A 59,743-nucleotide genomic window follows, 5' to 3' on the forward strand; every position below is an offset into this window, starting at 1 on the left:
ACATTTTTCATGCAAGGATTCTTGGTTGCGATTAATGGTCTTAGCCACTCCCTGGCTGCTCCGGTGAGATGTTCCACAATAAACGCTACTCTGTGCTCATCATCGGGGAACTCATTCTGGTGCAGCTCAAGAGCATACACGATCTCAGTCTCAAAGCCCTGAAACTCCTTCGGGTCTCCATTGAACTTGCTTACAAGGGTCCCTGCTCTCCTTCCTGGCAGCACTTGGACTTGGGGAGCCCCTCCCGCCTTGTTTTTCTCTGCATCCAGCTTGTTTTGGAGGTCTACCGCCACCGCCCTTAAATGCTGCTCTTTTTCCTGGAGCTCTCTCACCTGTTCCGCAAGTTGTAGCCGGTCGTCCTGGACCTTCTTAGTCTCCTCTTTAGCTGCCTTCAATTCTCCCTGCGCCTGCAGCGACAGCTGTTGCAGTTCTAGCTGGGCTTGCTCAGCGATCTGCCGCCACTTCTCCGCCTCGGACACGCTCATCCCGGCAACTCCGAAGTAGCCCAAAAATGATTAGGAGGTTGCTGTCACAGTGGCCGGAGTGGACTACTTCAGAGTAACGACGCTACGCAGCTCTGCATTTTATTCTTTTATTGGTGCTGCGTATTTACAGTGCTCAAGTCATTGCTATTTACACGGAGCGATGTTGTCAGTCGGTTTCAGAACCTCCTAATGGCTTTTGGCGCGTCTTTCTCCAACACAAAAGCTTTGGCAGACCCATCCTCTTGCCCCTCCTCTTCCTGCGTAATTCTGGAGTTGGAGGGATGGGTCTTCCCCCCTTGCTTGCCCCTTCCTGTCCCACCTGGGACCCTGGCTCCTCTACCTTGCCTGAGCCTCGGACACGACTTCCTGCTTCCCCACTGGAATCGGAACTCTCCCTGCTTTCCCCTTTGCTCGGGGACGGGCTTGAACTCAGGAGGGGAGGGACTTCGCGATATCCCCTGTCCCTCACAGTAGTCATAGGCTTTTTCAAAATAGCTTGGACATATGAAATGACTGATTTCATTGCAAATAATATTGTTCTATTTATATTATACAACACCTTTCTGTTGAAAATAATGGCATACAAATTTACACTTGGCTTCATAGTGGACAAGTCACAATTTAAAATACATATTTTGTGTTGGATCCAACCAAGGACATCACCTTTAAACATACTCTCCAACATTTCTTCGATGAAAATAGGGATCTCCTATAATTAGCATATGTATAAGTGGTAATTCAGAAGCGTTCTCCTACTGGCTTCTCTGTCTTGTAATTCCCGATGTCAGATTTATGTCCATTTATCTTTTGGGACGCAGATGGCGCTGTGGGTTAAACCACAGAGTCTAGGGCTTGCTGATCAGAAGGTCAGCGGTTCAAATCCCTGTAATGGGGTGAGCTCCTGTTGCTCGGTCCCAGCTCCTGCCCACCTAGCAGTTCAAAAGCACATCAAAGTGCAAGTAGATAAATAGGGACCGCTCCGGCGGGAAGGTAAACGGCGTTTCTGTGCACTGCTCTGGTTCGCCAGAAGCAGCTTTGTCATGCTGGCCACATGACCCGGAAGCTGTCTGCGGACAAACGCCGGCTCCCTCGGCCTATAGAGCGAGATGAGCGCCGCAACTCCAGAGTTGGACACGACTGGACCTTTACCTTTTAATCCTTTGGTGTAGAGTTCAATCTCCCAGGACATTCAATACAGGGTGTCAAAGCAGCTGTCTTATTTCAAAAGTATTTCAGAAATAGACGTGAAAGAGAAGTTGCTGAATCACAACTTATCACTAAACTGAATACTATGGCGAGACCTGGTCTGAATAGAGATATTGGATTCCTGCCTCATTACATATGCTAATCATCTGCATACTATTCCTTGCTTTTTTCTGTAGGACTAATTGCAGTTGTTAACAGTCATCAACAGGTTTACCATACCCATTGAGTCAATCACCCATCTCCAACTACCCTCCTGAGAAAACCCCACCCCACCCCCACTATATATAAGGGTCTGGTGACTTCTGTTTCAGTGTATCTGAAGAAGTGTGCATGCACACGAAAGCTTATACCAAGAACAAACTTAATTGGTCTTGAAGGTGTTACTGGACTTTTTTAAATAAAAATAAAAATAAATATTATGAGTGGCACCAATATTTGTAGCTTTTTGGTGCCACATCAGGCCCCATTTATTTGCCCAGAAAGCTTATGGGTTTTTAAGTTGGTGACTGTTTAACTCATTCTATTCCATGTGTTGTTGCTTTTATAACTGTCCTTTATTTGTTCTGTTGAACTGTTTCAAAGGCAGATTTAGAGCTGTGTGAGCTAAGTGCATGTACTGGGCACTGAGCCAAGGATGCCTTCTCAAAGCTTGGGTAAGAGAGGGTCCTAGAGTGCCCCCTCCTCCTTCTCAAAGCCGAGTCCAGGCACCCCCAAACTTCAGCCCTCCAGATGTTTTGGACTACATTTCCCATCCTCCCCGACCACTGGTCCTGTTAGCTAGGGATCATGGGAGTTGTAGGCCAAAACATCTGGAGGGCCGCAGGTTGGGGGTGCCTGGCCTAGTCAGTCAGAGGCCCCACCCCACCTATTTCCCAAAGCTGGGTGCCTCCTGACCCACTTTTAAAAAGGCAGTGTGTGGGATTGGGGGGGGGTGTCACTATTTTTTTAGCCTGGCCACAACTGACACTTTTGGTTTTTTTAATTGATTAGCGTATTTTGCTGTCTGGCATCTGTCTGCCTTGAGAGACAATGGAGTGTGCCTCAGGGTGAAGTCAAACTGCTGGAGAATCACAACACCTGCTGTAGCTTCCAAGACTGGTAATTCATAACTGCTGCCTCCTGCATTGTTTTTGCTGTGTTCGCAAGCCTGGGCTGTGTGTACGGAGGTCTCAGGACTCGGATACTGTACATTAGTAAAGAAACAGCGGTTTGAATGTGCTATAAACATGCAACACCAGGTGGTGCCAGATAAGTATTGTCAGTGGCTCCCAGCTGGTTGCCCAGAAAAGTATAAAGACAAGGAAAAGTTTCTTACAGTCCTGTTTTATTTCAATTTTTACAGAGAGAGGCTATAGAACCCAGCCTCTTGGATAACGGCGTTGTCCAACCCCCCGTGTCTCTCACACTTCCTCATTTGTCATCCCTATCACCTCCTCTATGGGTGCTGCTACGTGCCCTCTGTCTTTGAGCTCTTTGCTCTCCTACTTTTAATGCTCGCTGGGTTCTGGGAGATGGAGGATCTGGAATGCTTTCTAGTAAAAATGAGCCCGTCAGCTGCTCCGGTTCTGGCTGCTCCTCTTCTCCCATGATTTCCCAACTTTCCCCCTCATCTGCCTCTGAGCGGTGACCTCCCTCAAACCCCTGTTGTAAATCTATAGTGTCTTCCTCTTCCTCCTGCCTGGGAGGGTCAGGATGGGGAGGTGCTCTCCACCATTCCTCCTCTGCCCAGTCCCTGACAAGTATAGCTGTAGGGCAGCAGAGGTTTCGGTTCAGAGTTTTCCTTCTCCTAGATGGGCTACCTTCCCAGGTTGACAAGCCCCATCTGCCCCTCTCTTCCCTCTACCGCACATGCAGAACCCACCTTCTTGACTAAGGGACCTACTATTGCTCTCATCCACTCAACCCACTGGAGCCTGTCTTCCTATTCCTAACTCAGCCATTGGTTTGGGACCCATCAGTTCCCCTCACCTGGTTTAGCGGGCAAGTCGAAGCCATTTCCCGGAGTGTGCCTTCTGTCACATGCTGACGTCTTTTAGGAGTCACAGATGAGAGCTGAGTGCAAAAGGAGGGGACCAAAGGTGGGCAAGTTACCCCAGATGAAGCACAACGTGTCTCCTACCAGCTACCCCTCCCCTAAATTCCATACACTACATCAGGGGTCAGCAAATGTTTTCAGCAGGGGGCCGGTCCGCTGTCCGTCAGACCTTGTGGGGGGCCAGACTATATTTTATTTGGGGGGGGAATGGATGAACGAATTCCTATGCCCCACAAATAACCCAGAGATGCATTTTAAATAAAAATACACATTCTACTCATGTAAAAACATGCCGATTCCTGGCCCGTCCACAGGCTGGATTTAGAAGGCGACTGAGCCGGATCCGGCCCCCGGGCCTTAGTATGCCTACCCATGCACTACATCAGGGGTTCCCAAACTAAGGCCCGGGGGCCAGATGTGGCCCAATCACCTTCTCAATCCGGCCTGCGGACAGTCCGGGAGTCTGCATGTTTTTACATGAGTAGAATGTGTCCTTTTATTTGAAATGCATCTCTGGGTTATTTGTGGGGCCTGCCTGGTGTCTTTACATGAGTAGAATGTGTCCTTTTATTTAAAATGCATCTCTGGGTTATTTGTGGGGCATAGGAATTCATTCATATTTTTTCCCCCAAAATATAGTCCGGGCCCCCCACAAGGTCTGAGGGACAGTCAACCGGCCCCCTGCTGAAAAAGTTTGCTGACCCCTGCACTACATGGTTTGTAAATGTTCTCTTCTGCACCCCCACCTTGGTATCTGTGGAGATGCAGGGTGGGTCATCAATGCTTTTAATAAGTGAATAATGCCCTCTGGTCATTTGCATAACGCATCTCGAGCTTTTTGCTCTGAAAGCACCCTCTGCAATGCCTCTGCGGTCTGCTTGTGACACAGCGTGTTCAGGATTGCATGGCTGTTCTGCGAGAGGCTGTGGATGGTTCTGCCTCAAGGCAGAGGATTGGATTAGATGGCATTTTGGTTCGTTCTGACTTTGATACTGTAATGTCCAGCTCTAGGCAATTATCCATGCATGATGACAGCATCTTTGTGTTAGCCTCTAGCTACCACACAGAAAATTAAGCAGATAAGCAAGCATCAATTATTTTCCCCAACACAATTACAAATAAAAACAGAACCTATATTATAAAGAATCTATTAAAATACTGTAGAATCTCATATAAAGGGCAACTGTTGTGAATGTCTGTAATTTATTCTAAGATGTGTAGTGATTAAACGTTTAATTTTATGTACACAGGTGTATAGTTTGTCACAGCAATTGTTACAGGCACTTTTTTGTTTTGTAAACCTGAAAAAACCAGCCTCCAGCCAAGCACAGAACATTATTGTGTTTTGCTCAGAAATGCATACAGTGATATAACAAAGGCTTTTCAAGAGATCAGTCCAGCCAGGAAGAAAAGAATTCTTCCAAACAGAAGCACAATTTCAAGCTGCTTCCAGATGACCTATTTACTGGGCAATCATCCTGATTTGTTTGCACAAAGTGTGCATGGAGGTTGGACAATGTTGCATCAAACAATTGTTGTCTCACCCTTTCTAGTGCATTTATTTATCATGAGAAGTCTTATTGGGAGGGTGGGAAAAACTCTTGCTATGCAAGAACGCTAATCGACTTTAATCATGCAATCCAAATTTGCTATTCTGTGATTGAATCCCACCTGAAAATGGTGGCTGTCTAGAAGTGCCCTCAGACACTTGGATGTTGAGCGCCTAGTCCCACTAAATTCAACAGGAATTATTCCCAGGGAAAGTCTGTGAAGAACTGCAGCATGAATATATTTATTTGCAAGATTTATTACATGCTATTCCAAAACAAATGTAATGTGCAATTAAATAACTACGTTAAAATTCAAAATCAATTTTTTTTTTTAAAAAAAGAGTAATTAAAATGGGGTAGTTTATAAGCGCAGAGGCTTCATGTTATGGATCTGTCCATTAATCAGCTTTGAATATTCAGTATAAAAACAGGAATGATTCTGATTAGGAGCTTGCTCATATGTCTGAATATTCTTGATCGCTTAATATGACTTGGCCCCTTTGACCACCCTGTTTTAGTCACAATCCAGATCCCAGTGCAATTTCTCCCATATTTTTAATGCATAGTTACAAATGAAGAGATGATTTCAATTAGCATGAGCAATTGTGCATATAAAACCAGGTGGGTGGTAGTTATTCCAGATCAATTAATAGAGAGTACAAAGTGCAGTTTTGTGTATGAACTCTGGGTATGGGTTCTGAGGAATATAAATTACTGCAGCCTTACTGCTCCCCCCTCACCCACCCCACGAACATGTCCTTAAATCTTCCTACTTTACAGCAGGCAGTACAAAGAGCTCTCAATTTGCAGCAGTGGGATTAAAAAGAGTAGACTTATGTCTCAGTAAAATCCATCTGCAAAGAAATCCTTTATCACAAAACCCAGATACTGTTAAATCCAGGGTTAGATGCTTAGCTAGCATAAATCAGTGTTTATCTATTGACTTTGGTAGAGCTGTTTGGGAGACTAGACCAGCTCAGGATTGACTCTCGTTTGAAAAAGCAGCCTCAAAAGGCGGCAAGCCCCGCTTCATACTTTCTAAATAATGAATGGCAAGGCAGTTCTCATTTCAAAGACATTGTGCTTTATTTGTAGCATTCTTAGCCAGAGGATAGAGGAAGCTGGATAAAGCTTCTAGAATGTGGGCGGACGTGACTGAGAGTGAAACAGTACACAAAAAGCAAGAGGAAATGGGATGCAGTTTCTGTGGTTCAGAAACTAGCTAGTGAAGTGGCACATTCAAAATTACATTATTATTATTATTATTATTATTATTATTTTTAAAGTACAAGCTGTTCTTTTGTATGAACAGTTTAGGGCATTGATAGACAGAAGGTACACTACGGTTCCCCTGGCCAGAACACTACAGTTCACCAGTTTTCATAGCTGCTAAATTATCCCTTTTTTACAGGGATTTTCCCTTATGCTGAATAGGCTTCCTCGCGAGAAAAGGGAAAACTTGGCAGCTATGCCAGTTTTGGATGGATCACTTAATACTTGCTAGCAAGTTCTTGCAATATGACAAGGCAGATTTTGATCTAAGAAGGTTCCCAATGCTCTTAAGGAAGAGGTACATACTCAAGAACATATAATGCAGATTAGTGATGCCAGAACCGTTAGGAGATTAGGACTGTGCCCTCCTTCTTTGTAAATTTAAAACAAATTGGTAGAAAATTTTTATTTAATTTTTTGAAAATTAGACCAAACAAATGTCAGGACTGGATGGACAAGGCGTCCGAAGGAGCAGCAGCCAAAGGAGGAATATGAAATGGGGAAAACTGGAGATAAAAATCAGTTAATCACATAGACTCTGATACGTATGGGCAGCAACATACTCTTACGAGTTTCTACAGGGTGGTGGTAGTGGTAGGCTGTATATCTGAGTTCCTTCTAATTCCTGGATCCATCATGGATTCAATTCCTGGAACAGCCAGGCCAGCTTCCTGGTAAGGTAATGACCGTCTAAGAACGGTCCATTAAGGTAAGAAAGGAAGTGGCTCTGCGCCAGAGAGAAAATGGGTGCAAGCCCCTCCCTCAACTTGCTGGGAGTTAGAAAGACTCTGTCCGCACAGCAACTTTACTTTTTTGGCAAGATTACTTAGTGAAAAAAAAACTCCATAAAAGGCGTAAGGAAGGCAGATTGCTGGATCTGTTGTCCGTGAGACTGGTGAGAGCTCGGCCTGAGCATTTGTACCCTGCCGAAAAGACTCCCAGAGCAGCTTACAGGAATTCAAAGCAAGGCTACCTGCAGGCTTACACTCAAATAAATAGATCACACGCAACACACAAGGGGAAAAGAAGGAAGGCCGAGGAAAATAAAAGGCAAAACGCAGGCACCAATTTTCTAGACAGTTGTTCCTATATGGACCAGCTGGCACAGTTCTGAGGCAGGAAGTGCCTGGTGAAGCAGGGCCTCCAGCAAGGCAGGTTCAAGGAGCCCTGGCATGGACAGAATGGCTGCTGCCAGATGAGAGTTGTCGGGAGAGGAGGCCCGATGATGATGATGATGATGAGGAGCAATGGAGCTGGCCTGTCACATCCTGAGCTGAGGAGCTTCTTCGTGCAGGGGTAGTCTACTCCTGCATCCCAGCTGCCGGAGAGATGGAGTGTAGTTTTCTCCCAATTGAAGTGCAGAGTGTTTGAGGACTGGGACATTCGCAGGGAAACCAAAATGCTATTGTGCTATCAAGCATTTTATTAAATTTTCCAATTAAACACATGTAAAACAATCAACAAAACAAACAAACATTCAAAAACAAATACAACACACACAACAATCTTTTTAACAATTCTTTCTAAATTTCTCCTTCTCAATGCTCTGCCGAGCTTGACTTCCCTCCCTCCCCTCATTTGGTTTTCTATTCAATTCTTATCTCGCAGTTCCTTTATTCCATCCATTTAAAATCAATTCGTAGGATTTATTTCAGTCCTGCAAGTGTCTTTAAACTTCTACAATTCTTTTCCATATAGTCCACAAATTTACTCCAGTCTTTTTGGAACCTTGTTTTCCCCTGGTAGTCAGGGGATCCTGCTAGTCAGTCTCGCTAATTCCGCATAGTCTATCATTTTTGTCTGCCACTCTCCAATCGTCGGTAAGTCCTGAGTTTTCCAGAAAATGCTATTGTACTATCAACCTTACTGTATGCTTGTGAAGCATGGGCCACATATACACGCCATCTCCAACTCCTCGAAAGATTCCATCAACGGTGTCTCCGAAAAATTTTACACATCACTTGGGAAGACAGGCGAACGAATGCCAGTGTACTGGAAGAAGCAAAGATCACCAGTGTTGAAGCCATGATTCTTCAACATCAACTTCGTTGGTCTGGTCGTGTTGTGCGGATACCTGATGATCATCTTCCAAAGCAACTACCGGTACTCTCTTCCGAACTTAAAAATGGAAAGCATAATGCTGGTGGTCAACAAAAGAGATTTAAAGACTCTCTCAAGGTAAATCTAAAAAAAAAGTAGTTATAAACACTGACAACTGGGAAGTGCTCCAATTGGAGAACAGCGTTTACCAAAGGTGTCATGGGCTTTGAAGACACTTGAACTCAGGACACAAGGGGGAAACGTGCTAAGAGGCACGCTTGGCAAACCCTCACTGTGATCAGCTCCCACCCAGAAGCCTATGTCCCCACTGTGGGTGGACGTGTGGATCCAGAATTGGCCTCCACAGTCACTTACGGACTCATTGTTAAAACCGTGTTCATGGAAGACAATCTTACTCAGCTACAAGTGATCGCCAAATTAAAAGAAGACCCCTGCATCCCACCTGCCGGGGGAGATGGGACATTGGAGAGAGGAGGCCTCTTCCCTTCGTGCCCTTAGGAGCGCCGCTGGTGCAAAGAGGCCACGTGTGTTGGGGGGGAGGGGGTTGGACTAGATGACCCTGGGGGGAAACCCCGTTCGAACTCTGGAATTCCAGGAGGCGAGAGAGGGAAGTGGGCGGGGCCGGGCGCGCGCACCCGGACCGACAGTTGCCGGGGCGCGCGCGAAAGGTTCTCTTTTTCTCTCGGCCGTTACCTCGCCGCGGGAGCGCGCGTGCTGCGAGGGAGCCGCTTCTCCCGCGCCTTCTCCCCCGCTCGGGCCTCGTCCCGCCCCGCTCCGCCGGGAATGGGCCGGCCGAGGCGAGGCTTGGCCAAGAAGGCGCCGCCCCCCTCAGCCGGCGGCAACGGCGGAGGAGGCGGCGCTTCCCCTCCCCCTTCCCCACCTCCTCCGTTACCTCAGGAAGGCAGCAGGCGGCATCGGGGCCTGAGCGGAGCAGGCGAGCCCGACCGAGCCCTCGCCCACACCGAGAAGGGACCAGCCGGCGCCGCCCGCGGCCTCCAGCAGCCTCTGGGCAGGCAGCTCCCCGGCGGGGCGTCGAGCGCCATGAAGCGGGGAGGCGCCGGCAGGAGGGCGGCCAAGAACGGGAGCCCCCGGCCGGAGGAGCAGCGCGAGCGCCTGGCCCGAGGGTTCCGCGAGTGCCAGGACTGGCTGCGCGGTGAGGCGGCGGCGGCGCGGAGGGAGGGGAGGCGGGAGAGGCGGGAGACGGGGCCCGGCCCTTCCCAGCAGCCTTACTCGGGAGTAAGCGAGCCCAGCGGGGTTTCTCCCCCGAAGTGATGTGGCGGAGGCGGAATTGGCTTCCGCGTGAACGCGCGGAGGGAGGGGTCGGAGTTACAAGCCCCTTCCTCGGATTTAACGGGAGTTCGTGGGTTTGCTTCTTACTCTCGGCGGGGCGGGGTTGTTTCGCTTGCAATATTTGGTTTCCGCCCCCCTTCAAAAAAAAATACATTAAAAACTTTTTATTAAAAAAATACGTTGAAGGAGGTATCCAAACATGTAACAAAATTTGGCATTTTTCGACATTTCTCTCTATGCTCAGAAATAAGGTTGGCAGGAAGGAAGTCAGCGAGTCTTCAATATATTTAGAAATAGATGAATTGACAGGCGACCGATGGGAGAGCGCATTCGCGCAGCGGGACACGGGTTTGCCTCCTTTGGACGAGATGTTTTAAATTGCAGATTGGTCATTATTGAATTTGCGTGTTGTGAGCCACCTTCTTGCAGGTTGATAAAAAAGAGGGTTATTATATATTTATATATCTATATAGTTTCGCGGGTAGGGCTTGAATGGGAATGGAGAGCATGTAACCTGCTGCTCATTCTTGGAAGGGGTGAAAATGGGAAGGGCTTAGATACTGATGGGAGGAGAATTTATGAGTGAGAAGGCAGAGGACATCACCCTGACTTCAACTAGGGGTAAAGGGTAAAGGGACCCCTGACCATTAGGTCCAGTCGTGACCGACTCTGGGGCTGCAGCGATAAAACCTCCATGGATCTTTCATTTCTTCATTTCGCTTCTCTGATACTTGGAAGGTTGGCATCCTAATGAAAATCCTTGTGATCAATTTCAGTGGTACTGGGTTTTCATTTATAGAGCTTAAGCAAAGGGTTGTGAGGGTTCTTTTTTTTGGGGGGGGAGTATAATTTAGGCTTTTATTTTCCATGTTCCTGTGATTTTTTTAAAGTATTGCTGTTACGATTTCAGCACCTTTTTCTCTGTACAGATTGTTGTGTTCTATCAACCTGTCTCCTAAATTGTGATGTAAGCAAAACATGGCCATGTTTGTCAGCTTTCCTTAATAGTGCAGAACCTGCTTTTTAAAATTTCCTTAGGTATCATAGTATCTTTTGCTGGATTACTACAGTATTATTTAAGGACTGTGCATACTTGTCCTTTCCTCAGAAAACATGCAATCCCATGTGTTTTCTAAGGAGTACTAACCTCACTGGGACTTGCTTAGAAGGAAATATGCGTAGGACTGGTATTCACATGCAATAAGCTAGATAACTTTTAAGGCTTTTAATTTAACCAATAGCATGAATTTAAATTAATGATCTGCATTTGTTTGAATTGGGAACTTAGATCTGCATTTAGTCCAAGTATTAATAATCATGCAGAAACTAAATAAAAAGTTATTCAGGTTCATTTGGACTATACATGTTGTAACTCAGTATTGATACTTGCTATTGTTGGTGGTAGTGGTGTAAAGCCCTAGATTCAAATAAAAGAAAAAATGCAAAATAGTGCACATGAAAGAAAAGTAATCTCTTTTTGCCCAAAGCAAATTTGTGAACTGCTATAAGTTGAAATACAACTTTTAAAGAAATAACTTTGTACAATTAGAAAGTCTAATGAAATTCTTTTGTTTTTTAACACAGCTTATCTGAATGAAACAGGAGTCTTCATCGCAAGAGCAGATAGCAAGATATGGCTTACCCTTATAATGGGTAGGAAGAAGTATATGTTTAAAATTATAGTTTTTTTTAACAATGCAGCCCTCCATTTCTACTCAGAAGTAACTTTTACTGAGTTCAGTTGGAGTTACTTCTAGGTAAGTGTTTACAGGATTGCAAGCTAAGTCTCAGCTGTTGATATGCTTTCGATTCCAATAGAGACAGAGGGTTGTATCCAGTTGTGTGCCTCTGGTGTTGGCAGACCCTTTGATGCAATAGAGCAGGCATGGCGAAACTTGGCCCTCCAGATGTTTTGGGACTACAATTCCCATCATCCATGACCACTGGTCCTGTTAGCTAGGAATGATGGGAGTTGTAGTCCCAAAACATCTGGAGGGCCAAGTTTCGCCATGCCTGCCTAGAGGTTGCTGTGAGCTAGTGTAGAGAAAATGATTTTTTCTGCAGTCCCTCAGGCCACCTAGCATGCTTTTCTAAAGGTTCCCCAACTCTCTGGATTAGATCTTGGGAGAGTACAGGAGGCAGCATAAGGAAGTGAGGGTCACTGAAAATTGCACACAAACCTCCCTTTTGATAAGGAAACTTCACTGGATTGAGGAGGGTTCTGTCAGCGGGAGGATACAATTGGATAGAGGCCAGTGTTAGTAGATTACTTTGGTGCATTAAGGATGATATTGTCACCGTTTCAGTACTGTAGATGAAATTTAAGTTCATTTAACTTCATTCTTAGAGTTGACCTCACATTTTCAGACATCTAGTGACCAAATACTTGAGATTTTCACAATTCTAATGACAAGGGCCCAAATTTTAAAGTAAGATGCATGTGCACAATTTGCCATAGACTTCATGTACTGATGATTCAATCTCTACTGTATTCTGATTTGTTCATACTACGTAGCAGAGGTTACACTGATAGTTTAAGTGTGCATGTCTCTGTGCTTCTAGTGTAATGAAATTGCTCTCTGGACATAGTATCATGATGCTGCATTCTGAGGAGCCAATCTCTGTTGGTTTGGGTCATGCTTTCATTTGTACAATTATATATCTAAAATAGTTATACCATATTTTTCGCTCCATAAGATGCACTTTTTCCCTCCGCAAAAGGAAGGGGGAAAGTGCATGTGTCCTATAGAGCGAATGTGAGAGCCAGAGCCCGTGCAAGAGCCAGAGCCCGTGCAAGAGCCAGAGCCACGCCTAGGACAATTAATTAATGAAAGCAAAATTCCTCTAAAAAAACTAGGTGCGTCCTATGGAGCAAAAACTACGGTTATATACAGTTATACATCTAAAATACATTAAAAATAAGAAAGCGTTGTATAGAGTAATATTCTGGGTGCCTATTGCTGTCCCTGAGAACCAGGTGTAACTTTTTAAAGATTTTTAAAACAGGAGATTTACCTTTAAAACAGGACTTACCTTTTTTGTGATTTGTTTTAAACAGCTGCCGTTGCTGGAATTCTTCACTGGTAAGTTTATCTCTGTTACAAGGTCTCCGCAGGCATGTGTGTCTCATCAAGGTCCACCCAAAATTGTGGTCTTGTTATATTATTAATGCCTTAGGCAATAGTTCCTGTATTTCAGTTTTCCTGTCTCTCTCCTTTTATATGGACAAGCAATCAGAGCTTCAATCTCCCATCCTTTTTTACCCAACCTTTTTTGTTTACCCACATTTCTTCATGCACACACCTTCTCCTGCTATATTTTTTCCTGCTATATTTTTTGGGGGATGGTTTATTTCCCAAGTCCAGAAAGCTAGACCCTTTCCTGATGAACTGCCATGGGCTGGATCCAGAGTCTGAAATTCGCTAGGCACATTTTGTACCTGGCTATTGGCCACTTGTGGGCTGATATCCGGGTTCAAGGATGGCACCTGAGGTCTCCGTCATCTGGAGGTGCATCCCTGGGGATCCTTAGATCTTGTTTGCTTTCACACACTGTAGAATTCAATCTGTGATATTTTATCTGCACAATCAGAATAAATTTCAGGAACTAAAAAGTTGTATTGTAAAATTCGACTTTTGAGCCCCGTTTTGGCAACTGTAACCCTGGTTTAAGGAACCATGTGGTTCTGCTTAGGGAAGTCTGCTCCCCTGTATCCTGCATAGAAACAGAGTGGGCTAGGGGATGATAGCTGTATTGCCCTGTTCCTCATCTGCTGTCCTCTCTATGTAGGCTAATAAAAAAAAATGGAACACTTTTTATTTTTGTGATCTTATTTACAAGACTGTTGTAATTTAATACTAGTTCCTTTAAGTTGCAGATTTATTACTGAGTTTTGTTGTTTTTTGTTTCTTTAGGTGGCATATAACAGCTCTCTTTGAAAACGACCGTCACTTTTCTCATCTTTCAACCCTGGAAAGGGAAATGGCTTTTCGAACTGAAATGGTTAGAGCATCTGTACTTTAAGTGACACTGCTATTTTTGAACTTACTGCAAAAATAGTTTTAAAGCATCTTACATTTTTTAAAGAAAACATACAGTACAAAGTACAAAATATATCACTGTTGTATTAACAAGCAGTGCCCATCCTTTAAGAATATAAAAAGGGCATATCCTACCCCACCCATCTAAAGATTAATGTCAGAGATTGGGTAGATAGGAACATGTTTACCTGATGCCTAAAGGTTGCTAGTGTTGGTACTAGGCACATCTCTCTGGGGAGAGAATTCCACAGTTGGGGAACTGCCGCTGAGAAGACTTGATCTCATGTTGTCACTCTCCACATCTCCTTCAAGGTTCGTGTGGGGAGATGTAATCCCTAAGGCAGTGTTTCCCAACCTTGGGTCTCCAGCTGTTTTCAGACTACAATTCCCATCATCCCCGACCACTGGTCTTGCTAACTAGGGATGATGGGAGTTGTAGTCCAAAAACAGTTGGCGACCCAAGGTTGGGAAACACTGCCCTAAGGTATCGGGGTCTTAAATCATATGGCTCAAAACCAGTATTTTGAATTGAGCTGAGAAACTAATTGGCAGCCAATGTAGTTGGGCCAGGTTTGGCATTATATGCTCAAACCACCTGCTTACAGTCAACAAATGTGGCCACTGAATTCTGCACCAGCTGCAGTTTTTGAATTGTCTTCCAAAGCAACCCCACACATAATGCATTGCACTAAGCTGACCTAGAGGTTACCAAAGCATAGACAAAAGAAACTAGGATATCCCTGTCTAGATAGGGTTGCTATTGCGCCACCAGCTGAAGCTGATGGAAGGTGCTCCACTATAACAAAGCCGCTTGTGCCTCAAGTAGAGCTAGAAATATCCCCAAACTCTGCACCTGCTCCTTTACAGAGTATAGCCAGAATAGGTTGAACCCAACTTACTCAGTTAAAGGAAGCACCCACTAACAGTACACCTCAGTCTTCCCTGGATTGAGCCTCAGTTTATTGGATCTCATCCAGTCCATCATCGAGGCCAGACACTTGTCTAGCACAACCCACTGCCACACCTGCTGCTGATGTAGAGGAGAAATAGCAGCCAACCATAGTTTATGATGACTTTGGAATGCAGCCTTTCTAGCACAGGGAGAATTTTGCAACTGATGTTGCTTACTTGTAATTAAAACCACAGTTAACTGAATTAGTACTGCATGTAACAACCTCTATGTTTTCTGTCACTGAAACATATTATATGCCCAATATATGTTTAAAATCAGTTCATTGCATTTAATTGTTCATTGATGGTCTGCAGTGATTTGGGCTATTTTGAATAAACTAATTGCAATCCACCATTGTGCAAGAGTGCCACAAGCCAGTTAGGGAATTTTGCTTTCCAAGCCATAGAATGGGAAAGCTTTGACTGGGGTGTTCTGTTTTTGCTCAGTTACAGTAGTTTACGAGTGGTTTTTAAAAGGTTAAGTAGATTCACTGGTACTTAAATTAATAGCTGTGATTTATTGACCTCTGTTGCTGTAAGAGAAGAATGCAAATGAAGATTCCTGCTACGGTAATTAATTTCATCTTAATATGTATATTCTCTTTAGGGTCTCTATTATTCTTATTTCAAGACCATCACTGAGGCACCATCATTTTTGAATGGAGTCTGGACGATTATGAATGACAAGCTAACTGAATATCCTCTTGTAATCAACACATTGAAACGATTTAATGTCTATCCAGAGGTAAGGCACTTCTTACATTTTGGCTTTAATTCCATTACATGGTTGTATGCATAAATCCTATTGAAATAAATGATACTTCTTGTACAGAATTAAACACCTTTACTTAAAAGGCAAGACAGCAACAGGCCTCCTCAGTGGTGGCTCCCCATTTATGGAACACTCTCCCAAGTGAGACATGCATGGCACCACCGCCATTTGTTTTTATGTGCCAGGCAAAAACGTTGGTCTCCCAGGCTTTTAGATAGATCTTAATTTTCTGTTTATCTTTTACTGGAATAAGGTTGAGTTGGACCTGCCTTTTTATATATATTATTGGTGTGTTTTAGGTGGTTTTATTCTAGTTTTTACACTTTTAAAAATGCTTTTTGTAAGAATGCTGCCATTCAATTACTGAGTGTTATATCCAATTGTAGTCATGTAACATATCTTGTTGGACTCTTAATTGTTGGACTCTTAATTGCCATCATCCCTGACCATTGACCCTGCTGGCTACGGCTAATGGGAGTTGGAGTCCAGCAACATCTGGAAGCCCATAGGTTCTGTAGCTGCTCTGCAGACTGTGCCACAGTTCAAAACATTTGAGTCTACAGATGCATTGATCAAGAGAGCCTGGATAACTGAGTGAAGAGAGAGGTGCATCTTTAATACTGTAATAGGATGCAGCTGAAAAATTGATGACACATGATACAACTCCAGAGGCACAGAGTGCCAAAATGAGGGCACCACCACTGAGAAGGCACTAGCATGGATGACCACCCCTTGTGCACTGGTCACAATTAGTACCTTGTATGGGCGCAGAAACAAATGGACAGCTAGTGGAGCTCACATTTTGATGTCAGGGCGTAGGTAAAACTCCACAAAACTACCGGTACTTTCCAGTTGGAGGAGGGAGATAAATACACTGTGGTTATTTTTGTGCCAGATGCATATCCAGTGCAACAGCTGGTTCAGCCCTTAACAAAAAACCTGGAGAAGGCTTTGTGGTACAAGATTATTGGCTCTGTGGTTTGAGCTCCCATCTCATAAAAAATGTTGTAAGAGGTCAAATGTAGTATCCTGGAAGAAAAAAACATCTTAAACTATACAGATATTGCTGAATAGCAACAGATAAGCTTCTTTTAATCATCTGGATAATCTGAGTCAAAAAATTCTTTTGAAATTCCAAATCCTATTTTCTGCACAGGTTGTGGTAGGCTTTTGGTACCGATTATACACAGAAACGATGAATGTGATGGGTATTCCGACAAAGAAATGTTGGACAGTGAATAGAGGAGAAGACCTCAGTCCTGTTGAGAGCTGTGAAGGCAAGTGTTGCTTGTTCTTTGTTCATTATTGGATGTTTTGCAAGATGACATATGAAACGCCAGAGGAAGGTTTACAAAGCCTCCTTTGTGTAGGCGAAGAAAAACTGAGGTGTTTGCCACATCTGTGGACTGATTAAAGATTTTAGCTTGCAATAAATAATTTACTAAATTACAAAAATAAATTGCAATAAATAATTTACTATATTACAAAAAAATCTTCAAGTAGCTTTTTAAAGATGCTGAAGGGCATGTGTGCTTTTTCAGGTTTTGTAAACGTCTCAGATGAAAACGCCATCTTTAGTTTTTCTATCAGTTTGGAAACCTTCAATCTTAACAGCACAATCTTAACAACACATTGTGTCTTGGCTATACTCTGTATCACCAAGATACAGGGAGTGTGTGGGCAAATTCACCCCGGTCATCAGTATGACTGATGAAGCATAAACATTCATCTCAAAATAATAAGGATGGCACCAGTATCTGAGCAACAGACTGAAAGTTAGGATAGCTAGGAGGGTAGGAGAAAGATTAGTAGCTGATTGCTATATTTCTGTAAATTAATGGACCTTTCTCCTGCTCCTCACTCAGTCTTAACTGCTGTTAGGATGGCAGGAAGTACTGCATTTGCGGTGATTGGATACTTCCAATTAGCAGCCACAACACTCATACATTTGATTCCTTGCAATAATAAAGGCTTCTGGATCTCAATGTGTTTTCTTTTTATATCAGGCTGCAAATTTGCAATCTCCTAGATGGAAATAACAAAATGTACGTTCTTATGGATTTGTTTTCACAAATTAGGTGTGCATCATGCCTAACTGTTACACAGTTGCATCATTTTTGTTGTCCTTGTATTGTTTTACAACTGCAGTCATAAAAAGTTATAGATACATGGATATTGACAAATATCTCTTGCAACTAATGACAGTGGAGAAAATTGTTTCACTTCCTGGGCTTAATTTCTGACAGCAGACACCTTTTGTTTCAACTTTTACACGTCTGCTGACTTTTCTATTCTGCCAGGTCTGTGCAGGCAATTAAGAATACATCTTTCCACAACAGTTAATTGATGTCTGATTCAGAGCCGTCTTTCCCATTGGGCTTAGTGGTGCATTGTGCCAGGGCGCTGGCCTCTCAGGGGTGCCCCAGTGAGGGGGAGCTGCTTGGCTTTGCCGGTGGCCTCCCCTTTCTCTGCACGCCCGCCATCTGCGCCCCGCCAACTGGTGACCATGCAGCTTGCCTCCCAAGCCTCCGCGGGAGGAGAGCGATCCCTGCAGAGGCTTAGGATGGAAGCTGCGCCCCACCAACTATATGGCTGGCGGGCACACAGCTTCCCCCCCAAGCCTCTGTGGGAGGAGAGTGATCCCTGCAGAGGCTTGGGGAAAGGTTGACAACTCTGGGAAATGGGGGGGGGGGGCGCCGCCGGAGGGATCTTTGCACCATGGCACCGAATATGCTTAAGATGGCCCTGGTCTGATATTAACATTGTACATGGTTTTTATTTTATGGTTATTGTATAGTTGTAAACTGCTTTTATTCTTTCAAATGAATTAGTCATATATAAACATTTTCATAAATACATAAATATTCTTTATCATCATGTTGAGTTGGTTAATGTAAGACCAAAAATAGACAAAAATGGGAAAATTAAAGGCAGTTCATAATTTGTTTTTATTAACTGATGTGAAAGTGAATTATCTAAATATTTTTGGGATGCTTTTTGCTCCTCTATGCTTCCATACTGCAGAAGATGTTCCTACTATAGCTTCTGATGGTGGTCCTTCTTTCCCCCAACTGCCATCGCAAAGACCATCTTTTTCTGAGGGGAGAACAGATTTGGCTTTCTTAAATGCTTTTTTCCTTGTAGCTTGTCTTTACTGTTGTATTATACAGTTTTAATAATACTTGTTTGTTCTGTAGGGTTGGGAGATCCTGCTTCTTTTTACGTGGCTATGATATTTCTTCTGAATGGATTAATGGTGTCAATATTCTTCCTATATGGCACATACCTAAGGTAAGGTGCACAAAAAGAAAAGCTGATACGTTGAAAGTTACTGTCGATTTTTGTATTTTTAAATATACAGCACACTGCATTTTATGTGGAGTTCTGCACACTAAGAGCCAAATGGTCTAGGGATACTGATGTGATAGATTACAACTGAAACTTGATTGTGCTCAATTCTTAAAATTTTTTCTTGCAGGACGGTGCTTTCCTAGTTACTTCAAGATCAGATAAGAATAAAAGAGCACACACTGAACACTTCTAAATTCATTTTGATAGCATCTTGACAATTTTGGGATGTTCTGCTTCAGCTCAGAATGTTCACATTACAGTTGTTTCTGATCATAATTACATTGATATTTGTTCTAATCTGATCTCCTAGCATTTCCCCCCTTTCTTTTAATGAGACTGAAACAAAAGTTTTACTTTCTTGAAATCTGGACTGAATTTTTGTAGCTTGCTGTTTGAAAAATATACCAAAGAAAATGCGGCAGGATATTAGAACGAGAATAGATTTTGTAGTGTTGGGGAATATTTATTCTGCCTCTAAATGTAGTTCAGTCTGTATCACATTCTTAATTTGGGCTGTTTGACCTTGCCCTGCAAACTTAATTATATCTGAACTCAAGTTAACATACATATACTGCTGGATGTGGTCCAAAGTTGTGTCAATGTCAAGGCTCAAGGTTCCAGGAATACCACCCGGCACCTTAAGTATAGTTCTGAAATATTGATTTTGAATAGCTTCAAACCTTTGTAGGAAGTGTGCCAGTTTAACATTGGCAAAACTCCAAAAGCTGGTCACAAGATATAAATGTGCTTATTTATGTTACATTGAAAAGCTATGTCAGACGCAACCCTTATACATGCTAAGGGTATGCTTGGGATCACAATGGTGATACAATCTTAGAACGTAGCCTTCAGAGACTGTTGCTTCTGAATCGTGAGTCAGGCTGCTGTCATGTCACCAAAAGTTGAGTTCTTTACTTTCCTTTTAACAGAATATCAGTTCTTGGTTGAATTTAAGGGAAGCTAGTACTTAACTTTTCAGCTAAACATTTATGCTAGGATTCAGAAGTCACTTCTATATTTCAGTGGAATAAAGCTAGTCGAGTAATATCATACAATCATATAAGCATCTAAATCACACTCGGATCCACTCGGATCCATTGAAATAAATGATTTCCATTGATTTCAGTGGGTCAATTCAGAGTTGGCTATCACAGTAACTATGGGCTGATTTCTGTTCGTTTGATTTCTAGGCATGGGTCCAAGAGATTTTTCTTTTGTCCCACCACTTTCCTCAGAAAAACCCTTTGTTTATTGCTGAATCAGAACAAATGTCAATAAGGTTTTCTTTGGATTGAGGTTTGTTCAGATTCATCAGTAAAAAGCAGGTTTTCCCAGGAAAACCCGAAGGGAAAAAGAAAAACCTCTCGAAGCTGTGCCTAGGAATCATGGGGCAAATGCAAGAAATAACGGGATAAGCCCTATGTGGCTAGAGCTTTTAAAACAATGTTTTAACCGATTTCTAATTTTGAAGACCCACATTGCATGTCTTTGCATATGTGTTCTGGAGGTATGTAACAGAAGTGAGCGTCTTCCCAGAGTAGGGGTGCATACAAAGTACCAACTTCCATTTCCTGGGTATATGTCTAAAGTTACATTTAGCTTCTAACAGTTTGCAGTTTAAACAATTCCCTTTGATTGTATTTGTGTAATTGATTGCAATTGACTGGATGCTTCAGGCATATGTGAAAGCTTGAGTAGCTGAAGTGGTTAAACAGTTTCAAAGCATGAATAATCGCTGATAGATATTTTAAAGTGTAGCTTAAATTTTAAAATTTCAATTGAATAGCAGCTTTTCTCATAAAAGTCAGTTCCAGTGGAAACCATTGGCCATGGAGATAACAGTACCAGATGTGGGTCAGGGACCAAAGTGCTTTTTTGCATGCATGGGCAGGCTTTTCATTTCCACCAATTCTGGCGGCAGGCCCCGATATTCTTCCTACCAAGAAACATGAAAAGCTGCTGCCAGAAGGAAAAACTCTGGGTGCAGTGCATTTCTCTGTAGTAATCTGTAGCAGTGTATTATGTTGATAGTTTCACTTGTGTGCTTTTTACTCTTTTTTTTGGTCACTTGTTTGAAAATATAAGCAGCTTTAAGGTTTTTTTGTTTGTTTTTCTGAGAGAATGGAAAGTCTGTGAAATCAGGAGTAAATTGTGCCCTCTATGGATCTTTATATGCTTTGTTGACACTGGTAACATAATAGTTTACAGAGATGAGCTGCTCCATACTTCCTCTCTAGTATATGCAAAATAAAGCTAAGCCAAAATGGAGAAGGGGACGTTTCACACTAAAGATTTTGTGGGCTGTGAAGGAAACTCCCCTTCTGGCAATTTTTGGTGTGTGCCATGTGCAAATAAGGGCAGAAGTATTTGCTGCTACAGAGAGGGCTGGAATCATTGCCCTTACATGAGTTTATCATTATTTACACATCATTGCAAAGTGATCCAGGTGTGTTGCATCACCATTTATGTGACATCCAGTTGGCTGGGATCACATAAGGAAGATTTCAAAAACAAACAAACCAAAAACACCACAGATACCACTGCTGATTGAACAGCAAACACAACATACATACCGTAAATCAAAATTATTAACAATTTTAATACAGTGGTACCTCGGTTTATGAACACAATTGGTTCCGGAAGTCTGTTCATAAACTGAAGCGTTCATAAACTGAAGCGAACTTTCCCATTGAAAGTAATGGAAAGTGGATTAATCCGTTCCAGACGGGTCCGCGGCGTTCATAAACCGAAAATTCATAAACCGAGGTGTTCATAAACCGAGGTTCCACTGTACTGAGACACGTATTTTAGCACTACTTTTAAATCATGGTTCCATTAATCCCCTAGATGGCAGTGTTTGAGAAGCAATTAGATGGATATTTTTTGAAGCTATTGTGGTTTCAAATTACCAATCAACTTTCTCTGCATTGCATTTAGCATGTCCTAAGTCTTTTTCTAGTCCTTTTTTTTATAAAAAAGAGAAAGCTCAAAAGAGCTGTGTTACTACGAGTGCAACTACAACTGTTAGCATCCTCTTAAGGAGAACAGATGAATGTTTCACAGTTACATAATGGTTAAGTTGTATTCAAATTCTTAATATTCTGATTTCCTTTCTGCATTTTGTATAATGGAATACTTGGTTTAAAACATTCTCAAAGCCAGAAAACAGAATCCATATTAACATAATAGACAGTATTAATTCTCATCCTCTCTAGCTCTGTATGTGGCAGTTGCTCCTGGTTCAGATGTACCGGTAAATATCAAGACCAAGTTTGTGTAACAGCTACTGTAGCCTGAAAGGTTGCAGTCCTTACTCTAAACCTGGGGAAGGAACCAGGCCCGGCTCTAGGAGTAGTCTCTGTGGCGTGGGGCGCCAGGGTGCCGGAGGGTGCTGCGCGGCGAAGCCGTGCTGCACGCTGCGCCCGCCCACTAGGGCAGGGGCGCCGGAGCGATCTCTGCGCCACGGCGCCTGACCGGCTTGAGACAGCCCTGGAAGGAACTACACAAACCTCAGGATCATTCCTGATCTTTCGCATGTAGAGTTTGAGCACTCCTGCTAAGAAGTAATTCCTTTTGCTTATCTGACATTTGGATGTAAACTTCTGTTAAGTTCATACAGTAAACAGTATTTTAATTTTGTAGTGAAAGATGTTGAGTTGCTCTTTCTAAAGACTCCAAAACTTGTTAACTTTCCTTTTCTTTCCCCTGTGCTACAGTGGCAATAGGTTTGGAGGACTCCTTACAGTGGCATGCTACTTTTTCAACCATGGGGAGGTAGGCTACTCAGAATTTAAAATCTTTTGTTTAATACAAGGTCAGATCATTTGATAATGTTCATATCCCTTAAAGTAAATGTTTAGGTTTAAAACACAAAAGAATTTGGAAGGTTGAAAGTGTCCTAGGTTGTTGGTCAGTATTCCTTTATTTACACAGCTGCTTGCAAATGAAAAACTTCTGCAATGTGCATCATGATGCCATGCTTGTTTACGTGACAGTTCACTAGAACTGGCAGAGCTTACTCGCAAGTAAATCTGTCTAGGATCTGTGACTATACGTTGGTACTTCTAGTTACAAACTTAATTCGTTCTGGAGGTCTGTTCTTAACATGAAACTGTTCTTAACTAGAGGCGTGCTTTCGCTAATGGGGCCTCTTGCTGCCACTGTGCCTCTGGCACACGATTTCCGTTCTCATCCTGGGGCAAAGTTCTCAGCTTGAGGTAACTCTTCCATGTTAGCGGAGTTTGTAACCTGAAGCGTTTGTAACTCGAAGTACCACTGTGTTTGATTCATTGTGTAGGATAGATTGGGTACTGATGTAACTGTGAGATTAAAATATCATGAATCTTAATTGCTGCATTCATATGTCACACTAAACCATGGTTTAGAACAATGGAGCAAGCCTAGGATTTGTGTGTTCGCCTTCCATTCCTTTTCCTCCTTCATGGTGTAAGCTACGAGCTCAGAAACCTTTCCTTCTGTCAGCTTAATAGCCTATCATTGACTTTCTTGAAATTAACTATATTTGCTCTTAACACATTGTGTCACTCCAGAAGCTAGGCACGCCCAGGATTCCGCCCCACATTGTGGGTGCCTGGAGTGTGCGTGTGATGTCACACGCTCGGAGAAACCCCAGCATGCCCACCAAAAGGCCCAGTGCTGCAGTGGGAGGGCCCAACGGAGCCTGTTGCAGCCATAGCAGGCCATGCTGAGCCTTTCGGAGGGTACACCAGGGCTCCTCCCAGCAGCCTGGTGGGACTGCTATGGCTGCAACAGGCTGTGTTGGGCTGGCTGCGGAATATTGAGGGGGCCCAGCCTCCCATTGAAAATTTTGTGGGTGCCTGGGCACCCAGAGACCTGCAGAGACAGCTCCTCTGCCAGAAGCTTTTGAACTCCTGCCACTTTGGGGGAGAAGGGGAGCTGCATGAGAGCCTAAGGCTTGCTGTAGCTTATTTCTGCTTATGAACTTTGCACTGAACTCTGGTTTAGCATAACATGCAAATGTGGCCAATATGTTGCTTACTGGAGAGTTAAACCATAGCTGCTAATTTATTTTGTCACTGTAATAAACAAATGAGAAAGTTTTTTTGTGTGTACATTTGTTTTCAATTATGGAAATGTGGAGATAACTGTTAAAGAATAGGTCTGGTTTACACATAATACCAAGCCACTACTTAAACTAGCAGGAAGGAGCCCAAGCAAAGATTGTGTTGCTTCCAGCCTTCGTATCTGTTTGAATGATAGCACTTGAACAAAGTTGTTGTTATTGAAATACTTTATAAACCACCTTTCATTTCCAGAAGAAAAACCAAGGTAGTTCACAAACAGGTAAAAGCAGAAAACTGAAAAAATATAAAACAGATTATAAAAATATAACTACCCATAATTAAAACACATAGTAAAACTGTTTCATCAAAACATTAAAAAATCCATAATTAGAAAGTGTAATAAGGAAGCCCATTAAAACAGCATAACAGTTAAACTTTTTTTGCACAATATATTTATTAAGAAAATAAATAAAGCTTTGCCATTAAAGAGCTAATTGTTCCAGAAGATATTTCCCCCCCCTTCCCTTCAAATATTAATCTTTCCAAGAAGATTAGAAATTGTTTTACTAGAATTTCCCCCATGACACCTATGTTATTTGACAAAGAAAAGAGCCGGAACCTCTTGAAGCAACATTACATGTTAACTATATGCACATAGCCACTTTAAAATCTAATATAAAAAAATAATTCCTATGACTGGTGCTCTGTTTTTTGTTTTGTTTCCAGATATTTCAATCTTATATCTTTCAAATCCAATTCTTCTAATATTTAGCTGTATATAAATTGTGTTACTTAACTGGTTTTGCTAGGAGAGTTACTAAGCCAACATGGATGGCAGTGATTGAGTGAAATATGGAGAGTAATATCCAAGTAGGCCATACTCAAGAGTAGACCATCTGAAATCATTTGGTCTATTATATGACTAATGGGTTGTATTCAGCAAGCGTTTTACTCATGAGTAGACCCACAAAAAGTAATTTGTTGAATTTATATCCATCTCTTCTCCAAGAGCCCTCAGTTAGTGACACTAAATTAGTCATATTTATTACTTTTAATAGGCTTACTCTGAGTAGGACTTGCACTGAATGTCACTTAATGTTTTTATACCACCTGGAACTAAAAATGCCAGAAAGAAGATGAGCTGCATCATTTAATCTGTAAAATACTGAATGTGTAAAAGTTTTTTGCCATTTATTTTGCTTTTACTACTTTGCACCACTGCATTTTTTGGTTGAAGTTACCAGAGTACATGATAAAATTTTGTTAAAACAAAATCATTTGTTTTTCAGCAGCATTCCAAAATGTTGTTACCTTTTTATTCTTCAAGCACACATTGTTTTGCTCTTACAGTCTTTACTGTAACACTGTTTTAGATATTAATTGCTAATGGAAGTGTCCACAATTTAAGTTTTGCTACAGGTGAAACTTGGAAAATTAGAATATCGTCGAAAAGTGCATTTATTTCAGTAATGCAACTTAAAAGGTGAAACCAATATATGAGATAGATGCATGACATGCAAAGCAAGATATGTCAAGCCTTTATTTGTTGTAATTGTAATTATTTGTCGTTAGGCGGGTCAATTATAAATGGAATGTAATTAATGAAATGTAATAGCGATGTTTATTTTTGTATTATTGTAACTATTTGTTTTATTACTGTGGAATTTCCAAAAGAAAGCATTTGTAAAAATAAAAAATAATAAGTTGCATTACTGAAATAAATGCACTTTTCGACGATATTCTAATTTTCCAAGTTTTACCTGTATATATAAACTTCAGATGCAAGCACATTGCTTTGAAGCGGAAAACAAGTATTGGAACACACAGTGAATTAACCTAGTTCTTACTTCCAGAGTACTCGTGTGATGTGGACACCCCCTCTTCGTGAAAGCTTTTCATATCCATTCCTTGTGGTTCAGATGCTGTTACTAACCTACATTCTCAGGTAGTTTCCATTTTTCTCCTTTCTTCTTAAATACGGAGAATTAAAACAAAACCCCAAACAAGGTATTGATTTATATACTGTACTTGCATCTTGTGGAGAGCATGATATTCCTATTATGTTTGGAATGTTCATTATTGAAAGTTTTCAGCACGGCTTTCTTAAAACTGGAGCAGTGAATAGCACTGGTACGAAAGCAGGGAGCTGAAAATACACGGAGGAAACGGTCATCCTTACTACAACTGTTTTTAGCTGTGTTTTTGCCTTGAAGTGATATTGCAGCCCCAGAAACATGTGGTTGCTGCAAGTGAGTGCCCATCTCACCATGGTTGCTCTGTTTTATGGTTGCTTTCCTTTCTTCATACAAATCAGTGTTGTTAGTAGTGCTCCACTGGCTTGGTTAAAGAAAGGCTTGTAGTCATGGAAACCTGATGGTGGTGGGGGGACACAATTGCCTCCCAGTCTGCTATCATTCTTGTGGCTTATGGTTGGATGGCAGTTTCCCCCCTCAGAGGTTTTTATAATTGTGGGTTCTTCTTTCTCCATTGGGACCCAGGTGGCGCTGTGGATAAACCACTGAGCCTAGGGCTTGCTGATCAGAAGGTCGGCGGTTCGAATCCCTGTGACGGGGTGAGCTCCCGTTGCTCGGTCCCAGCTCCTGCCAACCTAGCAGTTCGAAAGCACGTCAAAATGCAAGTAGATAAATAGGAACCGCTACAGCGGGAAGGTAAACGGTGTTTCCATGTGCTGCTCTGGTTTGTCAGATGCGGCTTTGTCATGCTGGCCACATGACCTGGAAGCTATACGCCGGCTCCCTCGGCCAATAATGCGAGATGAGCGCGCAACCCCAGAGTCGGTCACGACTGGACCTAATGGTCAGGGGTCCCTTTACCTTTTACTTTCTCCATATGTGGCAATGTAGCAAAGGCATTTTTCTCTTGCTACATATCCACAGACATCAACCTTTGCTGGGGAAAATGAAAAGTACTACCCGACATGGCTGAATACCAGGTTTATGTGTACACAGGATCTTCCTGAAACTGCTATCTTTTCTCTCCTCTTTCAATCTAGGGATGAATAGTGGGTTCAGGGTGATCCTGGATATACCTAAACCCAGTAAGTGGCTTGGTCAGAAGTTGCTTCCTGCCTCTGGTAAAAGGGGTAGCTGGTTGAGGTCATGTGTGAGCTTGAGACATATTTCCTGACATTAGATGAAAATGTTACTGAGGGTAACTTCCTCTGTTGATACAATAGTTTTACAATGGTGATTAGAAATATCGCATGTACATACATTTTGATTTGCATATCCTTTGTGCATGTAAATTTCTACTTTACAGTTCATTTATTGTGAGTTTGAGAATTCATATCACTAAGGCTTATTCAAAGTTTTTAAATTTATATATATTTTAGTTGTGACTACTGTAAGTGAAAATACAAAGCAATTTGAAAGAGTTCATTCTCTGTTGATCTTCACATTTATGAACAATCCTAATACTGAACTTACTACTCTTTTATTTTTTCCCCAAGGACTCAGAATGTTAATAGAAGAAGCCTGATTGCACTATCTGTTTCTAATGTTTTTTTCATGCTTCCGTGGCAGTTTGCTCAGTTTGTTCTTCTAACACAGGTAAGATAATTTCAGTAAAAGTGATCTGAATTATAATTATCCATTTCTATTTTGTAGTGCAGTTCAAATAACAGTTCAACAAGGTGTGTAGCAATAGAGTGCACACATATGTTTGTGGGAGCTGCAGGCTCAGTTGAGGACCAGGACTGCTGCTGCACTTCTTCACTAGCTCTCTTCATAGCTAGTTCCTTTGTGATGGTGGGAGGGTGTATGCATCACAGTATGTGTATGTTTGTACAAATAAGCTCATGGTGTAATTTGTATTGCATGGTGAGCATGTGTTAAAAGAATGCATTACAATAATTATATGGTCTGATTTACTCATAACCCTAAGCCATGGTTTGTTTAGCCAAAGTGTGCTTTGTATTGGGTTAGCATTCTATCTGAACACAACATCCTTGCTTAATACTTGGTCAGACCCTCCCCAGATACTCACCAAACTAGAGGCATGAGTAGCTAGTAAGCTTTCATTGACGCTTTCCCTAAAGAAACCTTTGCTCCTATCTCTGCCTGGCAGGAAACTCAGGCCAAGGAGTGAAGAGTAGATGGGAGAAACATAAACCAAGCTTTGGAGAAACAAGTCATGGTTTGCTTGTCTTTGAGACAACTTGTGGTTCATTGAATAAATCATGACTTAACATGGGTAAACACAGCCTTTGCTTCTTTCCTGAGTTTAATGCAGTGGCTTCTGTAGCCATTATTGAAAGTGTGTCAAATTCACCCTCAAAGCTAGTTGCCATGGGCAAAATAACTTTAATCAATCTTGTGATGTTGAATGGTCATTTTTGTGTTTGATTGTTACAATGATGCAAACACATTGTCTTTGGAAAAGAAATTTTGCAGGGCCTCACTTTCCAATTTTTCATAGAAGTGGTTGATCTCTTCAGATTACTTGTGATGCAACTGCCAGGATCCAAACTACTGTTTAGGTAGGGTTGCCAGACTCAATAGAGGACAGGACTTCTGCGCCTTTAATTGCCCTGCTCTCTTTTGAGTCTGGAAACCTTAAAGAGAAACCAGCAGACCCTTTGCTTGGAAATTAAACAGACTCAAAAGAGAGCAGGGCAATTAAAGGCACAGAAGTCCTGTCCTCTATTGAGTCTGGCAATCCTATGTTTAGGCTCACATAAGAAATAGTCCCCACCCCCACCTCACCCCACCCCCCATGTCTCCTGGAAGGAATTGCATGGTAGTATGGAACCTAGCTAATTTACTTAATAATGTTCTTAACAGATCTTTTTTCAATTACTTTATTCTTTTAAATTGCAGGTGGCATCAGTTTTTGGAATTTATATTTTAGGATTGATTGATTCATCCAAACTACAGAAGATACTTTATGCACATATGGTAATACTTAGTCTTTAATTACTTAGGGGTAGAATCAATTTCTTAAAGTTACCTACTTCTGAATCATGAATATAGTGGACACAGAGTTGGTTTTTAAAATAAGAAAGAAACTGAAGAAAGAAACTAAATTGCTTGGAGACTTATTCTTATCAGTAAATGGTGCTGCATATGATTTTAAGTTCTCACTCCCCTATTCCACTCAGGTGAACTATCCTCCATCCAATTAGACATTTACATGTGTAGGTCCTAGTTTGTGTTAAAGGTTCTGTGTGCTTTGATGGGAGAGTGAACCACCCTGAGAACCCCCAGGTATAGAGCGGTATATAAATTCAGTTAAAACAAAGAGTGTGCAAGCTTGATGGTTGCTCCTATATCCCACCAAATATACAGAATATGTGCTAAGATTCATTGTGAACCTGACTCAAGAGATGACTTTCCACTATGAAGGGTAAGGAAGACGGAAAATGAAAAATGATGTGAATTTTCCAAATACATTGTAGCATTCAGAAAAATTCAAGAGTTACAGCCCTAAGGGTAACACTTTTATAAGGACAAAGAAATGTCACATATTAGTGAGCAGACATGCTGAGTTCCCTAGGATACTTCTTCGTACTGCACATTCAGCCGGGTCTGTGTAATACCTTCCTGCACACTTGTATAAAGATATTTTAAGTTGCAGACTTTAGGTATTGTCATATTTTTTTAGCATGGGAAGAGGGGAGCACTTTCAGGTTCAGCAAGGACTGGGGGCCTGTCCCCAACATCACATGACTGCTCTAGCCCTGTCCCAAGATCACTGCACTGAAGAGTAGCCTCCCTGTGTGAGTAGATTTGGGGCATTTCCATCATGCTCAGCCTTTTCTTCCCCTGGTGGTGGTGGTAATTTTGCTTGCTATCCAGCCTAAAGAGTTCAAGAGAACTCGAACAATTACTTGTGCTATATTGTGGCAATTTAGTTGGCCTGAATACATGTATTACTTCCATTTCCCCCACCCCCCAATAGACAAGCAAGGCTATCTACAAATTTTCTGGAAAATAATATTTCAGAATGTCATGATACAAAAAGAAGCCAAATTCTTTATTAAAAAAGAAATATAAAAGTTTATATTTGTAGGTTTTTCATAAGGGGTGGGTGGGTTGTAGACAAAAAATGAAAGCATGTTTTTTACATTTTTGCTTATTTCAACTTAAGTGCCTTTGAACTGAATGAGACTTTTGAGTAGACATGTATAGACTTATACTGTATATCTGCTGCATGTAACAACTTAAAACTAGGGTCTTTTTATTTATTTTCTAACATGTTAGTTTAGTATTAAAAATAAGTATGGTGCTATGGGTAGTACATAGGAGCAATATATTGTCATATTTTGCACATTCTGAGGGATTCTTGTAAAAATTGTTTTAGGAAGCTACATTATTGTCATAATAAATATTTACAAATGAAATAAAGCTGTTAGCACCTTTTGTGTTGTAAGATTTAATAAAACTTAGTGTTTTCATAGACTCTGCATCTGTCACATCCATTATTAGCTTAAAGATTGCATTAAAATATGCTCAAATGTTTATATCCCTTTAGGCATCACTTGGAGTATGTTTTGTCCTTATGTTTGGAAACTCTATGTTGCTGACATCATATTATGCTGCCTTTTTGGTAATTAGTTGGGTAAGTTAGTTAAGGAATACTCAAGCATCCTTTGTCGTACTGTACTGAGTTACTGCAATAATTTACAAGATTACCTGAACAAAACGCTTCATATAGGCTGGGACGGGGTAGTGGTGGAGAGAGAGATACTGGTTCTATATTTGGAGACAGGAGACTTTACCATTTCAGAAAGAAGCTTTATCCAAAAGGATGAAACATTTTGCAGTGAATACATAGAGCCCCTTGTGAGTGTGCCTACTCATTGCGGTTTGGGAACAAATGCTGTTGTCACAGTGCCTTGACATTATAGTGAATGGGGAATAGTAATAATAATAATAATAATAATAATAATAATAATTTATTTATTTATACCCCGCCCATCTGGCTGGGTTTCCCCAGCCACTCTGGGTAGCTTCCAACAGAAAAATAAAATAAAATAATCAATTAAACATTAAAAGCCTCCCTAAACAGGGCTGCCTTCAGATGTCTTTTAAAAATCTGGTAGCTGTTTTTCTCTTTGACATCTGATGGGGGGGGGCATTCCACAGGGCGGGCGCCACTACCGAGAAGGCCCTCTGCCTGGTTCCCTGTAGCTTGGCTTCTCGTAGCGAGGGAACTGCCAGAAGGCCCTTGGAGCTGGACCTCAGTGTCCGGGCAGAACGATGGGGGTGGAGACGCTCCTTCAGGTATACTGGACCGAGGCCATGTAGGGCTTTAAAGGTCAGCACCAACACTTTGAATTGTGCTTGGAAACGTACTGGGAGCCAATGTAGATCTTTCAAGACCAGTGTTATGTGGTCTCGGCGGCCGCTCCCACTATAATATGCATCAGAATTCCATCTTCTGGATCAGCTTAATAAGCAAGAGGCAAGTCTCATGCTCTGAAAGCAACTTAATCTGAATACAGGCAACTTCTGGGCACCATATGTTTGCAGGAAAAAATAACATTCCCTTTATTTGGTGATAAGATAATTAGTGTGATTATATAACTTCATTATTTATGAAAGCTGAAAATAGTGCACTAAATAAAAAGAAGTATGCATGTAGTGCAGCTTCAAAAAGATAGCAGAATGACACTATAGGGTGGTGCTTTGACATTCCTGGTTTGTTTTTTTTGGATGATTGGCTATGTATGTTCTTGGAGAAGTGTACGTATGCTTAGCTCACTACTTGTTTCCATGCTGTCATGTGGTTATTGGGTTAACATATTGCAAAACTGGACGTACGTGGGTCTGCCCAAGCCCAATTATGTGACGTGCAAATAGTTTGTGCCATTATACAATAGAATCCTGCATAACAGACAGTACAATGATCCAATCTCTATATGTTTAAAAAGCAGTAACAATGGGTTTCAGTGTTCTATGGAAGTGTTATGCAATAAAATCAATAATTTCAGTGTCTTGTATTAATACTTTTACAATGCTGGTTTTGAGCATTTTCTAACTTCATTTTATTTATTGTTTCATCCTTCTGGACTCCATTTGAGAGGAATGTTATACAAATATTGCTGTTTAATGAACTAATTTATTTATTTTCAGGGTATTCTTGAACTGGGTCCTAAATACATCCTGAAAATGTGCAGTAGAAGAGGTATAAGCTCATGGGTAAGGATTGACATTTCGTGTTATAAACATATTAAAACCTATGTTGGTCAGTAAGATGATCTGTAGGTGATAGTTTCCATTCAAAGCCAGCATTGCCACATGTCACTGAAAAGCATTTGGGCCTAGCAGAGAAGGAACTGGGCTAGGCTGGGCTGGTGGAAGGCTCTCCCAAGGCCTTGAGGGTCTTTGGCCAGCAGCTCAGTGATTGATAGCTGGTGTTGGGGCTGAATGTGTTTTGTATTTATTATGGAGAATAATTTATTGGGAGACTGTTGTCCCTTTTAAGCAACTTTTTGGTCAGTTGAATTACTGAATTTTGCTAATGTTGTCAGTTCCTGTTTGATTTGCTAAGGGCTTCTTGAGAGAGAACACTACACAAAATAGATGCATCGTAGATCATTTTGTTTCCTATAGCCTCATCTTTATTATTAACAAGTAAGACCTGAATGAAATGCTGCGCCTTCACTTCTCTGTTGGCATTACATGTCGGCTGGTGTCAGGGGACCTTCCTACAGGGAACCTCCCCCCATCCTGTTGACCAGCTTTTCGCCTAGTGAGAGCAGCAGCAGTGGGTCAGGTGGGGGGAATGAGGAAGTTAGTGGCATGGAGGTGGCAAGGCTCAGTGATGTTGGAGAGCCTTTGCGCCGCCTTGACCAAGAGGTGGAGGGGAACAGACAGCCGCTTCTGGTGCCTGAATTAAGGCGCGCCACTAAACGCAAGGTCGGGAGGAGGCGTTTTGGGGTGCCCAAACTCTTATGCTGGTCACGCAACAGGAAACGTCCACTACCAGATTCTGCAAGTGACTAGCAGGTCATGTTTTCTGCTATCTCTGCACTGTAAATACTATGCACAATAAAAACCTTTAAAGACAAGTACGGACTTGGGCGTCCTTACTCGAGAGTAGCTGCAACAACACCATTACAGCTGGGGTGGGGTGTGATTGTGTGTGACTATTGCCTTGAATCCATCATGTATTGTGAACGACCTCTGTATGTGGGAAGTCAAAGTAGTAAATGGATTGGAGAAGGGAAGCACCAGAGGACATTATAGCCTCCCATGCTCTAAATGCTGCACGCTCTAGTATTGCCTTTAACCTCTCCTGAGTTCTAAACCTAGCACCTGGCAGCTTGATGGGCTATGTGCACTTATTTCTTGCTCTTCTCCTGTATGCTTGAGAGGTTGCATGGCGTACCTGTTTGGGGGAAAAGGTTGATCCTCCTTTGCAGGTGTATTTGTCAAAGTGTTGTGCATGCTCCTGAATTCTTCCAGGATGCTTGATCTTTCCATGCGTGCATGGGCATCCCTGTTTTGGCCACAAACCCATCAGCATAGCCCATCCAAATTCAGCATCAGAGGGGAGTGAATATTAAATCTTGCATGAAAGTGGTATAAAAAACTTGACTTCACTTTCACCAATAGGAATTGGTTTATTTTTTTTAAAAAAACTACCATTTCAGCTCTCACACAACATCATAATAAAAATTGTAGATAAGAATAAGTTGCATAATAATATATATTTTAATTAAAGTGCCTCTTGTATTAAATGCTGAGCCTTGCTTCTGCTCTTCAGTTGAACCATGCCTTTCATTTTACAGGCCATTGAAGGTTTTTTTTGCTTTTTGGGGACAATTACCTTGAAGTTCTTGATGTGCCTAATATTTGGAACAGCTGATGATGTAAGTTTAAAACGTCCTTGTTTCATTTGTTCACTGTCAGAATTCTTCATTTGTTCACTGTATCTGAAGAAGTGTGCATGCACACGAAAGCTCATACCAAAATAAAAACTTAGTTGGTCTTTAAGGTGCTACTGAAGGAATTTTTTTATTTTACTTCGACCCAGACCAACACGGCTACCTACCTGTAACCAGAATTCTTCTTGTATGTCTTCATCATCATATAGGCCCCATCTACACGATACATTTAAAGCAGTAGGACACCACTCTAATCCTCCCCCCAAGAATACTGAGATATGTAGTTTGTTAAAGGTGCTGAGAATTATTTGGAGAACCTATTCCCCCCACAGAGCTACAGTTCTCATAGTGGTTTGAAAACCAATCCCTTTTTATAGGGGACTCTGGGAATTTATTGAAAATTAAGTGTTACAAACTATTGAAAGGAAACATTCGTTGCTGAACACTCAGCAAAACTTTCGAGTGCAGTGGTACCTCGGGTTACGAACGTGATCCGTTCCGGGTCGCAGTTCGTAACCCGAAAAGTTCGTAACCCGAAAAGGGCCCGAACCGCCGTTTTACGCATGCACAAAGCGCGCACGCCGCTTCTGCGCACACACGCGCAGCGAAAACACTTCTGGGGGTGCGCAGTTCGTAACCCGAGTTGTTTGCAACCCGAGGTGTTCGCAAACCGAGGTACGACTGTAGTGTAGTTTGATTCTTTTAATCAAATAAAATCTGTCAGGATGGCAAACACCACCCCAGATTCTCTCTTTCATAGAGTATACATTTCTGAGCACAAATTTTGAATTCGGAACTTTATAGAGTGTAAAGATTACAATCATCTTCTTCAAGCACCTTAAGAATCAAACACATATAATCTTCCACTGGATGCATCGCGAATTTCATCTAATAAAACTGCAACATGTCAATTATCTTTGGCCTAGTGGAGGGGTTGCCAATGTGGTGCTCATTGATGCCATTGTGCCCATATGTACCTCCTATGACACTCGCAAAAAGTTAGTAAGTATTCCCTCAAAATCCCACAATGCGTGAGAGAGGCTGCTTGCTGTCCTCCACAGTTTGTTTGACTGACTTGGTTTCTCCTAAATTGAACACGCGTCACCCTTCAACACACCCACTTTTCAGTGGATGCTGGGATTGGACACCCACAGTCCTGTTCTGAACCGAGGGGAGGTATGAATAGTTATCTCTGAGCAAACATAGCAGTGGCTAATATAGGTGCATTTTCTCATTATAGAGGCATGTCCACACTCTTTTGCTATCCCATCTCTCTGCCCTTTTAGATGTGGCAGTCAGTTTGTGTTACACCATGCCAGATAGCAGCCAGTTGGTGATTGGTGCCCAGGGGCACTTCCTTAAAATTTCAAATGTGCTCAGCCACCCAAAAAGTTGGCGACCCCTCACCTAGTGTCTACTGTATGGTCTACCACTTGTTTATTCTTAACATGGCAAATTAACTGCTGTTCTTTTTCTCCGACATTTCCATGATCTTTTATTTGTATTGAACCAATTTTAATGTAGCATAATCCAACATTTTGTACTATACACTCTTTTTTTAAATCTCTGAAATAATGCATTTAACAAACATTTTCACTGTAATTTCTTACCAGGCTCATATAAGCAACCTGCTGAAGTCAAAATTTACTGGTTATAGGGATTTTCATACTTCAATGTACACATGTGCTGTGGAGTTTGATTTCATGGAAAAACAGGTAATTAAAAATCAGTGGATGATGTATAGAACACCTTGATGTTTTTGCAGATTTTTTCTCTTAATCAGAAAAATAATAATGTTTGGTTGGACTGCTATTTTTTAACAAAGATAACGATTCAGGATTCTTCTATTGCTTAATGAAACTGAGTTAGCAGTTGGAACAAAATATTTGGATAAAGTTCAGTGTCATGACTTTATTACAGGGCATAATTTATGTTCATCAGCAGTGAAGGTTGAAAGCTTCGGGGAACAAATGGAATCGCTGAAAAACATTCAGATTAACTGCACAATAGTTTTTACAACTTTTCTTGGATAGAATAACTTGGGGAGGGCTTCATTGTGAAATGAATGTCTTAAAAGAAAACGGTTTTGTAGGAAAAGTTACTGTGCATAAAACTTACTACCCATTGAAACTGTGTTTCAGACTCCAGTAAAGTACATGAAGACACTTCTGCTTCCGGTAGTTCTTGTCGTTTTTTCAGTAATTGTTATGAAGGTAAGGTCTTTGCTATTTTTCATCTGGTTTACATTTAGTGTGTATAGTATGCTAAAAGGAGGCAATTAATACTTAAATTTGAGTATGTCTAGCATGCATGTATTTGCACATCCATACAAAAAGAGCAGAACATGTGACCAAAAAGCCAAATCAAAGTATATGAACTTTGATCTGGGCTTTTCAGCTACATGTTCTGTTATATACCAGACCTATTTCTGCAGACATCTTTAAAGACATGCATGTTGATTACAAAAAATGAAAATCTATTCTATATAATCCTGAAGAAGGAATTGCTGTTAAAAAGAGCAATTATTCCAAAGTATGTACAGTAATTGGAAAATTTTGTCTGTTAACCTTTGGGAAATTGTAATTTTGGCATATGATTGAATCTGTTTTAGGGAATAGGCTATTTAAAACATGTTCTTTTCTGTTCACAGACATTTCAACATGTTATGTGTCGCAAGGAATTACCTGAAAGGTAAATACATTTTGAAATGAGAGTGCAAATCCATTGAATGAATTATTACCTAAAGGACTATATGTAATTGTGCAGCCAAGCTTTGCCCCCATTGTTTACTTCTAGTCTCCAGTTAGTTTTCCTATCACTTTCTAGAATGAATATGTACAGCAAGTAAATGTTTATTATGCCTTGTGAACATGCCAGTAATCTAGCTGGGTTGCAATTAGTGTGCGTATAGCGGTCTTGGCATGTAGTCTTCCATGCATTGTAATTAGATTTTTAAAAGCAGTGATCCTGCTGATAAATTAGAAATTAATGAAAGACTTGTGTTCAACAAGTGCATCAGAGCACTTGTACATATGAGTAGCCCCCAGATTGATACAAAATAAGTTTACAAAATAAATATGGTAGTAACAGTTTTGTTGTAACTTTGTAATAACTTAAGGGACTTCTAAATTAAAAACACTGCAATATTTTGAATTTAGTTTGATTGTAAACAGGGTGTGTGTTCTATAAACAACTATTTGTAGCATAAGGCAATTTGATTCTATGCAATAAACAAATAACAGTCTTGCTGTTCTTTGTTCAGACAGGAGGATAATTTCAATCATGGGGAGGTAAGGATCTCATCCTGCATGAATTATGTTACAACTCTGCTTATTGAGCTCTCCCTCGATAAGTTTAGAAAAGTTACCTTCTGTGGGAAATGGAAGTGCTGATTTAAGAAAAACAATGGAGATAGTGGGAAATGATTGCACAAGTTTAAATTGGTGGTGCACATCAGGGTTCTTAGAATTAAAATTGCAAACATAGGCCCGTTTCCTTACCGAGTTGTTTGGACAAAAACTGCTTGTTTGGTGTGGATTTACATCAAACTGTTCTTTTACATACAGTAGGTGTGAAGTGCTAAGTATCAAATGACGCATTTTAACTTTGCCTCCTATTCCTGCCTCAGAGCCCAGAAATTTACTTTGGGGCAATGGCAAAGAGAGAGTGTCCAACATCTCCCTGCAGCTTATTTTTTCCTGCCCAGGATTGGGATTCCCAATCTTAAAACCTCCAGTGAAAACATAACACTGCAGGTGTCAATTCTGAAGGGAAGAAACCCTCCAAGGCCTGCTTTTGGAGGGGAATGATGTGCAGTGTTGTCGGTTTCTGTTGGTACAAAGTCTGGTACAAAGTCACAGTCCCCAGAGGGAAAAGATGCTCTGCAGAGACATCTAACACCTTCCTGTACTTTGTGGGGAATTTATGGAGCAAGTGAATGTGGTGGTGGTGGTGATTTAAGAATATCAGGATGAGAATGGGCCTGGGAACATGGCTGTGCCCCAATACTTTGCCCCAGTATTGCTTGAATGTTCACAACACCCCTATTGCAATGATTACTTGAAGCATAGCCACAGTTTACCTTTCATCACATGTGCTGTGCACACACAGAATAAATGCATAATATCTTGCAATTCCCTTCAGTGTAGGAGGACAGGTCCAGGCAGCAAAGGGGGCATATTCTTCATTAAAGTGAATGAGTAAAATCCTTATACTTCCGGAAGTTCCATTTACACATCAGAGTTATCTTCTCTGTTGTTAGTAAAACTCATCAGTATGGGTTTTTTGCATCCAAATCATTGTTGGATTAGAGTGGTGGTGTGGGATAAAACAAGAATGAAATAGAATTCAGTTATTTTAATAAATGTACAGAAAAACGCAGCAATTAAAATTGAGCTTCAAACTAGTCTCTTCCATTCCCATTGGGGGGGGGGGAGGGTCTTCATTTTTCTAAAATGTTTTGTCTCTTATTCATAGTCTTTCTCTCCCCTGCCTCCCAATGGGTTTAAATGTAAAAATAATGTCGTGCTCCAAGGAGCATCAGTACATAAAAAGGTAAACCTTCTTTCTTATAGTTAATAGGTTTATGTTCATAGTTTTGACAGCTCTTTTAAGAAGCATTATTTTCTTATGCCTTTGTTTGTTTGTTTTCAGATAGTATACCATGCACTGCAGCTTATGTTTTTTACTGTCCTTGCTATTTTATTTATGAGACTAAAGCTGTTTCTGACACCTCATATGTGCATCATGGCATCCTTGATATGTTCAAAGCAAGTAAGCTACTGTTTTATTTGTCTGGCTGATGTAGTAATTTACTTAATATGTTTTACAGAGGGGCTGATACAGCATTTCAGTGTGCCAAATGTTTAATATTTAGAATTACTTGATTATAGAATTACAAAAATATATAGTTATTATTAAATACACAATACAGGGGGGAAACATGCTATCAAAATATTGAGAGCTGACAGAAAACATACTCCATACATACAATATAAAGGATAAGAAATCAATGGAAACTCATGCTGGTGACAATACCTTTGTCTAATGTTACCTCTCGACATAGATTTGTTCCAGTGGTTAATATTGATATACGTGCAGAGCATCCATGCCTTAGTCAATAAAATGACACAGCCTAATTATTTTAATTTTGATTGCATTAATATGCAAGGAGAGAAACACACTGTGCTATAATGGATACTTTTAATATCGATATTAGAGTTTACGGTTATTGTTAATTTCAGTGGAAATGTATCGTGATCTGAGTTCTCATGTTTTTCCATGTAATTTGTTAAACTGGTGTTTAGCTGGTGTTTTGAAAAAATGGAAACTTAGAAACTTAAGTTGTATGTAAAGTTAAATGGCTTTTCATTTCTTCATATCAGCTGTTTGGATGGCTGTTTAGCAAAATCCAGCCTGGAACACTGGTTCTCGCGATTTTAGCAATGATGGCATTTGAAGGAGTAGCAAACCTTCAAAGAGAATGGAGCATTGTAGGAGAATTTAGTAACTTGCCCCAGGAAGAGCTACTGTTATGGATAAAACAAAAGACCAAACCAGGTAAAACAAACACCCGACCCCCTGCTTTTCTTTTGCTCTGTTTTGTTTTTTGCAGTATCTGCTACAACATCTGTCATAAGGCAAGCAGCAATTTTGTGTCTTTTGTTGAAGAACAGGATTATTATGCTGTTAAATAGTTTCCCCCAGTGTTGTGTTTTATAGTAATTGACAGAAGAATGAAAGGACCAGTCTCTAAGGTTTCTGTAATTGTATTGTTTCATAGTACAGTGGTACCTCTGGTTGCGAACGGGATCCATCCCGTTCGCAACATGAAAAGGCCGCATCCTGAAGCGCCACGTCTGCACACACGTGTGATGCAATTTGGCGCTTCTGTGCATGCGCAAAGCGCAATTTAGTGTTTCTGTGCATGCATGCGCTCCGAACCCAGAAGTAACCTGTTCCAGGACTTCCGGGTTCGGCGCGTCCGTAACCTGAAAAGACGTAACCCGCTGCAGACATAAAATGAGGTATGACTGTACATTTAGACGTGTATTAAGTAGAGAATTTGAAGTATTATAACTTTAAAATATCAAGAACAATGTAAGGGCAATTAGAGTATTGGATGAAATCTGATGTAGTTTTAGTTTTGCCACTAAGAATGATGTCATGCCTTAATATTAATATGAATGTACATTTTGAGCTCTGATTTTTAGAAAGTTTAGTCATCTTTACTTTATTCTCCATTTTTACAATACTTTGCCCAATTGTTTTCTTTTATATATTTCAGATGCTGTTTTTGCGGGTCCAATGCCTACAATGGCAAGTGTAAAATTGTCTGCTCTTCGACCTATCGTGAACCATCCTCATTATGAAGATGCAGGTTTACGGTAAGATTTAAACTTAAAATTTTAAGGCTAGCTATAGTCTGATTTACTCTGCAAGGAAATGGGTGTAAACAAGACTTCTTAAAACTTGGGAATAAGCTATGACTTTTGCTCCCTGAATTATATGAGCTGGAGCTTTGTGGGCTGGGATACTTGGACTTTTGCGGATTGCATCTAAAATGCTGTTTCCACTTTTGATTAGTGTAATCTTATCTCTTTTTTATGATTCTGTGAGGTTTTACAGGCGCTGCATGTTCCTTTTTTGTTGAAACAAACAATGAAATGGGTCTGGCTTGTGTTCTTCAGGTCCTTTGGTTTAGGTTTTGTAAAAAATTTTACCTGTATAGAGGTCTCTGGCCTCCTTTGTGCTTTGAATATATTGTTCACAAATTATCATACTCTTGGATTAAAAAACAACAACTGGTTGTCACTGGGTGCTTTAAAGGGGAAGCTGGTGACTGGAGTATGATCTATAGAGATGGATCAAAGGTGGGGGTGGACTGAGCAAATCTTATTTTGTACTGTTTGGGAGGAGAGATTAAAATACGGGGTTGGATGAGTTTGCTTAAATTAGCTGGGCAGTTTCAAATAAACATGTTAACTGATTTAATATAGCATTGTGTTGTATTGCTTTTTAATTGATTAAAAAAGGATGAATAAAATATAGTTATTGATTTTAGACAAGCTTTGCTGTAGAGAGAGATGAGTAAGTCGGTGATAGATTTGTTTCCTTCAGGCATGCAAGCTCACTAATCCTGTAGTTTCTCCTGGCTTAAAATAAAGAGTGTGAGTTGCTATTGTATCAACAAACTGAAGAGCAGGCAGCAGCAAAGGGCAAACTCATCCTCTAAAAGAAAGCAAGGCCTGCCAAAAGACAGCAAAATATTTGCATTCCTCCCAAGGAGAGTCCTTTCAGTTTTGCGGTTCTGCCTTTGATTTCAAAGCAGCATCTCCTTGCTATTTTTTCATATTTTTTTATTCATTTTAGTAATTTCTATATCATAATTCAATCAATTTATTAATTATCTATCATTCTTTTCACGTATTCTAATTTAACACTTATACATTAATCTTAAAATACTTAACACATCTTTCCTCTACAGCCTATATCAACTTCCAAATCTAAACCAAACATTTCAAATATTGCAGTTCTTTTTAAAATACGCTTTAAATTTCTTCCAGTCTTCTTCCACCGACTCTTCTCCCTGGTCACGCAGTCTCCCGGTTAGCTCAGCCAGTTCCATAAAGTTAATCATCTTCATTTGCCAGTCCTCCACTGTTGGTAACTCATGTGTCTTTCAATTCTTAGCTATCAAGATTCCTGCTGCTGTTGTTGCATACAAAAAGAAAGTAACATCCTTTTTGGGAATTTCTTCCCTAACTATTCCAAGTAAAAATAATAATAATATAATAATAATAATAATTTATTATTTATACCCCACCCATCTGGCTGGGTTTCCCCAGCCACTCTGGGCGGTTTCCAGCAGAAAAATAAAACACAGTAATCTATTAAACATTAAAAGCCTCCCTGAACAGGGCTGCCTTTAGATGTCTTCTAAAAGTCTGGTAGTTGTTTTCCTCTTTGACATCTGTTGGGAGGGCGTTCCACAGGGCAGGCGCCACCACCGAGAAGGCCCTCTGCCTAGTTCCCTGCAACTTGGCTTCTCGCAACGAGGGAACCGCCAGAAGGCCCTTGGTGCTGGACCTCAGTGTCCGGGCAGAATGATGGAGGTGGAGACGCTTCTTCAGGTATACTGGACCGAGGCCATTTAGGGCTTTAAAGGTCAGCAATTTTGTTCGGAAACGTACTGGGAGCCAATGTAGATCTTTCAAGACCGGTGTTATGTGGTCTCGGCGGCTGCTCCCAGTCACCAGTCTAGCTGCCACATTCTGGATTAGTTGTAGTTTCCGAGTCACCTTCAAAGGTAGCCCCACGTAGAGCGCATTGCAGTAGTCCAAGCGGGAGATAACTAGAGCATGCACCACTCTGGCGAGACAGTCTACAGGCAGGTAGGATCTCAGCCTGCGTACCAGATGGAGCTGATAGACAGCAGCCCTGGACACAGAATTGACCTGCGCCTCCATGGACAGCTGTGAGTCCACAATGACTCCCAGGCTGCGCACCTGGTCCTTCAGGGGCACAGTTACCCCATTCAGAACCAGGGAATCCTCCACACCTGCCCGCCTCCTGTCCCCCACGAAAGGCTTTGGTTTTTTTTAACAAATGTGTTTTTCAACACTTCCTTCCACATTCTTACATTTCCAAAATTTATTGTCATGTGTATGATAGATCTTAGCTAATTTTACCGGCGTTAAATGCCAGCTATACATCATTTTCATCATATTTTCTCAACACATTACATGCTGTGAACTTAATATTCTTCTTCCACAACCATTCCCAATCCTCCATCATGATATTGTGCCCCACATCTTTTGCCCAATCAATCATTACAGATTTCACTTGTTCATCTTTCGTATGCCACTCCAACAATAAATTATACATTTTGGAGAGATTCTTTGTTTTAGACTCTAGCGATTCTATCTCCAATTTGGATTTTTTTGACTGAAAAACTAATTTTTTATCCATTTTAAACATTTCATTTACCTGATAATATTGTAACCAATCATTGACATTATTCTTCAACTGTTCATAAGGTTTTAATTTAAATTGATCTCCTTCTTCCACCAATATATCTCTATACTTTAACCATTTGGTTTCCATGTTTAATCTTTTATGGGCCTTAGCCTCCAATGGTAAAATCCACCTAGGTGTTCTCCTTTCTAACAAATCCTTGTATCTGCACCAAACATTATACAATGATTTACTAATTATATGACATTTAAAACCTTTTTGGACCTTTATCTTGTCACACCACAAATATGCATGCCAACCAAAAACATTATCACAACCTTCCAAATCTAAGATATCATTCTTTCAACCAGCAGAAGGCTGCTGCCTCAAAATAGAACTTCAGATCTGGCAGTGAGAAACCCCCTCTTTCTTTGGCATCCGTTAATAGTTTGTACTTAATTCTTGGTTTTCCCCCCTGCCAGATAAATTTTGATAACACCTTTTGCAATTCCTTGAAGCAACCCAAATTATCAATAATAGGCAAGACCTGAAATAAAAACAACATTTTTGGCAATACATTCATATTTACCGCTGATATTTGACCCATCAAAGATAACTTTAAATTTGTCCATATATCCAAGTCTCTCTTAATTTCATTCCATAATTTATCATAGTTATCTTTAAACAAATTCAGATTTTTGGCAGTCATACTTACTCCCAGGTATTTCACCTTTTTTACCAACGTCAAACCAGTGGCTTCCTGCAACTTATTTGTTTCTTCTGGTGTCAGATTCCCCCCCAACACTTTGGTTTTGGCTTTATTCAGTTTAAATCCTGCAACCTGTCCAAACTCCTGTACTATTTGCAGTGCTTTTACTGCACTGATCTCCGGTTCTTGTAAAGTTAATACCAAATCATCAGTAAAGGCTTTTAACTTATACTGTTTGGATCCCACTCCTATTCCTTTCACTTCCTCATCCTTCCTTATCATATTCAGTGAGACCTCTAGGACTGTAATAAAAAGTAGGGGGAGAGTGGGCACCCTTGCCTGGTTCCCTTCTCAATTCTAATTTCCTCTGAAACCATATTGTTCACAATAATTTTGGCTTTCTGCTCAGAATAAATTGCATTTATACCATTAATAAAACCTTGCCCAACCTCCATATTTTCCAAATTTATTTTCATAAAACTCCAGGACACATTATCAAAGGCCTTCTCTGCATCTATAAAAATCAACATTGCTTTGGTATTCTTTCTTTCTTCTAACTTCTCTAACACATCAATTATATTTCTGATATTATCTTTCATATGTCTAGCAGGTAAGAAACCTGCTTGATCATGATGTATTTGATCATTCAAAACCTTCTTCAATCTTGAGGCCTTAATACTTGCAAAGATTTTCTAATCCACATTTAAAAGCGAGATTGGGTGATAATTCTTCATCTGAGCTCTGTCCACGTCAGGTTTAGGAATCAGGGTGATATACTCTTCTCTCCAGGTCTCGGGTGCCTTGTTGTCCCCCCCTTCTGCCACAGGAGGAGTTAACCCTTTGCTGTTCCCTGTCTCTTGCCTCTTGATAAAAAAGAAAACTCATGGTAAGTGAGGCTTTTCACTTCCTGTTCTGACACTTCAGGAAGTAACCACCTGCCATTTGGGGTTAGGATTTGTGCTCCAGACATTACTTCATATTTGTTTCTAGTTTTCTGGCAAATGTTAACTAAATCAGGTATTAGATACCAGTATGCTTTTTCCATTTCCTTCAGTCCTTATCTTACTAATGTTGTTTATCCTCCTGTGTATTTTACCATAAATATATATGTCAGACATCTCATGAAGTATGTTATTAGCTATATTTTAAAAATACACCAGAGTAAATTAGCTCTCTGCACGATACCACAAACATTCTTACTTCAGTGATGAGCTGTGTATTGTTTGCTCAAGTTATTTATTTTTTTCTTGGTTGGTTGTTATATTTGTAGCTTTCTCTTCCTCCTAGGGCAAGAACAAAAACAGTTTATTCCATGTATAGCCGAAAACCAGCAAAAGAAGTTAAAAGGGAATTGCTGAAGTTGGGAGTAAATTACTACATTTTAGAAGATTCTTGGTGCCTGAGGAGATCTAAGTAAGTAAACAGTATGCAAGTTTACCTTGATCATTTCCTACCAGTGATCAAGGGGTTTGAGTGCTTTTTCTGCACCAGCTGGTTAGGAGAAAGTGCAGGTGAAGAACTTTGGGACTTTTACGTGACGTCTTGTCATGCTGAGGTGGTTTGGGAATTTGGCCACTCACCTTCTATAAACCCTGAGACATTGGGTCAACTCTTACTGGTGGTGTACACCTTTAGTTTTTGGAATTTGGGCAGTTGGTGCTAATGGTTGAAAGCGATCTTCAAGGCAATCCGTAAAAATAGAATTTTGCTTTTGTAGCCGCTGTGTCAGATACAATATGATATTATGCTTTTTGTTGCTTCTTATGTTCTGAATATTAATAAGATCTACTTGGATCTCTAAGGATTTTCTTAAGTTTGTATGTGCATCATTCTGGAACTTTGGAACCTGAGTTTTTGATGACCCTTAGTAAGGATTGGTCATTGAAATTAAATGGGTTTTTACATCAGGGGCAGCCAATGTGGCCATGCCTGTCCCCTCCCCCTGGTTTTGCTGCTGTCTTCCCTGACTTTTGCTGACTAGGGCTAATGGGGATGGAAGTCCAAAACACATTGAGGGCACTACATTGGCTCCCCGTGTCTTGGATAGAGCTGTGTGTGATTTACATCCTCTTCCTCATCACTCGAGTCATTTTATATTGAGACTGCTGACAGATTCTGAATGAACGTACTTGAGCAGCACTGTCATTGTAAAGCAGGCATCCCCAAACTGCGGCCCTCCAGATGTTTTGGTCTACAACTCCCATGATCCCTAGCTAACAGGACCAGTGGTCAGGGATGATGGGAATTGTAGTCCAAAACATCTGGAGGGCTGAAGTTTGGGGATGCCTGTTGTAAAGTTTCTTGGCGAGGATGTCAATTTTCATAGTATTTTACTCTAGATTCCACTGCATTGTTTAAATGTTGGTGTGGATTTTAATAGCATGGATGCTAAGAAAGGTTGTGGAATAAAAGTTTCCTATCACCCCCTCCCCCCAGCAGGCATCTGCACACTTAATAAAGCATCTCCTGATAGTCGGGACCCTGCCTAGTGTGAAATGGTGTCCAATTTTGGCCTAGATCCTAAATTGACTATTCCCAGGAATGAAAGTTTTCTAGCTGCATCCCACATTGTTCAGGTGGGGCCCTAACCCTTAGGAGAGGGTTTGGAGGAGGGATAGTGGGGTCTTAGGATTAAAGTGATTTAGTAAGTAAAAAAGTGACATGGGGGAAAGTATCAGCTTTGTTGTCAGTAAAATAATTACACTTGATCAGTGTTGTTCTTCCGCCGTTCACCCAAATGATGTGTTTCCTGTTTGCTGACAGTTTTAAATACTTTTTAGGCCTGGCTGCAGCATGCCAGAAATCTGGGATATAGAAGATACTGCCAATGTTGGAAAAGTTCCTTTATGCACCCTCATGAGCATGGATTCCAGGCCATACTTCAGAACAGTGTTCAACAACAATATATACAAAGTATTAGAAGTTACCCGGGAATGACTCTTCAGTGCAACACATTTTCTGACAGTATATGTATTTTTAAACTGGCAACTAAGTAAAAGAGAGCTCTCAATTCAGAGTCCATTAAAACCAACAGGACTTTTGACATTCATTTTAATGGATTGCACCATTAGACATAGGCTGCGTTCCAGAGAATTCTATGCTCAGGAAGTTCCTTTGTCAGTTGTAGCAACCAAAGCTTTGTGCCTACATAGGCTCTATCCCTTTTTCATATTTAAAATCGTGTAGCTGCATATAGGGCTACTTCATTGGATCAGCCTTAAATGGGTGAGTCCAATTATATTTATTTGGAAGTACATTCCATTGATGTAAATGATAACGGCTTCTGAATAAATATGTTCAGAATTGGAAGTGCTAGGGTGCCAGGAGTATAGTATACTGCAGGGAATACTAGACTTTTTACAATGAGGACATTTTTAAAATATTCTCAGTCGTAGACTTGGGTCAGTTCTTTAAAATTTGCTATGCAAATGTTTATGTGTTCAAACATTTTTAAATAAATACTGATCCAAAGCGAGTGAGCAAAAATGGCTATGGAAAAGTTTCAAAATCAGTGAAATTGCAGAGGCGGGTGATCTTTGCTAGTATAGTCAGTGCATCTTTCAACCCAGAATAGCTAGGAAGGTGCAGAATTCCATACACAGTTGTCACATTATATTGCTAACCCCATTCCCCCAGCATGCATCTCATATTGCACCTTTAATGAATATGTATATTTTTTGTGAAGGAATGGGATAGTTTCCACTATCTCATTTATGTGCAAGTGGCTGTTTTTATGAAAACGGATGAAAAATCTCCAATGTTTTAGGTCATTTTAGAGCTAGGTAATATATTTTAAGTTTTTGTTCTACATGGAAATTATTCTGAATAACTTTGAATTTCATACTTTAGGTGGCAAATGTGTACAATCCACAATCTTCAGCCTTCTTTTTAAAGTAGTTGCTAAATCAGACCAATGAAACTAATTTTAGTAAGCAGTATTTTTGCTACCAGCTGTTGAAATGGTTTATCACCAAAGTAGACAAAACTTAACAAATCTTGCACATATGAAATATTAACAAGGAAAAAGTCTTCAGGTTTTAGAAAAATCTTTTTATGCTTTGGCCTTAATTTAGTAATAGAACATATTTTGCCTACCTTGTAGAAAGAGAGTCTAAATGGATAGTAAATAACATTCCCTGATAAACAAAATGTAACCACTAGAGCAATGTAAAATAAATGGAAATAAACTCATTTCAATTTTTTTTTGTGGCTCTTTTATACACCTTAGAATAGTTAATTTATGTAAAAGTAAAACCAATAGTTTTGCAACTATTAAAATACTGTTGTAGTTTAACAGTATTTTTTTGCCTTTTAAAAGAAAACAAAAACTGCCATGTATTTTGATTTCTGCTTTCAGTGAGATTCTGATGATGATGCACCGCTCAACTTCAGGCAGGAATTTACTTTTTTATTGGTAGAGCAAGATTGTTATGCGAGAGGTGGGGGAACACTCAGCCAAAAAGGCAATGTGAATTCTGTTTATGCAACAGCTACTAAAAAACATTGCAAATCATCTAGATAAGGAACCATCTGGAAAACTGTTTATTCAGCACTCTGTTGAATTTTAACTTCTGTACTGCAGTTACAGCTTTGTCTGTGACCTAACTTTGGTAAATTCTGCAGCAAGAAGCATAATTTATTACATAGACTATTAAATTGGATTTCAAAATAGTGATATAAGAGGGATTAGCCATATTTTGGTTGTGTGCCAAATTGTTTAAAGTGAAGAGATCTAAAGAAAGAGTTTTAATTGAAATTTTTAAAAACCCATTTTGTTTCCTATTTGCTAAGACAACCACTAATGAGGATTGGGCTGTGGAAAATTAACATTCAAGAAGATGTCTTTTGTAATTATATTACAGCACAAAAATACTGTATTTTTATGCATTTTATGCCAATTGTTGATGTTCGTGGTTAAAATAAAAGCTTTGTTCATATTTGTGCTTCTGTGAATAATTTCTGGAAAACTTTATTGTTGGAACTTTTGGTCAGCAAGTAGCCTTAAGTTTTGGTCAGTTAGCTTTAAGTTTTTAGCCATCAATTTATAAATAAAATATCCATAAATAAATATTCAATACCGTATTATAAGAATGTTATTGGGTGTAACAAGGCCGTGTCTTGGAAGGTGACTACCACATATTAAACTAGAAGTGACAGGACCCTTGTTGCATTTTCAACAGAAGTCCCGCCTTTTGATATGAAGTAGTATAAAGTTTATATTGCTTTTTTTAAGGGTTTTGTGTTTTGGTACCCCAAAACTGATGGAAGAGGTTTTGAGTCTCTCCAATGAATGGTGTGATTCTAAGAGCACCCTGACAATGGAAAAATTTGTTTGGGGAGTGTCAGCCCCCCCCTTTATCCCTGATGCTAAGACAGATGTTTTGAGTCAGAAGGAATATGTTTGGACACACAATTTAAAAAAGGTTTTTTGTGGGTTCTTCCAGCTTCAAAATGGAATTAACCAATGAGAATACCAGCATATTGCTGGCTCAAGCCAGCAGCCATTTCCTGCCCCTTCTCAATACTACATTTTATTTCCTCCAAGCCAGCGAGAACAGCCTTACAGTTGGTTTTCTGGCAACAAAGGAGACTGGCTATGCTATACTTGGCTTGATGTGATGGTAGGGACAGAATGGGTGGGTTGAGAGCAGGGGCAAAGGTGATATCTTGAATTAGCATGCCATTTGCTGACATGCTAACCTATTCAGTTCCACCATGAAGCTCAGTTCCCTTGCAGCACAGCTAAAGAACACCATGTGAATCTCATAATGTTCATGTACCATCATCCCAACATTCACTCACCTCAAACTGACTGTGTTTAAAATCTGGGGCTGAAGAAAATGTCAATCAGTCCATGCAAACATGGTCTGCACTGCTAAATTGATGAAGCTTGGCTACTGAAGGAATTTGCAATACTTGTAGTATAATATCAAATTATAGCCAATCAAGTATTTAAGGAGGCAAACATACCGGTGAAGCATAATAACCCATCTGGTGGAACGCTTGACACCTGATCTTCTTAGAGCAATACAAAAGATCTAACATAGTTCTTCTGTTACTCAATATGATTGTATAGACTTTCCTAAAGAAATGATTAATTTTCCACTGTGGGTTTCCAAACTATGGCCTGTGAGCTTCATTCAGGTGGCCTGTGGTTTGCCTGCATCAAATATTCACATTGATTTTTAACTGCAATTTTCTTGTGTCTTTTAATTCTTTTACTGTATTTTAGTGCATTGCAATTTTGAATTCCAGGGAAAACTACAATTGAAAACCACCCAGCATCCAGCACAGTGCATCACAACAGGCATGAAAATCATTATGAGCTCTCCCAAGACCCCAAGCAATTCTCAAATGGTCCGTGGGCAGGGGGGTGGCAGGAGTTGGAGAGCCACTGTTTGCCAGCAAAGTTTTAAATGCAAATCAAATAAGTTTCACCACATTCTTGGACTTGGCGGAGTGGAGACTCACAGTTTCCCTTATTGTAGGGCTCTTCAAGACACAGCCCAGCCTACGTGCTGTTCTCTCTCGCTTGGAAGGACACTTTCAGCCATGTTTGTGACAGCACTTAAACTTACAATGGCTTAAGCTAACATTGATCAATATGTTGAAACTGCGGGTGCGTAAGTGAATCAACCCCATTTTTGCTCTCAATACCGCAAGTGATTCTCGACAAAAACGGCCACAAACACTGACCTTTAAGCAATAATTGGTGCAACATGAAATTCCTTTGAGTGAGCAGTTATGCCAGAAATGGAGACTTCCTTTCATACTACTGGGAGAGAGGGTCACAGGGCAGGTTATCCTTTAAAAGACATATTGGAGCAGCACAATGTGCTCCGCCGTTGAGCAGAGAACTAATGGGAACTCTCTCAAGTATGTTTTGATTGCACAGATGTATCATAGTATCTGCCAAATACAGCAAAAGTATTAACTCCCGTTCCTGCTGAAGATAATTACTATACATTCCAAAGGTGTTTTTTTATTATAAAAATAAAATAAAAATGACGATGAATGTCACATGTTTTTCTAGTGAATTTCAGCTTGGGAAAAACCTGGGAGGTGGGGACCAAGCAGGATTGGAGCTTCACTCAGCTCGGGGGATTCCTGGGTTAGACAGACCAATTGTCTGGCTGAATATAAGGCTATGATTCTTACATTGCAGCAGGTTGGATTAGATTACCCTTGGGCAGGGGTCAGCAAACATTTTCAGCAGGGGGGCGGTCCACTAACTCTCAAACCTTGTGGGGGGCCGGACTATATTTTTTTGGGGGGGGGGAGGATGAACAAATTCCTTTGCCCCACAAATAACCCAGAGATGCATTTTAAATAAAAGGACACATTCTACTCATGTAAAAACACACTGATTTCCAGACCATCTGCAGGCTGGATTGAGAAGGTGATTGGGCCGAATCTGGCCCCCAGGCCTATCCATGCCCTTGGGGATACCTCCCAACTCAACAATCTTATGATTCTACGACTGTGCTAGCCCTATTCAGGTCCAAGATTGGAAGGTGATTATTTTGCTTCCTAAAAGAGATTGCAATTGTAATTTGGATTCTTCCTACATTTTCTTCCCTTGAAATATAGAATCGGAGAATTGTAGAGTTGAAAGGTACCTTGAGGGTCACCTAACCCAACCCCCTGTAATTCAGGGCTCTCAACTAAAGCATTCATGACAGATGGCCACCCACCCTCTGCTGAAAAACCTTCAAGGAAGGAGAGTCTACAGCCTCCTGATGGAGTCCGTGCCGCTGTCAAGCAGCTCTTACATAAAGTTCTTCCTAATGTTTAGTTGGAATCTTCTTTCTTGTAACTTGAATCCATTGGTTTGGGTCCTACTCTCCGGATCAGGAGAAAACTAGCTTGCTCCATCTTCCATGTGAAAGCCTTTCAGAAATTTAAAGATGGCTATATCATATCTGTGTCCTCTTTTCCCAAGCTAAACATACCCAAATCCCTCATCTTCATAAGGTTTGGTTTCAGAACCTTTATCATCTTGTTGGTCCTCCTCTGCACATGTTCCCGCTTGTAAATATCCATCTTAAATTGCAGTACCCAGAAATGGACACAGTAGCCCAGGGTGGTCTGACCAAGGCAGAATAGAATGGGACAATTACTTGCCTTGATTGGGGCACTGTGCTTCTGTTGACTATTATTTCAACTAAGTACCTGGGGGGTGGGAAAGTTGAAACCCCAACACACACACACAAAATAATCCATCAGTTCCAAAGACTTCATCATTCAGCCTACATTTGTTTCTGAAGCTTTAGTGTCTGTGTGTTTCAATTATGGCTACAAGTCTGCCAAGTGAGAAGACCATCTGCATTGTTACCTGCTCTTTGAACATATGTATATGGCAAGAAATCTAGGGCTGAATAATAAACAGAATTGAGGTGCACAGACTTACAGCTGCTTCCCTGCAGTTAGAATAAAGAAATAGTGGCAGCTAAGGAAATGTGTTGCAGTGGAACCATTTTTTAAAAAATCAACAATGGTTTCTTATTTTGTATGATGTGTCAGACTATGAGGTATGCTTCAGGATAAATTTTAAAGACTGGGTATCTACTGAACATAGGATTTTTGGGGAGGAAACATGGTCAGGGATGAAAAGAGCTGCAGTGGAACAATATCTGGCAAGCCAGGTTCTCCGTCCTTGCTGTAGATGTTCTTTGTGGCCTTGGAGCAGTCCAGTTTTGGGAACTGCACATGCAAAGACCAACTGCAGAAGCTTCTAGAACTGCCCTTCTCCATTAAAGAGTTGTTGCAGCTGGATTCTACACTGTAGATCCTTCAGCAAGCAGGAGGTGAACGAGATGACCTTGAAAAGTCTCTTCAGATTCTTTTTATTAAAATTAATTTGTTGTTATTGTTTAACAACAATAAAGAAACCCACAATTAAATACCCACCTGTAGTATTGTTACAAATAGGTAAGCCTACAACACAAAAAAAGAAAAATCATGCTGGCATTGCTGGAGATCAAAAAATCACTCCCCAAAGAAATTGGAGCAGCATTTGAATCTCTTGCCTTAGTGTAAGTAATAAATAGGAAGCAAACGCCCAATAATTTTTTTGTTTATCTTTTCTCCTTGACCCTTTACATTGTGGAGTCAATTTCTTGTCTAAAGCCAACTACCAAGACCCTCCCATCCCAATTATTAACAGAGGGGTTCCTCAGATCTTTCCAGTGGCAAACTTTCTCCAGCCTGGCAGCTACTAGCACTTTAAGTATCAGTACTGTACTTTGTGCGTCAAGGAGTTGTCAACTCCATCTTTTAAAAATAGAAGTACCAAGGCAGGGTCAGGTAGCTCAGGTTGCTGTACAATCTAGCTTATTAAAATGAAATTTGTTCCCCGGGATTTCAGTTCCTTTTCAAAGGTTCACCATGGGTAACGCAGTGTGCCCTTAATTGAACACCCTCTGCAGCACAGGGGTGACAGATTCAGACTCATGTAACTAAGTTAAATCAGAATTCAATGTCACCTGTGTATTAATTTTAGTCCTGTTCCCGAGTTTTGCAGAAACGAGCTTCACTTATCCACTCAGTGTCTGCGAACTGCTGGACATTCAGATGTGCCTCCTTTTCTCTCACTGTCCCTCTCTGTCTAGGTATTGAGCATCTATTAAGAGCTGATACATAGCTTTGCAGTGCACTCTGGCTTCCGGAAATATACTCGGAGTCGAGAGTGAATTTCATGCTCTTTATTCAGCTCATAGTCATCAAGGAGAAGAAGAGAAGAATCCCTTTTCCCAAAACCATCTGCTTATATACATTATTTACACAATGGGCTTTGCGTGATTGGCTACTTCAGGGCTACACCTGTGGGCCAATCAGTTTGTGGATTGACTTCTGTCAGCAGCCTGATTGGCTGCTCCTACAGGCCAATCAGGTTGCGGATTCACTTCTGCCAGCCACCTGATTGGCTGCTCCTGCAGGCCAATCAGGTTGCGGATTCACTTCCACCTGGAGTTGGATTGGGTGGCTCCTGCGGACCAATCAGACTGCTGATTCTGGATCCTATTGTTCTATGATTCAGCTCAGTTCATAACACTTCCGTTGCACCAGAAGCGGTTTAGTCATGCTGGCCACACGACCTGGAAAGTTGTCTGTGGACAAACGCCGGCTCCCTTGGCCTGAAAAGTGAGATGAGCACCACACCCCATAGTCGCCTTTGACTGGACCTAGCCATCCGGTGGTCCTTTACCTTTTTACATAGCTGAAACAAGTACTTTCCAGAACTTTCACACACATCCCTTCAAAGAGAAGGAATGCGGGGGACTTTCAGTTCTGAGTGCACAATGAGAGGAAGGAATTCATAGGCCTTTCCAATAAGACCAGGGCCAGGAAGCATTTTTATTCTTTTTGAGTCAGGTGCACCCTTCCCACCCTGAAAATCTCGTCTGTTGAAAAATTCAAGGACTGTTTGTGGTTCTTTAGCCTCATGTGCACAGCGAAGCCCTATGCACACTCACTCAGGACAGGATTAAGTCCCACTGTGTTCAATGAAGCTATAACCCCTCTGAAATATACTCGGAGTCCTGCAGTGATTTCATGCTCTTTATTGCAGCTTGAAAAACAGTGATTGAATCCCCCCCCCAAACCTCAGGCTTTTATATACATTATTTACACAATGAGTCCCGTCTGATTGGCTGATTCTGCTTACCTCCTGGAGCCTGATTGGTCTTCTCCTGCAGGCCAATCAGTTGTTGCATTCTACGATCCTACCTGCCTATTGTTCTAGGATCCAAGCTTAGTACATAACACCCTCCCTGCCCAACTTTTCTGGGTTGGGTATGGGGCAAGGATTGTGATTTTTCTAAAGCTAGATTTTTGTGCTGAATTCTTTGCAGAAATGGTAAAGCAGGTTGCAAATATGTTCCTTGGAGAAAATATATGCATCCGTCCCAAATGGGATCCCATATGCCTTGTTTCAGCATATACTGAGCTAAAGGTTTAGCTTATGGAAATAAAGAAAATATTTACGTAACATTTGAAGCGTGCAAACTAATGTGTGGCTGAGATTTTGTCAATGAACCTTCTTCCTTTCCAGGAATCCAGAAAGATAAGACAACACAGCATTCTTATTGTTGTCACCCTGATGAAATGTGCTTGACAGAGCCACCACTAATGTTTGCAAAATTCAAAGCAGAATGTTAGTTTTTCTGGACCCTGAAAGGTGGTTGGAATGCAGGAACTGTGCCTTGAAGTCTCCATGGGTTCTTGAAATCTGCTAAGACATGACAGATATTTAGGAGGGAAAACAAGTGCCATCGCTCTCCTGTTCTTCAAAAGGACGAGCTTGTATTATTAAGACAAGATAGGTGTTGGCGAAACTTTAAGAGAAAGTCCTGAACTTTAAAAGAGATTCTGTAATGGAATATGAGTTTTGCAGTGTTCTAGAATGCAGCCAGGCATATCTGCAGGGACTTCTTTTGAATGTGTTGCCTCCCATTTTAGGAGAAATGTGGCTAGGGGGCACCTTCAACTCTGCTAGCACCTTCGTTTACAAGTGGACAATCTCCTATCTCTGTAATGTCACACACCAATTGTCTGCTATTGTTTCATTTGCTTCTGATCACGGAAAGATGGCGATTATATCCTAACCCTATCGTTCAGATCCTATATGCTCACTTCATTGCCATAGCATTCATGTGCTGTGCATCACGGCAGATTCACCTCCAGCCCTTTCCCCTCCAGATGAATGAATAATATCAAATTCTCATATTATTTTTGGGGTGGGTCTGGCATCAGCACCCAACTTCCTCAGGCAGCTGCCAGGGCCCAGTCAGAGCCCACTGTTGCCATCTGCCTAGAGGCCTTATTTTCCAAGGCTCTGGAAAGTCTGCAGGTGCTGTTTTAATTTCCTATGAAGCCCCGGAACAATGATACTTTGGGGCCATTTTAGGAAATTTGAATGTCAAGCTATCCAAGTGCTCATCAAGTTGATGTAAACCACCACTGACACCTTTGGAAAGACTATCTGAGGTAAGATCAACAAATAAATAATAGTGATTTCTGGTGCAGACGCACTGGACCTGATGGATGGAAAGGGAATTTATAACCTTGTTAAAAATTGTTGTTGATTTTCAGTGAGTGGTTGAATGAGTAAATAATAAAAACCTCAGGGCATCTTTGCTGCCTACAAAGGTTTACAGATCAACACACAGGAAGAGGGCCTAGTGAAATTGGTACCTTTATGCCCAGGAAAACCTTGCTTAGTTCATTTGTATAACAGTGCCAGAGAACTGGTTTTTGGACCAGATTTGGGTTGGGGTTTTTTTAAACCATTTTATGCTCTTATGAACCACTTTTCCCAGTCACTGTTACAACATTTATTTATTGTCAGTTTAGTGTTATGCTCTAGGTGCCCTACAGAACAGAGAAATAGTATAGGAAGCTTATAGCTTAGGTCCTATACCGCTAGAACAAATGGGGAGCAGGTCCTGATGCAGGAGTAATATGGGGTACAGAGGGGAGGGATAGGACACAATTCACTGCCTTACTGCTACTAAGTCAAATTATGTGTAAAATTAAAATTAAGTCCCACTGAAATCAATTGGGATAAATTAGCTCAAGAGCTCTAATTTAGCTGGGTTTTGAATCAATCCCTTTGTCTCCTGATGTGTTACAGTCTGAACGGTGTTTAAGTTGCGTAGTGAGGATCAGCACGTTCTGTTGTTATGAAAACCGGGATTTTCTTCCGTTTTTAATACATGGTTGTTTTAATGTGAATTGTCTGAGGTTCTTCAGCTTTCAGTTAGTTTTTTGCTTCTTCTCAAAACCAATGCCCTTCCAATCAAAATACTTTCAGCATTCTGGTCTGATGTTCCTTGCCATTACTTTTTACCTTGTCTATGTCCAAAAACCCTCTAGTCAATACAGTTCCCTGAGTTCCTAGAATATACAACAATTAAATTTCAGAAAGGTTAATTGATAAAGGAATATACCAGAAAGGGGGAAAGGCCAGCAAAATAATACCAAGCCTTAATTAGAGCGAGAATAAAACCAGCTAACACTCTGCAGCTAAAACAGCTGGTGGAGACTGAAAAATTAAATTAACTGTCAAATAATTCTTCTGTTGGCTGCTGCGGAGGAAAGCAAGTGGTTTATGAACACAAGCAGCAATTGGCTTTGCAAAAGCACTTTTTCTCATGGTTCCCACAGAGCCCCCTCTCCCCAGTGCTCCAGGAGGTAGTGTGATGGCTGCCTTTTTTGTTTCTTGAAAAGTACATGGAGCTAAAGAGGAAAACTAGAAGAGTGAGACTCCTTCCCACTTCTCTTTTAGCTCTCTGTGCGTCTCAAGGCTCACGGTTACTCTGCTGGATCTGACTTGTACCCAGATCCCTTAGAAAGCCAAAATGCATTCTCTTTGCCAAACGGAAAAGTGACCAGAAGGTAAAAAGGACCCCTGGACAGTTAAGTCCAGTCAAAGGTGACTATGGGGTGTGGTGCTCATTTCGCTTTTCAGGCCAAGGGAGCCGGTGCTTGTCCTCAGACAGCTTTCCAGGTCATGTAGCCAGCATGACTAAACCGCTTCCGGAGCAACGGAACACCATGGCAGAAACCAGAGTGCACGGAAACACCGTTTACCTTCCCAACGCAGTGGTACCTATTTATCTACTTGCACTGGTGTGTTTCGAACTGCTAGGTTGGCAGGAGCTGGGGCAGAGCAACAGAATATAAGAGAATGCATAGCTGCCAAGTATCCCGTTTTTGCCAGGAAACCACCTTTTTTCCTACCCTTTCCCGGCGGTCTCCCATATAGGCTTTTATCCCGTTATTGTCCCTTAAATCCGCTTCTGCTGGCGGCCATTTTTCTGGTGCCGCTTTGCCCTTCTATGGGCACCAGAAAATGGTGGAGCCGGCGCCGGAAGTTGCGTTTACGTGTTTCCGGTCATGCGTAGAAGCGACTTCCGGCACTGGCGCCACCATTTTCTGGTGCCCATAGAAGGGCAAAGCGCTACCGGAAGTTGCGTCCACGCAACTTCCAGTGTCGCGGGCTGCCGATCCCAGATTTTTTCGTCCAGGACTTGGCAGGTATGGAGAATGTGGTCCATTGAATCAGGTACTTCTTGAGTGCAGGCACACACACGGGCTTGAAATGGAATGTGTGAGGGGTCACTGCAGAGGGGAAAGCATTTCGTCTCGCAACCATAAAGGCTCTTCGATGGGAAGGGAGTAGTAGATCCTTTAGATATCTGGCACAGGTTCCGTAGCATGTTGTGATACCTAAGCCCTCTGGAGAACAAGATCTTGGAGTATGAGGCAACAAGTGCTGTCTTTCATGGTCACAGAGCCACTGCTTGATTAATTGGAATATGTGATTTTCATCACATACTTCGAGACATATTATATTCTTTAAAAGAAATTGAGGCAATGCATTGATAGAACATATTATGTAGCAGAGTCGATGGACATCTCCGAAGATCGAGATCCAAATAAAATGGGGGCGGGGAGTGCAGCTGCCACATGGGTCGGGACAATATTGTGTGTACGATGAGGAGAATGGGACTAGATGACCCTCAGGGTCCCTTCCAACTCTACAGTTGTAGGATTCTCTGATTCTCTGACTGCAAGTATCATGAATCATGATGGTTTATGAGACTTACAGTGTTGGCACATTGCTATTGGACATTGTGGCATAAGAGGTTTAATTTTTAATTTTTTGGTAAGATTTTATGAAGTGTTGTATACCACCCAGATGAAGGGCGGCCTAGAGATATAATGATGATTGTACCAGCTGTATATTTATTCTGTTTTGTTTTGTTTTCCATCATAAATTGGTATATTTATCTTTGAAGGGAACTTCTTTGTGACATTAAGTGAATGAGCATACCTCAGTTGGGGTAAAACAATACTTCTCTTCCACCTTCAATGTCAGGTCAGTTCCTTCAAGTGCAAACTTGAGAGTTTAAGCTAGTAGGCACTGTTTGTTTTACAGCCCTTGACCGTAGTAAAATTACTGGTAATAGATGTGATGGAGGTCAATAATTAATAGACTGCATAGGATTTATTTGGCAGAGAACATGATGGCTGGAAAAGTTATTTTATTTTATTTAAAATTAAAAGGCTTACAGACAACAATTTCAACAAGTCTCACTTTGCACAAGAAAGCAAGTCTTACAGCAGGAGAAACAAAAAGCAGATTGAAAAAATATATATACTAGCTGGCCCTGCACGCGTTGCTGTGCGTTAGTCTGTGAAATGGAGGGTAATAGCCCCCCTTCAGATCCCCCTGAGCCTCAGAGTCCCCTGAGTCGAGGCGAGATACTGTGGAGAGGGCAGGTTTCATCCCTGTGTCTCCCCCCACCCTGTTATGACCCATTATATATCCCTGCCCTCTATTCGCCCCCCCCGCATACCCCCCAGGCAGGCCCCTACCTCCACTTGGCCTAGTCTGGAAAGCGGCCTAGTCTGTCTGATAATGGCCACCTTGGTGGTTTCAGTTGCTTGGTTAATGATGTCATTTGGTTTGTGGGTGTGGCTTAGATTTCACAGGAAGGGAGGGGGTGGAGGAGGGTATTACGCCACTTGCGGGCGCTGTTTGACTTGGTGGAAAACCAGGTCTATACCTGCCCAGGTGTGTGATTTGAGGGATTTTTGTCCCCAACAACGCTCGGGGTGTGGCCTGGATTGTTGTGTCAAAATTTCAGGACGATCGGTCAAGCGGTTGTGGAGAAAACTGGAAAACGCAGTTTCACGATTTTTACATTTTTATATATATAGATATACCAAATTTCAAAACAAGTGAAGGTATAAACTGTCAAAATACTGGGAGGAACTTTACGATCAAATTAAATAAAAATAACTTGCCTTGAAAATGAAGAGGGAAATGAATAAAGGGATTTGTTTTTATTTTAGGAAAGGAGATTACCTGAGAAACTCTGGGAGGGAGTTTCTGTCAGTGTCACCATGGCAACCATAAACCACAAACCCTGCATGCACTTGAATTGTGAACAGAAGCTTCAGCCAAGGCAGAAGCCAAGATGAAAGGGGCACCAGTGTGCATTTTGTAAACAGAAGCCAAGATGAAAGGGGCACCAGTGTGCATTACAATTTGTAACATCTGAGGCCATATACATATATTAGCCCAGCATGTCTATGGGAAGACTTAACTGTTGGGTCATATCATGTTTCCACCCATTGTTTTTAAAATAGCGATTTT

At 41.1% G+C, this 59,743-nt stretch overlaps 1 protein-coding gene across 2 annotated transcripts; it reads left to right on the forward strand.

Annotated features, from left to right (window-relative positions):
* Window positions 1–9,362: 9,362 nt before the first annotated feature.
* DPY19L1 (dpy-19 like C-mannosyltransferase 1) lies at window positions 9,363–48,512 on the forward strand. 2 transcript variants are annotated; one of them, XM_035129419.2, is made up of 23 exons: window positions 9,378–9,762; window positions 11,484–11,552; window positions 12,958–12,982; window positions 13,814–13,901; window positions 15,498–15,635; window positions 16,819–16,939; window positions 18,860–18,953; window positions 22,730–22,787; window positions 25,912–26,003; window positions 27,528–27,627; window positions 28,897–28,974; window positions 30,551–30,637; window positions 32,155–32,220; window positions 33,816–33,896; window positions 35,525–35,626; window positions 36,053–36,124; window positions 36,562–36,602; window positions 37,174–37,201; window positions 38,565–38,684; window positions 39,296–39,470; window positions 40,198–40,297; window positions 44,863–44,988; window positions 46,356–48,512. In XM_035129419.2, the coding sequence occupies exons 1-23, from the start codon at window positions 9,393–9,395 to the stop codon at window positions 46,510–46,512; spliced, it is 2,388 nt and encodes a 795-aa protein (XP_034985310.2). In that variant the 5' UTR covers window positions 9,378–9,392; the 3' UTR covers window positions 46,513–48,512. The 2 variants fall into 2 exon arrangements, with proteins under 2 accessions (XP_034985307.2, XP_034985310.2); XM_035129416.2 differs by lacking the exon at window positions 30,551–30,637 and having other exon boundaries at window positions 9,363–9,762.
* Window positions 48,513–59,743: the final 11,231 nt, after the last annotated feature.

This window comes from Zootoca vivipara, chromosome 12 (assembly GCF_963506605.1).
Source record: "Zootoca vivipara chromosome 12, rZooViv1.1, whole genome shotgun sequence".
In the NCBI taxonomy this organism is placed as follows: Eukaryota; Metazoa; Chordata; class Lepidosauria; order Squamata; family Lacertidae; genus Zootoca; species Zootoca vivipara.

Coding starts and splice junctions, on each gene's coding strand:
- DPY19L1 (XM_035129419.2), top strand. CDS start 9,393: ATGGGCCGGCCGAGGCGAGGCTTGGCCAAGAAGGCGCCGCCCCCCTCA. Junction 9,763..11,483: donor GTGCCAGGACTGGCTGCGCG/GTGAGGCGGCGG, acceptor TTTTTAACACAG/CTTATCTGAATGAAACAGGA. Junction 32,221..33,815: donor GAAGAGGTATAAGCTCATGG/GTAAGGATTGAC, acceptor TTCATTTTACAG/GCCATTGAAGGTTTTTTTTG.